Raw genomic sequence first — 72,089 nt, 5'->3', positions numbered from 1 at the left:
TGCCTTAATTTAACCCAGGCATTCCGTTGGTTCTAAGTCTTTAGACAATAACTTCACTCTTTTAACCAATTATCAAAAAGACAATCTTTGGAGCCCCCCTACTTTGAGTTGTCCTGCTTTCCTGTACTGAACCAATGTACGTCTCACATGTGTTGATTGATGTCTCATGTCTCCTTAAAAATGTATAAAACCAAGTTGCAGCCTGACCACCTGAGGTACATGTTCTCAGGATGTCCTGAGGGCTGCGTTGTGGCCCATTGGTCACTGATATTTGGCTTGGAATAAATCTCTTCAAATATTTTACAGAACTTGACTCTTTTTTTCTTTTTTCTTTTTTTTGAGACAGAGTCTCGCTCTGCAGCCCAGGCTGGAGTGCAGTGGCCGGATCTCAGCTCACTGCAAGCTCCACCTCCCGGGTTCACAACATTCTCTTGCCTCAGCCTTCCGAGCAGCTGGAACTACAGGTGCCCGCCACCGCGCCCGGCTAGTTTTTTTGTATTTTTAGTAGAGACGGGGTTTCACCGTGTTAGCCAGGATGGTCTCAATCTCCTGACCTCGTGATCCGCCCGTCTCGGCCTCCCACAGTGCTAGGATTACAGGCTTGAGCCACCGCGCCCGGCAGAACTTGACTCTTTTCATTGACAGTTCCTGTGAGCTCAGGATATCTCACTCATCCCACTCAAGTTATGTAAGTTATTTTAAGATCTAAACATCATCAGAGAGCAAGACTCTGAGCAGGCTGAGGTTTTGTCCCACTTCCCCACCTGCGTGTGTCAGCGTGAGAAGCTCTGCTGTGCTCAATCATACAGTAATAGCCTCATCCTCAGGCTGGAGATCAGATATGAGCAAGAGCCCTTTATTGGACCAGCCTTCCATCAATCCAGAGAAGCGCCTGGGGACCCCGGAGCCCTGGTCATGAAGTGAATTTTGGTAGTGGCTCAGGAGATACCGGGGAGGGTTCCCTGGCTTATGCTGGTACCAGTATATCCAGTAGAAATCAGCACCAAAGCCACTGCTCAGGGTGCAGGAGAGTCTGGCTGATGCTCCTGGAGATGCAGAGAGGGAGGGCGGCTGAGTCAGCACAGGCTGGGAGAGGGAACCTGCGGACACAGATGCACATGGGTGTTGGGTCACCTACCAGCATAAAGTTGCTGTAAGATCTTAGCCAGAGGGGATTGAAGCCTGAGGGACATGCCCTGGACATAGGAGGCCTGTCCCTACCTGCGAATTGAGAGAGAAGCAGCAGGAGAGGGGCCCAGGCCGTGGTCAACACAGTCCTCCTGAGGTCCTGAGCGGGAGTGGGCTGCCTCAGGCCTCCTATCCCCTCCACTGACCTCACAGAGGAGGAGTTATGGATGCAAATGTGTCCCCCACACTGCCTGCCTCTACCTCACCCTATGTATTGATTCAAGTCCTAGGGTCTGTTGGAGGGGGAGTCTGGCAGGCCAGACCTGGGAGGAAGTGGGTGCTGGGACCATGCCCAGGGAGGATGCAGCTGCTGAGTCAGGCTCAGTGAGGGCAAGGTCCACTGCCCAGCCCTGGGGAATTTGTGGGGTGGGAGGGGTTGGCATAGCTGTGGCTGCACACTGGGCAGACCTGCAGTGTCCCCTGCTGCTCTCTGTCCAGACTTCATTCTCTCAGTGGAAATCATATATGTGGTGTTGGTCCGGGAGCTTGGCGAGTATCAGTCCAGAGGCATTTATGGGCCATGCCCCAGTCATGCCCCTGATTACTGATATGAACAAACAGACTTTTTCAGTAAGTTTTTCTTGGATTACTAGAAGGACATGTGCAAACTATCACCCCCATCCAATGAAAGGAGACTGTAGGAAGTTGGGAATGCAGAGGGCTCTGGGAGCAAAGCCCTGAGCAGCTCATTCCACAGGGGCCAGAGAAGGAGATGACTGTGACTTAGATCTCACTGGGATGTGGGGTCCTGCTCTGGGACTAGCAGTCACACAACATTACTAGGGAGAAATAGGACTTTGGAAATGAAGAGACATTTTAAATGCCAGATTGGATTAAAATGCCCTCACCTGACTTGCCCCTCACACTTCACTTGTTCAATCCTCTCATCAGTGATGTATTCTGTCATCCCCTTAGCATGTCATGGTGCATCTCTGTGCTTCAGAGTGAGGGGCTTGGCTTGATTCACTATGGGAGGTTGTTTCAGGTTGTGAACTGGGGGCAGAATAGATGAAACTGACACTTCAGAAAGACATCTTTTGGTGTCAGGTTCAACAAAGAGCCTGAAGGCAGCCAAGCAGGAGAAGGAGTGTCAGGAGGGGTCATGGCTGATCCCAGGGATTGGAAGAGGGAGGAAGTGAGAGATGCCAGGGAAGAAAAAACCATGGGATGACTGTGTCCCTGGATGGAGCATAAGAGAGAGACAGGCATGAAGCTGAGTGTTGTAGATGGATTGTTTTATCGTCATTAACCGGCACGCAGGATAAGAGAGACAGAGAGCTTCTCCTGGGAGTTGGTGGGGCCAGGCCACACTGTCCACCCAACTTCTGCTTTTGCCAGTGCAGGAGGAGGGGACTGTTACTTCCAGATGGTGGGGCTGGCTGAGTGAGCACAGACTTCAGGCAGGACCCTGGAAGGGAACATGGGGCACACAGCTCCTGGCATAGAGCCTGGCACAGGAAGGCACAGCCACTCTTTTATGATGATGACTGATGGGCATTGGTGCATCCCTGCTTTGACACCCCTGCTTTTTGAAAAATGAAAAGCCCCTGCATGGCAATGGACCAGCAGGGAGAGAGACATAGACCTGTGAGCACAGGGCAGGGTCCACCCGCATTTGGCAAGAGCAGGGAAGAAGGCCTGCAGGAGCCCCAGGAGCCTGTGCCTGGGTCTTGTTTCAGGACAGTGAGGAGGAGGATACCCAGGGAAGGATGGAGACACCCATAGCCCTGATCCTTAGGACCCAAAAAGAAGGCAGAGCTGCTTCAAATCCCTTACACACATTTATATCCCAAGGAGAGATGAGGACCTGAGATGGGCATTTATATGTGTAGTATTAGGTGGACCACAGTACCCAGACACATGGGTAGCATTAGGTAGGCCAAAATAGTGGGCACTATTGCTGTAAGACAAACCCACACTCTTTCTGAGACAGGCCAACGCAGCTATTGGAAATAACCTTTGATTATGTAGAAAAGGATCTTGGGTTCTCTACACAAAAATGAAAGACGCAGGTTCCATTTCTAACCTTTGGAAAGACAATCAGGGACGGGCATATCACACTGGTGCCCTCTCCTGTAAAGAGCCTTCTGAGTACTCATTCTCCAACAGATAGCAGGTCACAGCGTCCTTCCCTGGGGTGAAGAACAACCAGAACCATGTCACTCCAGATGCACAGTGCAGGCGACAGCATAATTTCAGCTCAGCAGCACCCAGTGCCAGGCCTGTTGCAACCACACTCTGCCCATCAGCCTCAGAGATGTGAGTTCTGCTCCTGGTCTGTACTCTTCTGACTAAAGCTGTCCTCCCTTAGCTCACCTTGGTCACTCAAAATGACACCTGTGTTCCTGGATTTGGAAGGCACCTTCCTACTCACCCCTTTCTTAAATACAGTTAGATCCCATGGCAGTTGAGAAGGATTTTCCCAGGGCTGTTGTTTCATTGATGTTTTCTGTTACATTTTCCATTTCTTTGTTGAGATTTTTTTATCTCCTCATTCCCTGCAAACCTATTTTTACTGGAAGACCTTACAATGATTCCTTAGACAACTTCGGGAAGAATTGTTATTATAAAAATTTTAATCACATTGAGTTTTCCAACTACAAACAAGGAAAATCAGCTATTTTAAGGTTTTTTTTATAACGACTCTTGCATTATTTTATAGTTTTCAGTTTAAGACTTTCCATTTTTAATATTTACCCTTAAATATGCTATATTGAAGTTATTATAAATTATACTCTTTTTATTTCAAAATATGTGATGGTTTATTGCTAATATAGAGAATGCAATTCCATTGTGAATAGTGGTATTGTATCCAATGCCTAGATTGAAGCTCTGGGACCAGAAGCATCTCTGAGTCACTCCTAGACTCTGAGCTGGGCATGGCCTGAACCAGTCTCTTTTGATCTCCTCCAAAGTCTCCATTCAGAGAATTTTTGTCTCTGAGCAAGGGATTTCTGCCTGTGAAAACCAGAAAGAAATGAGAAGGTATGAGCATGAATCAATATAAAAGTGGAATTGAAGAAAATAAAGTCACATTTTCAGATCTACTTGTCTGAAAAAAAAAATCAGGTGCTGGTTGAAAATCTAAAATATAAGTCACCCAGTGAGATAAACTTTATTAGAGCCACCAGCAGAAGTGACTACACCAGGCCAGGAGATCAGAGAAGAGGTTTTTATAATCTCCCAGTGGGTCTGGAGTACTGTGTGAGTCTTGGAGCTGCTGTGCTACGTACAACAGTAATAGCCTCATCCTCAGGCTTCAGTCCAGGGATGTGCAGAATCCCAGCATTGGCCCGTATATCATTGGATGCAGAGAAATGAATGGGAACCCCAGGGTCCTGAGTGATATCTGAGTCTGAGTAGCATCTCAGGAGACACCTGGGAGGGCTGCCCAGCTTCAGCTGACCACTATATTGCAAAATTACCAACTCTGAAGCCACCGCTCAGGATGCAGGTAAGTGGCTCATGCTCCCGGAGACGCAGAGAGTGAAGTCATCTGAGTCAGCAAAGGCTGGGAGAGGGAACCTGCAAGCACACACACTCGTGGGGGCTGGGGCAGGAACCAGAGATACATGTCTTGGGGATCTGAACCAGAGGGGCTGACACAAGCTAAGGAGCTAACCCTAGACACCTAAAACCAGTTCTCACCTGAGCAATGACAGAGGAACATGAGGAGCGGAGGGGTCCAGGCCATGGTGGACGCCACCTCCTGTGGCCTCAGAGAGGGAGCTGCTTGGCTCAGGCCTCTTTTATCTCCTCCAGGGGCCTGAAAGGGGAGGATCTGTCCACACAAATTTGTGTATCCTCCTGGTAATCTTTGTTCCACCCTAGGAAGAGCTGAAGTCTGAGCACGATTCTTTAGACTTAGTGGACTGGTGGGTGAGACTCAGCGTTTGTCCCATGGGAGGGGTAAGTGAGGAAGCAGCTCCTGTACCTTCCACAGACCTGTGAGTAGGAGACTCTATCCAGCCCAGAGAACACACAGCTGTGGTATCTTCCTCAGTGAGTGCAGGCTTCATTGCCCAGGGATAACAGATATGTGGGCACCACTGTTCAGAGCTTGGAAAGACCCAGATTGTCCCCTGCTGCACAATTCAGTCTTTCAATCAGAATCATGTGAGTGGAATTGGCCTGAGTGCTGGCTCCCTGTCAGGACGCAGCATCCATGGACCGCACCCCTGCTCTGTGTCAGACAACTTATATTCATAACCATCCTTTTTGATTGAGGGATTTCTAGACTAACAGGAAACAGGAGAAATGAAAAACATGACAACTGTTCATTGTGAGGAGGCTGCAGTAAGGGGAAAATGCAGAGGGCCCTGGGAGCAAAGACCTGAGCAGCTCCTTCCACAGGGGCCAGGGAAGAAGGCAACTGTGACCTGGCTCTGAGTGGAGAGTGGGGTCCTGCTTGGGGACACACAAAGCAAACAGTATTTCTAGATGTAATGCATCTTCTAGAAAATATAGTGATATGTACAAACATTGAGAAATAATGTGAGGTGCTGGGGAATGGCAGAACTTCTCACAGTCCTAGATCTCTCATCTGTTGGCTGATTTTGTGGCCAAGACACACCATGTATCTCTATTTTGTCACTTTTTCTGCTGCAGATGACCTTTCCCTGTCAGCCCAGCACAGTGAACAGATAAGTCAGAAGAGTCTGGGAGCAGGACCCTGAAAGATGGATGTGATGTCGACTTTCATGGTGCTTAAAAAAATGTGTCTTCTCATTCCAAAAATATTTATGAAAAGATCAGCACAGGCCAGCAGAGAACCAGGCATAGGGATACAAAAGGTGAAAACATAAAGGTCACTGTGGGTAAGTCAGGGACAGAGAGAACAGGTGGGAGGATGGAAAAAGAACGGAGAGGTCCCTACTGATGACAACGGCATCTGTCGTGGAGAATGTGAAATTAACTTAATTAGCTCTCCTTAGTGCCCTGGCCATCCATGTGAGGACTGACTGATGTTTTTGAGGTAGGACTTCCTACCAGTTCAGGCTCTCTCTTTCTTCCTTTTCCTTTGCTGCCCAGGTGAAGGGGTTTTCCGAGGCCACGTTCGCTGAGGAGCTCAAAAGTGTTACTCTTTCTAGTTTGATCATTTTCTGTTGAAGGCCAAGACTTCTCTCTCGTCCTCATAGGGTGAAACAAAAGAGCAGAGGGGATTGTTTACGTGCTTCTACCATTGATATATGCTGGCAGACGAGCACCAAAGACAATAAAGAAAATCATGCCCCTCAACTTGAGGAATTCAGTTTTGAACAATCAAGATTAGAAAGTGGCCCGTGTGCTTTGATTCATTTGTATTTAAATATTTACCCTAGGAAGATGGATAAGACACAGCATATACAGAATTCATGTAGGGTATTAACAATGAAGTCATGGAGCATAAGGAAAAGACCAGGCCTAGAAGGCAATCCACTGGGATCAGAAACGAGGAGGTGTCTGTTACCGTCCCATCACATCTCACTGAAAGCAGACCTCCAGGCCCAATTCCACCCACTCTGCCACCTCCATTCCCCTCTCTTGGTGCACCCAGTATCAATTACTTCACATCAAATACTACAAAACTTAGCAACTTAAAACTGCAAAGATGTGCAATCCGACAGTTTCTGTGGGTCAGAAACCTGGGAGCCGTCTAGCAAGGTGGTTCTGGCTCAGATAGGCTCATGAGGTTGAAAATAGGATTTCAGTGGGGGCTAGAGCCATAGGAAGGCTTTACTGAGGCAATAGAATCAACTTACACATTCACTGAGCCACAAAGCTAGCGGCAGGAGGCCTCAGCTTCTTGCTGCATGAACCTCCTCATGGGACTACTTGAGTGTCCTCACAACTGGCAACTGGCTTTCCCCAGAGCAAGTGATCTGACAGAGCAGAACACAAAACTCAAAGTGTATTATGGCCTGGCATCAGTCATTTCTCAATATCCTATCAATTGCAATAGTGATCCCTTTTCAATATGTACAGGGATGTGAGTACTAGGAGACAGAGATATTTAGGTATAACTTGAAGTCCAGCTGCCACACGTGGTAAATTCTTAGAAAACACAACTCTGAGGTCACAAATGCCTCAGAATGACACAGAGTGAAGTAAACTCTATATGTCAGCAAGACCATTGAATTCTCACCTGTCCCCATAGAATAGGGGCCTTGTGTGCAGAATCTTTGGGATCCTTTTCAGTCTGCGTGTCCAGTTATCATTTTTCCTTTTATCATTATCATTTCAGTGGACATAGACATGATGTATTAGAGTTGACTTTAAAAGCGTCATGATTCACAGGATATATAAGATAGTCCATATAAATATGCTTATCAAATGGGCCACTTCTACCCTTGAACTCCTTGCAAAGGGTAATGAGCCAATAGCTGCCTCCTGTGACTAACGGGATGGAATGGAAGTGCAGTGAGGGGTCTCAGCCCTGGCTTTGGGGGATACAGCCAAGTAGGAGGCAGTACAAACCATCACTTGTATGTGTGACCCACAGGTACAACCAGAGAGGATCCAGCTAGTGGGGAAGCATTGTCCTCCTGCCTGGACTCCACAGTGCGTGGGTGAAGAGTTAACAGGCGATGCTCTGTGAAAAGACACAGGGGTGCCTGAGTTGATGGACACCATAGAAGTGATTTAACTGTGAGCCTCATCTGCTGGAAGATGTAGCCCAGGGTGAGCACCTTGCACTCTACAGCTCATGGCAAAGATGTCAAATCCAATGCATCATTTGAACTTCACCACAAGTGAAGGAGGGCATGAGCAATCTTTGTAGAAAGTGGAGTGAAATGAAGCTATCGGAAGTTAGAAGCCAGCCCTGAACATCACAGAGCTAAGCTATGCTAGGTTCTGTCTTCCTCCAACCCATACGTATGCTTCAGGTGAGCAAGCATCACCAGTTTGCTCTCTAGAAACTTTAGTGGGAGGAGTGGATGCTTGGATGCTTACACAGGACAAGGCCCTCTGACTTCTCTACCTGTCTTGTGGAGGGTCCAGACCCATATTCTAGACAAGGAAAGAAGCAGATGGAAAGCAGTAAATGATGAGTTACTTTTAGGATCTCCCGAAAAGAGGGAATGAGCAAGTAATTGGCAAAACATGCTAATAATCTCCTAAATTATCATGCCCTAGTTTCTTTCCATTTAAGACTTCCTCCCTTACTTCACATTTTTCATCACAAAATTTTACTGTAAGCAGCAAGAATGAATGAGGTTACACTTTTAATACTTTGCTTGGAAATATTCTCAGCTAAATATCCAAGTTTGCTGCTTACCTGTTCTGCTTTCCATACAATTACACGATACAATCCAGTCGACCTGTTTGCCACCAAATAACAATGATCCCCTTTCCTCCAATTTTCCCACAGAAGTGTGCTCTTAATTCCCTGTGAACCCCCATCAGTGTACCAGGAGCTCCTTTACTGGTTGTATTTCTTTTCTTTTCTTTTGTTTTTTTTGTTTGTTTGTTTGTTTTTGTTTTTTTGTTTTTTGTTTTTTGAGATGGAGTCTCACTCTGTCACCAGGCTAGAGTGCAATGACGCGATCTGGGTTCACTGCAACCTCCACCTCCCAGGTTCAAGGGATTCCCCTGCCTCAGCCTCCTGCGTAGCTTGGACTACAGGCGTGCACCACTATGCCTGGATAATTTTTTTGTATTTTGGTAGAGACAGGGTTTCACCACGTAGGCCAGGATGGTCTCGATCTCCTGACCTCATGATCTGCCCTCCTTGGCCTCCTAAAGTGCTGGTACTAGCTGTATTTCTACTTCCAGTCTGTGTCTGTAGAATTAGGTATTTGCTAAGAAAAATGTAACTAGACCAGGCACGATGGCTCATGCCTGTAATCCCAGCACTTTGGGAGGCTGAGGCAGGCAGATCACTTGAGGTGAGGAGTTCGAGACCAGCCTGGACAACATGGTGAAAGCCCGTCTCTCCTAAAAATATGAACCTTAGCCGGGCATAGTGGCACACACCTGTAGTCCCAGCTACTCGGGAGGCTGAGGCACAAAAATCTCTTGAAACCAGGAGGCAGAGGCTGCAGTGAGCCAAGATTGCGCCACTGCAATCCAGGCTGGGCAGCAGAGCAAGACCCTGTTACAAAAGGAAGGAAGGAAGGAAGGAAGGAAGGAAGGAAGGAAGGAAGGAAGGAAGGAAGGAAGGAAGGAAGGAAGGAAGGAAGGAAGGAAAGGAGGAAGGGAGGAAGGAAGGGAGGGAGGGAGGGAGGGAGGGAGGGAGGGAGGGAGGGAGAAAATGTAGCTTTTCTCTACCATGCTTCTGACTTCCCACTGAGCCCATCTCAGCCAAGTCTTTAGCATCCATATTTCTACTAACACCACGTTCAAAGCAATCTAGGATTTTTCTACCATGCTTTCCAAAATTCTGCCAACCTCTATATCTTGTCTGCTTCCGAAACTATTTCCATATTTTAAGTTTTTTTTAACAGCAACACTCCTTTTCCATTCTTTTCCACATATTTTTCTGTTCTTGTTATGACAAATTACTACAAACCGAGTGGCTTGGTGGGTGAATGTATATTTAGTGAGACAGGGAGGAGAAAATGGGGTGATATCTGGGACTGGATATTCTAGGACAGAAGATATGGGTTGGTTATCACCTGAGAACTAGGCACTTTGTCCTCTACAGATTTGGAGCTATTAATGTCTAGATCTAGATCTATCAGTAGAAATAGATACTTATTTTCACCAGGCGCAGTGGCTCATGCCTGTAATCCCAGCACTTTGGGAGGCCGAGGTGGGTGGATCACAAGGTCAGGAGATCTAGACCATCCTGGCTAACGTGGTGAAACCCTGTCTCTACTAAAAATACAAAAAAAAATTAGCCAGGCATGGTGGCGGGCACTTGTAGTCCCAGCTACTCAGGAGGCTGAGGCAGGAGAATGGTGTGAACCTGGAAGGCGGAGCTTGCAGTGAGCCGAGATCGCGCCACTGTGCTCCAGCCTGTGCGCGAGACTCTGTCTCAAAAAAAGACAGAGCGAAACTCTGTCTCAAAAAAAAAAAAAAAGAAAAGAAAAGAAAAAGAAAAAAAAGAAATAGATACTTATTTCATAAAAAGGAGAAAGAAGTGCCAGGCTTCTGTTACAGACAGCTTTCATGGAGCAGAGACTGGACTTAGGTTAGGGTTCACACAAGGAAGGGCAATGTAGGTCTGATGGAACAAGACAGCTCCATAGAACCAGAGGACAGACCTGGGGGATGTGGAGGATTTCAATCTCCAGCTTCAGTGACCAACTGGAGGTGCTATATGTATAGAGAAGAGAAGCAAATTAAAACTCTGAGGCTTACAATGTCTGTGACCAAGAAAGTGGACATGCCATAAAAGCAGATAAAATATATTATAAGGGGTGCATGTTTGGGGAGATGAGATAACCCTTCCAGCTTGGAGATGAATATGGTATCTGCTTTAGCAAGAATATATCATGTTTATGAAAAGCGTGTCAAGATAAAACAATTCTCCAATCTTTCTTGCCTTGAATCAATAATTTTTTTGGAGAGTCAGTGAATAACAGTCACATCTACAGTTATCGCCCATTCCAACAGGAGATTATAAAATAAATGTTTACCTGAAATGTCTCTTGTTCAATTACTTAGTAACTGGAGGCTCATCCTTTTCCATGGTCTCTGCATAAACCCATGGGACCCAGTTCATCCTGCTGGTCACCTTTCCCAGCACTCAAGTTCATATTCCTCTCCTGTTCTCTGAACATGGAGGTCAACTTCTAATTTAATATCTCCTCTTGAATCAATTCACAACCCAAACTCAAAATACACATAAAGCAGTAAAAATCACTTTATTTTCCTCAGATCTTTTTCTCTTACTGAGAATTCTATTTAGGTGAATTCACATATGCATTCAACAAACATGGTATTACTTGGCTCTTTGTGCTAGGCTGAGTCCTGGGGTTTGTAGATACAGTGGTGAAAAAACAGGAGAGAAAAAATATGTGAATCTTAGTTTCCAGTAGGGGAAGGTCTATTCATCAAATTAGAGCCCCTTGCAAGGTGCCATGTTTTGCTCAACCAAATCCAAAGGGGCCTCATGCGGAGCGCAGGGACCTTGCTCTGCGTAGCCTCCTGCTTTTCAATGTCTTGCTCTGAGAGTCTCAGCCATCTGTGTTTTTCTGACTTCTTATCTCTGTGTTCTGAGCTGTGTAAAAAGCTCATGATTTTCTTGGTCACTACCTCCTTCTGGGCCAAAAATTATCTCCAAAAAGAAATCTGTGCCGTCCGGGCGCAGTGGCTCACACCTATAATCCCAGCACTTTGGGAGGCCGACACAGGCAGATCACCTGAGGTCAGGAGTTGAAGACCAGGCTGACCAACATGGCGAAACCCAGTATCTATTAAAAGGACAAAAAAATTAGCTGGGCGTGGTGGTGAGTGCCTGTAATCTCAGCTACTCGGGAGGCTGAGGCAGGAGAATTGCTTGAACCTGGGAGGTGGAGTTTGCAGTGAGCAGAGATCACATCACTGCACTCCAGCCTGGGCAACAGAGCAGGACTCTGTCTCGAAAGAAAGAAAGGAAGAAAGAAGAAAGAAAGAAAGAAGAAAGAAAGAAAGAAAGAAAGAAAGAAAGAAAAGAAAGAAAGAAGAGAGAAAGAAAGAGAAAGAAAGAAGGAAGGAAGGAAGGAAGGAAGGAAGGCAGGAAGGAGGAAGGAAGGAAGGAAGGAGGAAGGAAGGAAGGAAGGAAGGAAGGAAGGAAAAAGGAAGGAAGGAGAGGAAGGAAGGAAGGAAGGAAGAGGAAGGAAGGAAGGAAGGAAGGAAGGAAGGAAGGGAAGGAAGGAAAAGGAAGGAAGGAAGAGGAAGGAAGGAAAGGAAGGAAGGAAGGAAGGAAGAAGAGGAAGGAAGTGGAAGGGGAAGGAGAAGGAAGGAAGGAGGAAGTCCCTTCAGCCGGCCCCCGCTCTAAGTCTCTTCTTCCCCGATTCCCGCCCCCCTCCCGAAAGAAAGAAAGAAAGAAAGAAAGAAAGAAAGAAAGAAAAAGAGAAAGAAAGAAATCTGTGTCCACTGTAGTGCTCATTTGTGTGTTAGGTTCCTTTCTCTAAGGTTACATAATCAGGTTATCCCTGTTGGCCAATATTCACTGTCTGGAAATCGTCATTACATGCACTTAATTATGTCTTAAAGTTTTTGTTTATGGTGTAAGAACTCCATTTATTGCATCATGGCAAGAAACAGAAATTGATACACTTTTGATGCAACTGCCTTTGTCTGTTTGACTTTTTAGAACTTAGTAACTTTATCCTGCTATGATGTTTTCCATAAGTTTTATGAGTTCTGATTAATTTAGAGATTGAGTATATTTCTTTTTGTCAAATTTGGGAAAGTTTTGGTTACCATTTTTCAATTACATTATTGTTTCTTTTCCTTACTCTTACCCTTCTGGGTCTTTCATTATGTGTTTATTGGTACACTTGATGGTGTCAAGGGGGTCTTTAGGTTCTGTGTATTTTTTCCACCCTTATTACATTCTATTCCTAGAATAGGATAATATCAATCTATGTTTATTTCAATGACTCTTTTATATCTTTTTATTAATATTCTTTATTTGGAGATACATTCTTTTCAGGCTTTTTGAACATTTTTACATTTTTAAAATTTCTTTGAGCAAATGGAGAACTGATGGAGTTGAAGTATTGTTCTAATAAGACCAGTGTTTCTGTCTCTTTGAAAATAGTTTTTGTCAACTTTTAATCTTTTTTTCTTTTTAAAATTTTTTTCTTTGTTATTTTCCCTTATATATGGCAATGTGTTCCTGTGTCTTGGACCTATCTCATTATTTTACTTTAACAAATGGAAATTTTAAATAATATAATGTGACAGTTCCGGAAATCAGAACTTTTTGTAAAGAATTTTGGTTGCTGTTGTTGCTGTTTTTGCTGGAGTTGTTATTGTTGATGATGCGTTGTTTCATGGTTTTTCGGGAGGGTTCTGCAAGTCTGCATTCTCTGCCTGTGAAGTTAATGAAGTCTCTGCTCAATTACATTAGTCGTTACCTAATTACTCAATTACATTAGTTGTTACCTAATTACTGGACAGATATTTCCCGAAGCAATACATGCTGCAGCTTTTGCCAAGGACTCCACGGGATGTACTTATTTTGAAATAATAAATAAATAAATAATAAATAAAATCCTCTCATTCCAGATCAAGGATACCAGGATGATATTCGTGGCTATTTCTATTCCTCCTTCTTTGGTAGCTTTCTGCTTATCTGTTGTCATCTTCAGTGTGTTGGAAATAAGTTATCCTCCTTATCCCTTAATCCCAAAACCCAGGCACTGAACACCTGAGAATACCTTCAGAAACTCCCAAAGGGTTTAAAACCTTTCATCTCAATCTCTATAAATCTTCATTCTCTCTATTTTTATTTATCTGGAGTATGCTTTCTAGCATGTTGATAGAAATCTTAAATTCATTTAAGTCAGAAGTTATCTTCTAAGAGTGATCATTTAAATGATCTCAATAAGGCAGGACTGAGGTATGCAGCTGAGTCCCAGCGTCTGAATATGAAAAGAAGAAATTCTTTTCATCTCCCTATACAGCCACAACACACCAGACCAGTAGGGGGAGACAGGTTCTATTGTAATATTTGCACAATAATTACAGATCAGTGTGCACTCCCTAGAGGCCTGGCCTGGAAAGCTGTTTCCAAGGGAACTTGAAGCAGGAATCAGAAAATATCTGACTCTCCACTTGTAGAATTAAAGCACACACACACACACACACACACAACATATTTGAGTATGCAGGCCAGCAGACACTATTTCTGAGAGCCATTTTTCAACCTTGGTAGCGGAGTAGAAAAACAGTTTCTGCCCCACTTCCTCATTCATCTGTGCTTTACCCAAATGGCACACCAATGCTACAATCTGTACCACAGATATAGCCAGCTTCATCCTCAGACGGGATTGTAGAAATGACACTATAGTGGTCAGCTCCAGTCCTGGAGACTGAGAATTAGTGACTGGGAATCCCAGCCCCCTTGGTGTGCCTTCCATCACTCTAAAGCTGCATCATGTACTGAGGGCCTTCCCTGGCTGCTGCCGAAAGCATTCAATGGCGTAGCTGCTATGCTGACTGCTGAGTGTGGGTGAGCTTGGCCAGGGCTCCCAGGGAGGCAGATGCAGAGGTCGACTGAGTGGGCACAGGCTGCCAGAGGGATCCTGAAAACCCAGACAGCCATTATACACTGAAAAAAGGAGAACAGGAAAGGACAGCTCTGGCATGAGTTGGGACGTGGCATCAGTGAGCTGGGGGATCAGGATGCTTTGTGCCGTCCTGGCCTGGTGCAGGACAAGAATGAGGAGGAGGAGTGGGGTCAAGGCCATGGTACAGACTCCCCGGATCTCTGCAGAGGAAGCCACGCTGCAGGTCTCTCGCGTTCACCCTGTAGCCTCAGAGGAGAGAGACGGGCCATTCATGCAAATGTGTTCCTCTTCCCCTGCCCTACCGTGACCCTCCCTGGGCCAGTGTGCAGTCCCAGTGGTTGGGTCATTTCTGGAAAGAGTAGGCCTGGAATGTACCTGGACTGAGACTCCCAAAGGGCCCAGAGAGGACCCAGCTGCTGGCTCCAGTGAGCCCTAGGCAGAGAGGCCAGCGCCAGGTATCTGATTTCCCAGCTGAGAGCCCCACAGACGCTAAGTGCCAGCCCCACAGCGCCCCCTGCTGCCCAGGCCCAGGTCCATCATGCCTGTGACCAGAGGCCAGGTGAACCAGAGGTGCCATCCTCCACCGGGGCCTTGACCAGTGCTGGCTCCCTACCTCAGGGCAGAGTGAGGTTCCTTCTCAGGGCAGTTTTCTACATCATCTCAGTCTTTAGCTTTCCATATTGGCCTCCTCAGCGGGAAAAAAAAATACACAATTCACCGCACTTTATAAGAAGTCCCCAGGGGAAGCGTGTCTCATGTACACATTCTATGTGGCAACTGTAATGGGATAATTTCATTGACTAGAACAAAATGTTTTAATTCTGCAGTAATGGACATGTTGCGAGTATGCATTGGACACATGAGCATATGTGTTCATAAAAAGCACGCTGAACTTTACAATTAAGATCTGCAAATTTCACTTTACATATTATGCTTCAAGATAAGTTTTAAAAATAAAAAAAGAGAAAAATGCCATTTTTCCAGACAAAAAACAATAGAATTTGCCACAAGAAGACCTAATCTAAATGAACTTCTGAAGCTCTTTTTTAGTAAAATCTCAGTAAGCAGGCACCAAAAATTGCAAGAAATAAGTGTTAAAGAAAGGGGGGAAATGTGGATAAACACAAAGGAAAATTGAGTATGTAAAACTACGATTACAATAACTTCAGATGATGTATAAATGCATATATGTATAACATAATGCATATGTGTGAACTTACAAACATGTATCAATAGATTTGTGTGCACATGTGTAAATACATGACATAGCTATGTTTTGATACTATATAAATTTATAGAGAGTAAATGGAATTGAAGGGTTTACACTCAGACTCTACTCTCTGAGGTTTTATTTTAAACACAGAGCACCCATAGTCTCTTCATATTTCCCAAACAATCAAGGGGACAGCCTCCAGGAGATGTTCCAGTTTGCATTTAGTCTCCAGAGAATCCCCTTCTTGTGATGCTATGTAAGAGTAACACCCCACACAAATCCCCTGAGCAGAACAGTGTATGATAACAGCTTCAGATCAAAGGGGAAGGCTGCCGCAGTCAGAGGTTTAGCGTCCTGCAGGGGGCTCAACAGGGCATCCAGCATAGTGAATATGAACAAAGGGATCAATTCTATTCTTTAACCAGAGTTCCCCAGCACACTTGAGGGTCCAGGGCATCTATGATATGCAACATAATCCCATTGTCACATGGTCGGTGACAATCCCAATCAAGCAAACTGGCCACCATCACAAGGGGTTGCCTGCCCTCCCCAGATTGGCTCAGCTGTTTCATGCTCCAAAATACTCATATTCATGAGGAAGAACTTTCCTCACTGGCACCACCTGCAAAGGAAACAGAACAATGTCCTGTGGCATTGGCACTAATCAGGCTTTATTGGGGGGCATTTTCAAGAATGGACTCAACAAGGGTCAAGCCGTTGTACCTCTCAACAGCCTCATGAGAAGCAGATCTGGGATGAGCTAGGGAAGCTGGGTGGATTTGGGGTTAAAGTCCAGTATAAGTACCTTGCAAAATGCTCTGTCTTTTAATACATTGAGTGGGTGACAGGTCATAAATGGAGCTGTAATGAGAGGACAGTCAGAAGCTGCTCAGGGAAAGTGCAAGGCCAAGACTGAAATCAGTGCTTGTGGCACCTGGAGAATTCAAGAGAAGCTGAGATCTCTGGGGAGGAGCCAAAGAGTAGTCCAAGCTAGCTAACATGAGGAGACCCTGAGTTGGACTTTGGAGTCACCCACAGACTGTCTTGTTTGACTCTCACTATTAATGGAGGCCAGTAGAAAGGCTCCACCCTGTGCTGAGGAATGAAAAATACAAACAACAAAGTTGCTACTGATGAGCCACACTTGGTCCCAGACAGTGTATTGTTGCCTGCACAAGGCAGAGAGAATGCAGGAGAGTTTCTAATCTCATTTCCTCATAAGTCTGGAGCACTGTTAAAGTGCCACTGTTGCTGTGATATGTAAAATAGTAATAGTCGGACTTGCTCTCAGGCTGGAGCTCAGAAATGTGCAGAATCCCTGCATGTTGCCCAAGGAATCTTTCACAGAAGTGACTGGGGACCCCAGCTTCCTGCTGTTTACTTGAGTCTGAGTAGTATTTCAGGAGATACTGGGGAAGGCTCCGTGACTTCTGCTGGTACAAGAATATGTGACAGCCACCAACAATGCAGCCACGGCTCGGGGTACAGGGAAGTCTTACAACATTTCTCAGATGTGCAGAGAGGGAGGGCAGCTGAATAAGCAAAGGCTGAGAGAGGGAACCTGCAAGCAAAGACGATCGTGGGTGAGGAATCAGGACAAAGGGTGAGAGTGAAACACAGGGCAAGAACTCAGGCTAGGGGGCTTCCCCGGGACACGAGACCTGTCCCTACCTGAGAAATAATAGAATATCAGCAGGAGAACAGGTGCCCAGGCCATGGTGGAAGCAGCCCTCCTGACGTCCAGAGCTGAAGTGGCTTCTCCAGGCCTCTCTTATCCCCTTCAGTGACTTCACAGAGGAGGGGTTATGGATGCAAATATGTTGCTCCCACTGCCTGCCCCCAACTCTCCCCATGGATTTATCAGTATCTGGGATACTGATATCCCAGCTGTTGGTACCTGGGAGCTGTTGGAGGGGGAGGCTGGCAGGCAGGACATGGAAGAAGGTGGGGGTGCTGGGACCATATCCAGCTGCTAAATCTGTGTCAGTGAGCACAGACACCATCTTCCCAGCCCTGGGGAGTTTGGGAGGTTGCAAGTTTTGGGTTTCCACCATGCGGACACTGAGTCTGACCCACAGTGCCCTGTGCTGCTCACTGGCCAGACAGCAGTCTTTCTGTGAAAATCACATGAGTGGAGTCACCTGAGAGCCTGGTCATGGCCAATCCACAGCATCCATGGACCACATCTTTGCCCTGTCTGGAGATAACTCATATTAATAAACAGCCTTTCCACTGAGGATTTCTGAATTTCTAGAAAAGCAAAAATACAAAGTCCATCCAATATAAGGAGGCTGCATTGATGGGAGAATTCAGAAGGCTTGGAATACATAGGGAAGGTTTCTTCCAGGATGGCCAAATAGGAAAAGCTCTGGTCTGCAGCTCCCAGCAAGATCGATGCAGAAGATAGGTGATTTCTGCATATCCAACTGAGGTACCTGGTTCGTCTCATTGGGACTTACTGGACAGTGGGTGCAGCCCAAAGAGCTAGCAGGGAGGGGTGTCACCTCACCGGGTAACGCAAGGGGTCAGAGGATTTCCCTTTCCTAGCCAAGGGAAGCCTGACAGACTGTACCTGAAGAAATGGTGCACTCCTGACCAAATACTGCACTTTTCTCACAGTCTTAGCAACCAGCAGACCAGGAGATACCCTCCCGTTGCCTGGCTCAGCAGGTCCCACACCCACAGAGCCTTGCTCACTGCCAGCACAGCAGTCTGAGATCGACATGTGACACTGAAGCTTGACAGGGGGAGGGGCATCTGCCATTGCTGAGGTTTGAGTGGCTCACAGTGTAAACAAAGAGGCTGAGAAGGCACGAACTGGGCACGGCCCACCACAGCTCAGCAAAGCCTATTGCCTCTATAGATTCCACCTCTGGGGGCAGGGCACAGTAGAAAAACAGGCAGCAGACAGCTTCTGCAGACTTAAATGTCCCTGTCTGACAGCTATGAAGAGAGCAGTGGTTCTCTCAGCACAGTGTTCAAGCTCCGAGAATGGACAGCCTGCCTCCTCAAGCGGGTCCCTGACCCCCATGTAGCCTGACTGGGAAACACCGCCTAGTAGGGGCCGACAGGCGGGTGCCCCTCTGGGATGAAGCTTCCAGAGGAAGGATCAGGCAGCAATATTTGCTGTTCTGCAGCCTCCACTAGTGATACCCAGGCAAACAGCGTCTGGAGTGGACCTCCAGCAAATTCCAACAGACCTGCAGCTGAGGGGTCTGGCTGTTAGAAGGAAAACTAACAAACAGAAAGGAATGGCATCTTTGCAATCTACCCATCTGACAAAGGTTAATATCCAGCATCTACAAAGAACTTAAATTTACAAGAAGAAAACGAACAACCCCATCAAAAAGTGGGCAAAGGATATGAACAAACACTTCTCAAAATAAGACATTTATGCAGACATGAAAAAATGCTCATCATCACTGGTCATCCGAGAAATACAAATAAAAACCACGATGAGATACCGTCTCATGCCAGTTAGAATGGCGATCATTAAAAAGTCAGGAAGCAACAGATGCTGGAGAGGATGTGGAGAAATAGGACTTTTACACTGTTAGTGGGAGGGTAAATTAGTTCAACCTTTGTGGAAGACAGTGTGGCGACTCCTCAAGGATCTAGAACTAGAAATACCATTTGACCCAGCGATCTCATTACTGGGTATATACCCAAAGGATTATAAATCATGCTGCTATAAAGACATGTGCACATGTATGTTTATTGAGGCACTATTCGCAATAGCAAAGACTTGGAACCAACCCAAAAGTCTATCAATGATAGACTGGATTAAGAAAATGTGGCACATATGCACCATGGAATACCATGTAGACATATAAAAAGATGAATTCATGTCCTTTGCAGGGACATGGATGAAGCTGGAGACCATCATTCTAAGCAAACTATCACAAGGACAGAAAACCAAACACTGCATGTTCTCACTCATAGGTGGGAGTTGAACAATGAGAACACATGTACACAGGGCAGGGAACATCACACACCAGGGCCTGTCAGGGGGTGGGGGGCTGGGGGAGGGATAGCATTAGGAGAAGTACCTAATATAAATGAGGAGTTGATGGGTGCAGCAAACCAACATGGCGCATGTATACCTATGTAACAAACCTGCATGTTGTGCACATGTACCCTAGAACTTAAAGTATAATAATAAAAAGAAAAGGTTAAAGAAAAGAGTTATTGTCTCAGTGAAGTAAAAAATTACAACTTTTTAAGAGGTATGACAATAAAAATCTGTAAATCATGCGTAAAAACATTAACAAAATTTGAACTTTTGAAGTGTAATTTTGAGAAGTTTTAAAGTGAAATAGATGTAAACATTAAAAATCAATGTTTAAACGTTTTATTTAGAGTAAATTAATATTAAGAAAACTGTGGACATAGAAAATCAACATATTCAGTTTTGTGTTAGTGTATTTTCAATATTAAAGTTTAATACTTAGGAAGATTGCTATAATTTTTAAAATTATAGCCCTGTTAATTATACTTAATTTTATTAACTAATTCCCAAATGAATTTTATTATAATTTACATAGACTAAGATATGTTGGGACATTTTGATTTGTCTTTTTAAAATAGTAAATCATCTTATTTTAGGACAAAAATTATTAAGATTGTTCAATATAAAATTATGTTCTAATGTTTTTTGCAAAAAGATATCTATATTTATAATAATTGATATCTCTCTAATTTATTTTATATTGCTTTATAAGTAACCATTATATTATATCTTAACTTGGCAAAATTATTTTTATAAAGCATATGTTTTATGACTTTGCTTTTTTAACTTAAAAACATATATTTAGTATTTTTATTTTTGTTTTATTTTATATTTTGAATTATATATTAATTAGAATGTTTAATTCTTTTTAACAATAATTTTTGCCCAAAACCTAGGATGTAAGAGACTTTGCATTGCCTCTTATAAATTCATATTTTATAGATGAGAACTATTTTGATATTTCTATAACTATATTCAAAATATACATTTTTATTTTAAATGACCTATACTTTTAATGAGGACCTATTATTTAATTTATTTTTTGAGATTTAAAATTATACAAAAAATTTAGATAGAAGTGTTGACTTCATTTATATTGGTCCAATTTATATACTTAAAAGTTTATTTAGATTATGAAAACTGAGACACAAGGAAAATAGTTTTATTTCTCTAAATCATTTTTTCTTAGTAATAGTAGTAGTTGGTATATGCAGATGTTTACCTAAGTAAGATCCTTAAAGTGAAAATTATGGGAAATTTGTTTATAACTTAGAAGACACAGCTATTTTATTAAACTAGCAATATTAAATTAATTTTATTTATTGAAAGACTATACAAATAAATAATATTTTGTTTTTGGCTGGGTTTGTAGTTTACAAATTTTGTGCCAAATCCTTACACATTAGTCTATTTAGCAGAGACAAATATAAAGGCGTCTGTCCAGTAAACTCAGGGGGAAATGTATGTTAATAATTTTGAATTTTTTATTTTATTAATAATTAATATTTAGATAAGTATTGCACAGCACATCTTTATAAAATATTCTTGCATAACTAAAACTTTACACTTGTTGACCAGCAACTCCCTGTGTCCTCCTCCCCTCAGCTCCTGGCAGCCACCATTCTGCTCTGTGTCTCTGGAATTTGTATATTTGAGCACATTATGACTTTGGACTGAAAACTCAGCAAGACTCAATACCACGTTAAATATAAAATTGCCATAAAGCAGAAAGAGTGGCCTTAGACACTCTCATTACTTGCAGCTTCTTGGGAAGGTTTTTGAGACGATGCTCTTCTCTAGGGCTCTGGAGCCTTTAAAGAATGGAAGAGGAGCTCACCAAGACAAATAGGAGAGGCATTTTAGTACAAGGAGGTAACAAGGCTCCGAGCAGGAAAGAGCACAGCAGTTCCCAGGAGGGCAGTAACTGTGAGGGGACATTACAGATGAGGAGAGGGGTGGGGTGGGGGAACCCCAGCAGGACATGGGACATAATGAGGGCTTAAGGGAAGAAACTGCGTGGGAAATCACAAGGCTGTGAATGAATTTGAAATATATTTAGGAAACACAATATATAGGATGAGAAAGTAAAGTAATAAGAAAAATATATACCAATGTGAACAATGTGTTAAGAAAGTGGACACCAGGGGGACTGATAAATGTACTTTCCTGCCCTGGAGTACTCGGAAAAAAACCGGCATACCCTTCTTTGGACAGTGAAATGCTTAATTCAAATATTTTACATTTATCTTCAAGAGTTTGTGTTTGAGAATAACTAGCTCTTGCCATTCTACTACTCTGTATGTATGTGGGTTATCATTCTTATGTCTTTTTTCTGCTTGAATAAATAAAAGGCAAGAACAAAAACCAATTATTCCTGAAATCATCACTTAGAGTAAATAAGTTGTTAAAATGCCACAAATGGCACAGGAGTTAACCTATGCTTCTAATCAGTTGTCTAACTTGTATGTCCACAGCTCACTAGAATTATTTTGTTAATTCTGTTTTTTTAATGTTTACTATGGTGACAGCTTAATTAAATATTTGCCAATGAATAAAATGAAACATCATGCAATCTCCATAGTCTACTAAATGTTCACAGTATTGCATCAATCAAATGATGGATGTATATTTATATTAACATATTATATATGTAATATAGATTATATAATTATTACATATTGTATATTATATACTTATATATGTTATATATTATATATTTATTATGTATTGATATATAATTAGTATATAATATAATTACTGTATGTTATATATATGTTTATAGATAGATATTATTTTTGTTATTGCGGCTCCCCACATTCACTTACAATTTCCATAGCTCTCAGTACTGGCTAGGCTTGGCTGCAGTGAGAAATTGACAGAAATCTTGGCGGCTCACAACAACAAACGTGTATTTCTCACTCTTCCGCCATTCCCATCTCTGATTGAAACGCTTGTGGCTTCAGTTCACTTCAATTTCATCCCAGGATGCAGGCTGGCTGAAAGGATTCTATGAGAACACTGTGGGTGTTATGTCAGAGATGGGAGAACTTGACAAAGCGCAGGCCAATCTTACATCTACTGCTCAGAAATTACACCTCTCATTTCTGTTCATCTTATTGGCCAATACTAGTTTCAGTATCACTCCTCAGTTCTGTAGGAAGAAGGGGCCAAGGTAATGCTCCCAGAGAGAAGAGTGTTCCAGACTGTGAAGAGAACTTGAGTGTTACTATATCCCCATTTTACAGGTAATGAAGAAACTGGCCTAAGGAAACCTTAAATAGATGATCAAAGACCGTGCTCTGCAGTAGAACTTTCTGCCATGGTGGAGATGCCTGTGTGTGAACTCTCCAGCATGAGAGCCATGGCTGGAGAGCATGAGTCCAGGAGGCAGGTGAAATGAAGCTGGTGTGGCTGAGGAATATTTTTTAAAGTTTATTTAGTTTTAATTAATTAACTTTGAAATATACATATCAACATGCAGTTCATGGGGACTGTACTGGGTGGAGCAAGTCCAAGAATACAAATGGCAGCTGGTAAAATTTGCATCCCATGCTATGGCTGGAAAAAGGACATCACTGACTGCTCAGTTCTGAGGCTGCTCTTGTCTACTGTCTTCTACCCATTCTAAAATGTGAACTCCACACATGCGAAATCCTTGTCATAATTTTGTATACCATGCTTGAGAAGTAACCCCTAAGAGGATAAGTAGAGAAGAATGTGTTTAGGTGTTTTGTGTAAAACTTTGAATTAGCAATTGTGCAAGCAGTTTGGTCAAATGTTTTACTCCACACTCTGGTCAACAAGAGATGCTGTCTATTGGGTGCAGGTTTTCTGAACTCATGGTGTTTAGAGTATTATTCATCTATCAATATAACCTTTGGAGTTGTAGGCAACACATTTGTTTCACAGGAAATTTGGAAGTATTGAGATGTAATGCATGTGGCCTTATGTTCAGTGGAATGGAATAAGGAAGATTCAACACAAAAGGCTGCCCAATATGTGAGCCCATGTCCTTTCAATACAGTGGTTCTCAGACAAGGGTGATTCTGCGGTGCTATCTCCCCAGGATATTTGGCAGTGTCTGCTTTGTTTGTTTATTAGTTAGAATTTAGGAATTAGGGTGCTATCGGCATCTGATGTGTGGGTCCTAATAATGCTTATAAATGTCCAACCATGAACAGAACAGCCCCCATCACACAATGAATGACCCAGCACACAATGTTAAAATGATAATGTTCAGAAGTCATGTTTTAAACTAAATATTCTTCATAAAGTAATTTCACAGTGATCAGAAATATCATCCATGAAGACAAGAAAGAAAAAGTTGTGTGTTTTGGAAAGAAAATAGAGAGACACATAAACAGAAAATTTGAATTCAAACATTCAAACGAGACAGGAAAGAAAAACCAGGCTGGTGGGGAGAGGCTGAAGGCAGACTCAGGGTGACGATGCTCTGGGGAGTTTTCCTCTCACTGCGCCATGGGCCTGCAGCACTGTGAGATTGCAGCTTTCATCATGAGACTGACAGGAGAAGTCAGCCTCATCTCCAATCTGCAGCCCAGAGATAGTCAGGGAGGCAGAGTTGGAGGAGCTGTCCATGGAGCCAGAGAACTGATCAGAACTAAATAAGTGACATGAATATTTGACGTAAGACGTGAGAATGGAAAGTCAACAGGAGTGTTGAATTTAAAAGCATTTTGGAGAGAGAATCCACATGGCTGGTGACCAGTTGGATCTCTGGGTAGGGTAGAGAAAAGAGTCCATATAAATTGGAGGTTTCTCATTTTGTGGACCAGTTGTGTGGGCTGCTCTTAACTTTGGTAAGAGATTTTAAATAGAACCTAATTATGACACATTGGTAAGAGTTTATTTGCCTATTTTAGAAAGGCATGTACCAGACAATGAAGCAGGTGGGCCTAAGACGGTGAAGCTTTGCCACCTATTATCACAGACACACAGTCACACACGGTGGACTCTGTCCATGTGATGAGTTGTCAGACTGAAATGCAGTGAGGGATCCCCGGCTACCTATGGGGGCTACAGAAGAGACATAAAAACCTTTTTAAGTGAGAAAGTCCTCATTAAATTATTGAAGATTTTATGCAATTCTTTGTGCAACATATGTTTATACAGAACATACTAACATCAGCTTGCTGCCAAATAGCAATGTAATCTGAAGAGCCAGGAGAGAACCCCACACTCTGGTGTGCTCACCTCAGCGGTTCTGTCAAGGATGAGGATGATGAGCCTGCCTTTAGCTTTCCTGTTTCCCAGGGTCTTTCCCCTGGGAGATGGTGTCAACACCATCTGCTACTACCAACACCAGCAGTCAGCCAGCAGGCTGCTCTCTGCTGGCTACTTCACACTTTCCCTTCTAGCCTATTAACACCTCCTTCCACAGATTCCTTCTATTGCCCCTGATTTATCTTGTCAATGACATCAGAAGATAACTCAACAAGCTTTTCTACCCACTCTGAGCTTTTCGAGTGTTGAAGGTGAGGGACCACAACTTAATCAACTCCAGGTATTCACATTTCCTTTATTTTATTATTATTATTATTATTATTATTATTATTATTATTATTATTTTAGACTGAGCCTCACTCCGGCACCCAGGCTGAAGTGCAGTGGTGTGATCTTGGCCCACTGCAACCTCTGCCTCCTGGGTTCAAGTGATTCTCCTGCCTTAGCCTCCTGCACAGCTGGGATTACAGGCATGCGCCACCATGCCTGGCTATTCTTTTTTATATTTGTTAGAGACACGGTTTCACCATGTTGGCCAGGCTGGTCTCGAGCTCCTGACCTTAGGAGCTCAGGTGATTCGCCCTCCTCGGCCTCCCAAAGTGCTGGGATTACAGGTTGAACCACCATGCCCGGCCACATTTCCTTTATATCCTATAATCCTGGCATTCACAATGATAACCTGTAATCTTTTACCTATTGGATTTCTCTCAAATACTTGTAATTTTATTTCATTGATTAGTCTTCTCCTTACAGAACAATTTCCCATTTATTATGTTTATAAGATGCATTAGGTATTAACTTCACCATAAGAATCAGAGTTTCGGCCAGGCGCGGTGGCTCAAGCCTGTAATCCCAGCACTTTGGGAGGCCAACACGGGCGGATCACGAGATCAGGAGATCGAGACCATCCTGGCTAACACGGTGAAACCCTGTCTCTACTAAAAATACAAAAAAAAAAAAAAAAACTAGCCGGGCGAGGTGGCGGGCGCCTGTAGTCCCAGCTACTCGGGAGGCTGAGGCAGGAGAATGGCATAAACCCGGGAGGCGGAGCTTGCAGTGAGCTGAGATCCGGCCACTGCACTCCAGTCCGGGTGACAGAGCGAGACTCCGCCTCAAAAAAAAAAAAAAAAAAAAAATCTTAAAAAAAAAGAAGAATCAGAGTTTCTTAGGAAGTGTAAGTTTTCTAATAAAGTATATTTTAATTGTTGGTAAAAGTCTAAAATGTCACATGCCAAGTAAACAAACAGGGGTCTCCGCAAAGAGAAAAAGTTGGGCTCTTTGATCAATGTGTTTCTATGTTGAGGTTGTATGGGGATCATCTAAATGATGGGTGAAGGTGAGGTTGGGGTTGGCACTCACTTCACTGGAGGAGTGGGCAGAAACCTGCCTCTGCATTGCCGTCGCATAGGACACGGTGCTCTCTCCTGGGTTGTATATTACAAGTGAATGTCCCTGGAGCTATGTGGGGAGCAAAGATGTGGGGGGCTTTGGTCCACCATTAGAAATGTGGTGCTCTCACACATGCATTTTTATCTCGATGGAAAGCTATCTTTAAACTAGATATTTTTTCCCCAAAATATCAAAAATCATTGTCAACTGCAACCTAACGCTCCCACTTCATTTATTCTTTCCAGATACTGCCTGTGATATGTCAGAGGATAAGGAAAGGGCACAAGAGCACACACACGGGATCATTGTCTTGTGTGGGTGTTGGGGGCAAACCAGGAAGTGGGGCCCAGGAAGCCTCAACCAAGTGTGAGGAACAAGTCTGGCTCTGTAGAAGGAATAAAGGGATCTCTGTGACAGAGAGAAAGGGGATTCCAGTGAGAGGACAGGCATGGGCCCAGGCCACAAGAAGGTGGGATAAGGTTGTGGTGACCCTGCTGAACACACACTCAAAGGCAGAGAGCTGGACCCTCTGAGCATTGAGTTCAGCGTCTCCAAATAAAATAGAGAAGGAAAATCTGGGAAAATAACTATTTCCTTAGTTAAACCTTGCTTTCATTTTTACTAATGACTAATGCGTGTTTATGTTCATACAAGTATCTAGCCACAAACATATTCACAACAATGTTGCCTATAAATATTCATTAATACTTCAGATTTAGTTATTTTAACTCATGATATGATTTTTAATAGTTTTGAATAGTGCACACTTTGTCGCATTGAAACCAGCCCTTGTCATTTTTGGTTTAGTTTAAACAGGGCTCTATGAGGTCCCCACATGCTGAGTGAGGCTAGGGGAGCTCATGAGTTTTCATCTCACTTCCCCTGAGGCACTGTGTGAGCACTGAGGCTGCTTTCCCAGGCTGCGCAGTAATAGGCAGGCTTGTCCTCAATCTGGAGGCCACAGGTGGTCAGATGCCATGTTCCTAACCCGGAACCAGGGAATCTCTGAGATCGCTGAGAGTTGGCTGTTTTTCCTGTGATCAGGTGTTTGGGGGCATGGCCCTGGTGCTGCAGGAGCCAGACTGCTCCATCTTTGCCAACACTGTTGCTGTCCCCAGTGCAGGTGAGTGTGGTTGTCTGTCCCAAGCCCTTGGACATAGAGAGCTGCTGAGTCTACCCGGCCTGGGCCACAGACACTGCAGGAGGACAGAGAGGGCCATGAGAGCAGGTTTACAGCCCACTGAGCCAGATAGTGAGGGGTAGGGAGCAGAGACGGGTATGAATCCCCCCACATAAAGTTCTTTCTCACCTGAATAGTGAGGGCGGAGGCGGAGGAGAGGAGCCCAGAGCATGGTACAGATTTCCAGCTTCCTGGAGCTCTGCTTTGGAAACTGAGCTCCACTGAGTACCTTTGTATCTCCCGAAAATGTCATAGGGTAGAGTCACTGTATTCACATAAGACCTTGCTGTGTCTCTTCCTTGTCCACCCTGCTCTGGGTACTCACAGGTCAGAAGGAGGAGATGAACTGACCCAGTGAGTGGAGGTGACCTGGATCATGATGACTCTGGGTCCCGGCAGGTCAGCGTTGCAGCCCAAATGAGTCCAGTGAACTGATGGCTGAACTCCCTTAGGGGACCTGAGTGGTTTTCATTCGGGCAGGATCAACTCAGTGATGATCCTCAGCGTCCTCAGACCCAAAATCGTCCTGCCTCTCTGCCACATCCGGGCATTTCAGTGAGAGGAACACTGGTTGTCCTGATCCTCTTTTCTGAAGCTGCTCATGAGGCTGGAGAGGAACCCAGGGTAGCTGGGAATTCTAAACAAAGCAGGCATCGGGCTTAGCGATGCCCTTCTCACTAGCAAGACGTTTGTCTTTCAGCTGCATCAGCACCACATACATGGTGATTTCACTCACATCATCTATTAATATTCATTTTCTGTTTCAGTTTTTTATGAAAGCGATGCTCACAGAGTTGAATCACATTCATTTAATTGGCACTCACATCTTCAGCTACTGAAATAACTCTCTATTGTTTTAAATTATCTTTTGACCTCGTATGTGTTTCCATCTTTTTCAGAGGCTCTTATGTAAGTGTATATAATGTGCTTCCAGTCTAACTTTCAAATAGCTCATATAAACCTAAAAAAATTATAGTGCATGTTCATATTTTAAAATAATTTATTTCTTTAACTCTTGGCTTTTTAATTTTATTTATTTATTTATTGCCTTTGGAACTCATAATAATGCTTTTATTTTATTACATCCAATTAATTAGCATTCCATCAACTAAGTGCAGGTTATAAATTCCCCTTGTGTTTGACACCTAGCTTGTTTTTCACACTTTTCTCCTAGTAAGGACCTTGTCATAAACATTTCCTTGTGTCTCTGTACAGAGTGGACTTGGTGCAAGACAGATGCTCACCCTCTTTAGGTATCTTCGTGCTGGCAGTCTGTGCTCAAAATAGCTGAATTTGTTTATACAACCTGCTGTGAGTGAGGGTTTGGGATTCCCCACATCCTCACTGGCATCTTATTTTTTTTATTTTAAATTTGCAATATCATTTAACAGCTTTCCACCCTCAGTGGCTTCATGCCTTACTCAGAAGTATGCCCACAGGAATCAAAGGTCACTCAGATCCCACATTATCTACCTCTGTTCTCTCTTTCATCTTTCTGGCCCAGGCTCTAACACTCTAAACTTTCTCTTTTTGATTTCTTTACAAAAGGGCTTCTCACTCCCTTCTTGCTCCTTTCTTAAGCTGTTTGCTTTTTGCAAGGCCTGGAAGGCTTCCCATGCACAGACGTGCTTGGCTCATTCCACAATTTCTACTTGAAGATCTTATTCCCTTCTCTTTGTCTCTGGTGGAATTTAACATATTTTGATGTCACATTTATCTACTGTCATTTTGAGACCTGTGAATGGCTTCTTTGTGTTCTTTGAACATTTGTGTTGGGTTTCCTTTTTTTCTGTCTTCGCTCCTTGCAAAGTTGTCTTCTGGATTACAAATAGCAAAACTTTGTCCTTGCCAATGTCTTTCCACCCTTACATATCATTCTCTCTTTTTACCAGCTGTGGTCCTCACTGGCAAAAAAAAAAGCTTCAAATAATTGCAACCAAATACTTCAAATTTTCTTTTATGAATTGACTTGGAAGGTTTATTTAAGAAGTAGTTTCTCATATGAAGTAAAAATAATATTTTTATTTTTCCAAACTGAAGTTTTTACACTTTTTCTTTTCTAAATTATATTTTAAATCTGTTTGGATTTTTTAAGAAAAGTATGAATTAAGTACTCTGCTTAATTTTAAGAACAGAGTTAGCCATATTTCCAATATCACATAAAAAAGTCATCAGTCCTATCTACTCTAATTTTTAAGAGAATTATGTAAATGTCAAGATCTCAGTCATGCATGATTTTAGCTAATATTGCTTGGTAAAATAACTCAATATCTGGTATCACTTCCCTTACAAAGTTTTGGTAAGTTATCTTAGGTAATTTTTATCTCAATTTTCAATTTGAGTTTTGAAATAAGTTAAGCAGTTCCCTAAATTATTGCTGAAATTTTAATTATCTTATATTAATTTGATAGATTCATCCTAGCACACTGCCATCTTTACAATATTGATTTATACAATCCATGATATAGTATAACTTTTTTTTTTTTTTTTTTGAGACAGAGTCTCGCTCTGTCGCCCAGGCTGGAGTGCAGTGGCGTGATCTCGGCTCACTGCAGCCTCTGCCTCCTGAGTTCATGTCATTCTCCTGCCTCAGCCTCCCGAGTAGCCGGGACTACAGGCACCCACCACCACGCCCAGCTAATCTTTTATATTTTTTAATATAGACAGGGTTTCACCATGTTAGCCAGGATGGTCTTGATCTCCTGACCTCGTGATCCGCCCATCTCAGCCTCCCAAAGTGCTGGGATTACAGGCGTGAGCCACCACGCCCAGCCAACATAGTATAACTCTTATAGAGTATTGGTATTTTGTATTTTTTAAATATTGTTTATTATTTTCTCCTATTAACCCCTCATACATTCATTGTCACATCATTTAAATACATTTTTATAATTTTTAGTTAATATGCATTATTTGTGTTGTACTTTTTGGAATTTAAAAAAAAAAAAGTTCAGCAGCAAGGCCTCCATTTCATGACCATAATCCCACAGTGTTGCTTTTGTTGGGGCTTCAGGAATCAGTAGTAAAGGGAGAGTGACTGATGAGATAACAGAACTGGTTAAATCTGAGTTCCTTTTCCAGTCACTGGAGATACATGTGAGACCCAGGGATGCTGTGCCAGCTCGACGGTGGTCTCCATGTCTTTCTTGCTTTCTGAAGTGGCTGGAATTAGCCTCCCTCTGTCCACACCATTATCTTTCTGAACAGGTTCTGCAACTCCAGGGACAGGATGTGTATTACCCAAACCAGTCTGACAGTTCACCCCAATCACCATGATGGTGTCAGGGGACATGGTGTGAGTGTTCTGGTCAAGTTGTCCTGAAGGCCAGAATTTCTGATCAGTGGGTCAGGGATGGCAGGTCTCGATCATTCTCAGGGGGTTTGTGTCCAAATTGAAATCCTGGGACTGAGGAGGTAATTTGTTCCCATGTGAGTATTCATCCAGGGGCAAGAAACGGTCACGAAGAAAGAATATCTCAAAGAAGTCTAAAAGGGAGATTCCTCTCTTGCCATCTTGAACGAAAAAGTCCCTTTGATACCTTTGACAAAGGTTAACAGGGAGTTTGATCTTTCCATTGAAGTAATGAGCTTAGGGCCTCCCTCAGCCCCCTTGCCCATGAAGGCTTCTTCAGCAGGGTGACTCAGTACCATCCTGTCCATGTCCTAAGGCCAGCCTTGAGCCCTCTCCCCTCACCCAGGCTTCAGTCCCTCCTCCCCACAAACATATGCTGGGTCTAAGCAGTCTCTCCCAGTGACCCTAGCTGGACCCACAGCCATCACACTTCCCACCTCCTTGTTCATCTTCTCTGAGGCATCTGGACTTTTCTTCACAAACTTAACTCAGATCCTCTGTCTTCCTTGTCCAACCCTCTGATGGCTCCTCTACAACCCTTACTGAGCTCTCCTCTCCTCTCCTCACTAATTGATGATTATTGCATTGATATTATTACTCAAGTGTCTCATCTCTTCCACCAGATGGTGTCTGGTCCATGAGGACAGGGACACTTCCCGTCTTGTCCACCCTGTTCCTTGAGCCCCTAGACCTAAACCTGGCACATAGTAGGTGCTAATTGAATAGTGTGGATGGACAGACATCTGGCGTCTGAGGCTCTTTGGTCAGACACAGTGGGTGCTGTGTTCCTGGTGCTGTCCTGATCCGTGATGGACTTGGTTCCCAGAGAAGACTGACCCTGGTATTGAGGAACTGATATGATTTGACTCTGTGTCCCCACCCAAATCTCATGCTGAATTATGATATTAAGTGTTGGAGGAGGGGCCTGGTGGGAGATGTTTGCACCATGGGGGTAGATTTCTCCCTTGCTGTACTCATGATTCACTATCATGAGTGAATTCTCATGACTTCTGGTTGTTTAAACGTGTGTAGTATTTCCCCTTCTCTCTCTTTCCTGCTCTGCCATACCAAGATGTACTTCCTGCCCTCGTCCTTCCTCCATGATTGTAAGTTTCCTGAGGCCTCCAAGTCATGCTTCCTGTACAGCCTGCAGAACTGTGAGTCAGTTAAAGACTGTGAGCCTTTCTTCATAAATTACCCAGTCTCAGGTAGTTCTTTATAGCATGTGAGAATGGACTAATACAGATATTTATTTCAATATATGACAGTATGACAATGTGTTACTGTCAAGGGTTGGATATGAAGGTAGAACTGAGAGAGGACTGGGAAACGTAATTTAGACCATGTTTGCTTCAGTACATCTGATACTCCACATCTTGTCCACCAAACAAAATCACGGTTAAGCAGCTTATTTGGTGAATGGGTTGGGGGCTACACAGGGAAATACCTTCACTGGAAAAACAGCCTGTTTTTGTCTTCCTTCCCCAGTGGCCTACAGTTCTGTGTGAGCATTAATGCTTGTGTGCCAAGATAAGCAGAAATAGCCTTATCCCCAGACTGGAGCCCAGAAGTGCTCAGTGAAGCCTGTGAGCCAAGGACAGGACCCTAAAGGCCAATGGCTGTTTTCATAGATGAGGAGTTTTAGAGCCATTCCAGGGAACTGCTGATACTCATTGACATGAAAACCACCCCCAGTGCTGGTGGCACTTCCGGTGCAGGAGATAGTGACCCTGTACCCTGGGGACCCTGCCACTGAAGGAGGCTGAGTCAGCACAGACTTGGCCCAGGACCCTGGAAGTGGAAGAGACGCAGAGATGGTGATACTGTTCTAGAGACAAGAAGAGATAGCAGAGTCCCTTGGGCTTCCCAGGGCTCCCCTCCTGGCCCTGTGTCTGGTCACCTGTACAGTGAGTGAGGACTATGAGGAGGAGAGAGGACCAGCCCATGGTAGAAATCGGCCTGAGTCCTGCCTTCTGTGCCTACAGCTGTGGCAGAGCTTCCCCTAGTCTTTCTCCCTCTCTTTGTACTCCTTGAGGAAGAGAGTCCATCTATGCAAGTGAGAACCTCTAAGCTTCTTGATCCCACTCTGTGTTTGGGTCAGAGTCAGGGCCCTGTGCCTTAGGGGATCATGGGAATGAGCAGGAGTGGAGTTGTGATGTCCCAGGGGTTTGGAAGTTCACAGTTGTGAGGCCTTAGCAGATGGGAGGAGACAGAACAGGTGGATGATGCCAGCTCTGAGCACACCCAGACCCTTCAGGAATGAACCTCAAGCACTCTCTGTTGTCCAGTCCCAGACACACTACTGGCTGATATGCTGACCATTCAAGTTTAATATCATCTTGGAAGTCAAATAAATTGTAAGATTTATTTTTCAAAAACAACGTAGTCTAGGTAATTTTGGCAAACATAATATATATTGCAACAAAATAATTGAAGCTCTCTGAGTCCAGTTTCAAATATGATAGAGATCTCAAGTATGACACTGAAGGAGAAAATGTAATTGACTAATATCCTATGGCTCTTGGTTTTTATTTATGTGGAACAGAATGCAGTGGAGAAACCCTGTGAGCAGTCTCTGCAGTGACTCAGTCTGATAAGAGGGCAGAATCCACTGAGTACATGTTGTCCCTCCATTCTGTGCCTCCCATAATGCATTGTGCCGCACCAGCCTATTGTGGCTCTCAACAGGGACTCATGAATTCAATACAATGTCTTCTGTCTGCATTGGGTGAAAAACTTGTACGTTTGTCTGTAGAGTGGGACATTGGATCATTGAATTTCACAGCCAGGTAGGGGAGCTGGAGTAAATTATTCTTACTGTCTCTCAATGGACACACTTCAGTCTCCTCAGATTCTGTTTTTTTGTGTTTGTTTGTTTTGGTATTGAGATGGCATTACTTTTATCTCACACTCATGAGAATGAAAAAAATAACAAACATGATTTATTTAAAATGTAAATTATTTTTCCTGTGTGCAGCTAGGGTACTGTCAGGCTGGATAATACACCATTTTTTTTTTTTTGTTGAAAGAAAGTAAGGAAGACCTTCTGTTCTGCATTGTTCCGTCACCACTAATGTCATTGTGAAGAGGTCACCAGGGGACAATGTGAAACTTCTGAGGCAGCAAGGCCTGAAGCAAACTCAGATGGTTCCTATTTCAGCAAAGCTGGGCTCTTGCTTACAGGCCAGTGCACATGGTAGAGCAGGTGCTTCCTCCCAAGGGGCAAACTCAGAACTCACAGCCACCCTACACCTCCCCTTTAGAGAGGAGCTGTTCTCTGGGGTGAAGACTCAGAAATGTGTGCCTATGATAGTGGTAAAAGGAATCAGGTCTGAATAATGGACCAGACAAGCACTGACCCTTTACCAAAAAATTTGAGGGAGATAAAAAGAACATTGCCATATCCAGCCTCAGCTTGAAGACCCAGGGGTTCCTGCAACATCCACACCATGGCTTGGACGCCTCCTTTCCTCCTACTCTACCCTCCTCTCTCTCTCACAGCTCAGGTTCATGGAGATCCGGGTGGGGCTGGGCTGATGAGGGACCAGGAGGCCACTCAGGGGTGGGTGTTCTAGGCTGATCAGTCTCTAAGGGAAGAAGGTGCATCACCAAGTACATCTGCCCCTTGAGTCTCAGTAGGCTCATCTAGAAAAGGGGGGTTTTCTCTCAGCGGAGCCCATCTAGATGGGTGGGGGCTCAGTGGGGTGAAACTTCACCCCTGGATGGCACAAAAGGGCAACATGGAGAGACACGCCTGAGAGATGGTAGAACCATCTCCGACCATCTGGCCCTCAACTCATCACCTTGCAGATGCTGCCTGTTGGCCAGGCTTGGATTCGCCCTGGTTAATCATTTTCCTTCTTCTCTGCCTTGAATAAACAGGGGTTCCCCAGGCTGAGCAGAGCCTCACAAACAGGATGAGGCTATTAATGTGCCTTCCCTGCCCATGGGTGCTCTCCCTGATAGGTTCCCCTTCAGTTCTCAGGCTGAGGGCAGAGAGAGGAGCAGGTTCACAGCTGACTCTTCCAGTTCAGCCCAATCCTGAGTCCAGTACAATGTGGCCAGTGTGGTGAGAGGCAGGTCTTCAATTGTCAAACAGTTATTGAGCACCTACCTTCTGCTGGGCCCAGAGTTCAGTGTTGGGAAGGCCATGATGATCTAGACAGCCTCATCCCTGCTTCATGCTGACCCTAATGGGAGCACAAGGATGGAAGGGCACAGGGGGCCTCCCTTCCTCCCTTCTACCATTGGGGGTAAGGAGGCCAGAGAAGCCTCTGCTGCACTCAGGGTTCTGATGCAGGATGACCTGGTGGGATCATAGAGGAAGAGGGAACAGGGTGTGACATGAGAACTGAGGAAGTATCAGCATGTCCTCAAGCTTCCTGGGATTCAGGTGGAGATGTAGAGAAATTCACAAAGTGGATATGGAGGGAGAAATACAGAGCTGAATAACAGAATCCAGGAGAACAGAATTCCCAGGAATAGAGGGATCGTGATTCAGAAAGAGAGTCCCTGGCAGGGCAAGCACCTCAGAAATCCAGTAACATGCAATGTGGTTCCCGGGGCCAGGAGCTTACTCACTGGCAGGGCCTGATCTGTTAAGGCTGCTGGAAAGGAAGGCAGGGAGAAGCCATGTGTCAGCAGAGAGAAGCATGCAGAAGGCTGAGAACATGGGCAGAAGGAGAGTAGATTCCACCTGAGGACAGCCAGGATGGGAGGCATTAGACGGGAGTGTCCCAAATCTATAGATACTTTGCTAGATAATTTATATAAATGGGATCCTGTCACTTTGTAGATTTTGTCTTACAGGAGAAGATAAATTCAGAGCTTAGAGTTCTATTATTATTTTTTAGGACAGTGTTTCTCTAACACAGGAAATTATCCTCACAGGTCCTGCCCTGGTGGAATAGAAGCTCAGTGTGTTTTAAAGTGTTCTTTAAAATTATTTACCATTTTACTGGTCTTTTCAGAAATATGAATTGATCAAAATTTTTGACATGTTCATCTTACATTTTTGAAAGTAATATATCATCTTTTTTATAATCATACTCTAACCCTTTTGAGGTTATTCATTGAGAAAACCAAGAAAATGTAGTACCTACTGTATTTACACTGTTGTTTCTATGGAGTCAACTCTTGAATCTCTGGAATTTATTTTCTTGGATCATAGAGTAGTTCCTACGAGGAATTAAAACTTTTTCCTTGTTCACCCTGTATTTTTCTAGAAGATATCTCTCCTCTGTTCCTTTCTTTGTGACAATGGGCTGTAGATAAATGCTTTTCTTTTTTATTCGTGAAGGAGGTAAAATAGATAAATGTTTGGCATCATCTGGTTAGTGGAAAATAAGCCATAAGAGGGAATGAGAACTGAAAAGAAGGTGCAGAATTTGGGGAAAGAAGTGGCTGTAGTCCTGAACATAACTTGACATTACTGGGTAGAGACAAAATATTCTAGAGAGACACTGAGAAGGAGAGTCTAAGGTTTGACGGCAAAAAAAGGAAAATTCAATTAGAGCTTTCAGAGCTAGATTGGTGTCCTGAAAGGACAGAGACAGAGCTGAATTAAACAGGCTGACACTGATCCCAGACCACTGGGACAAGAGCGCCGTGAAAAGTAGACTCTCAGCAATGACACAGGTGTCCTGGAAAGCAGTAGCTAAGGGAGGGGAGCAGAAGGAGGCCCCACTTGGAGTGTGTGGACATTGGGAAAGGTGCAGGTGCTGGGCCCTCAGGCTGCTTCTCGCCTGAGGGAGGGACAGGTGGAGGACAGGTGCACAGGTGGTGGTGGGCAGTGGCCACTCCTGGGGCTTCCTGAACTCCTTGCCTTTCTTACCCGCTCTGGGACAAGGAGGCCATCATGGGGATGTGTATCTGCTCCCTCCCTCTCCTGAGACTTCCTGTATCTCAGGTCAGTGCTTGCATGGCAATAGTGTGTCTGTCTAAAATTGGTCTGGGGGAAGAATATCAGCAACATTAGGGAGCTTGAGCTGCAACTTTGTGAGCCAAAAATTACCTGGCTTGTGATCCTATTCACGTCCCAGCATCTATAGGACAAACCCAACATCATCTAAGGATGGGAGTGGATGACAGAGTGATGCACATTGTGGGATCACGTGGGCAAACTTCCTTTTTTTCCTGTTGTCTGGACCCAAAGTCTCCCAGCCATGAGGTGAGCATGTGACTGACCCCAGCTGCAACTACAGGGATCTGCATTGTGCTGTCCAAACCCATCAGACAACCCGCTGGTCAACATGATGCTGTCAGGGAGGATGGTGTGAGTGATCTGCTCTAGTTTTCTCAAAGGCAGAATTCCTGGTGGGTTGGTCAGAGTGCATTCCCTCACTCTGGAGCATCTGTGTGTGAATGTGATACCTGAGACTGAACAGTATCTTGTTTGCGCGTGGGAATTTAGCCTAGGGACAGGACAGGGCATGGAGAAGAGACACCTCAAATAAAACTCACAGTGGGACTCCTCCCTTGCCATTTGGAGAGAAAAGGGTCCTGTGACCACTTTGAAAGAGGCTGGGAGGCTGTTGTCGAAGTTTCCATCATGGGGATGAGCTCAGGACCTCCCCCAGCCTCCTTGCTCATGGAGGCCCCCTCAGTAGGGGGTTCGCATCCACCCCATCCAGTTTTCAAGGCTATTCCTGAGCCCTCTCTCCTCACCCAGGCTTCAGTTCCTCCTCTCACAAACACAGGCTAGGCCTGACCTCTCCCTCCAATGACCCCAGCTGGCCCCATGGCCCTCACACTTCCTGCTTCCCTGTTCATCTTCTCTGAGGCATCTGAACTTTTCTTCATAAACTTGAGTCAGATCCTGTGTCTTCCTTACCCGACCTTCCGATGGCTCCTCAACGCCCAACTGAGCTCTCCTCTCCTCACTAGGTGGTGACATCATATTGTTGCATTGACATTTTTACTTGATTGCCTTATGTCTTCCACCACTCGGTGTCAGCTCCATGAGGACAGGGTCCCTTCCTCTCTTCTTCATCATGTGCCTTGAACCCCTGGATGTGAGCCTGACGCATAGTAGGTTCTCAGTGAATGGGGTGGACAAACAGACCTTTGGGAGTCGACTATCCTGAGTGAGACATGATGACCCTGGTCCTATTTTGATCCATTATGGACTTGGTTTCCAGGACAGCCTGATCTTGGTATGGAGGAATTTCTCTTAATATGAGACAATACAACAATATGTTACTGCCAAGGGTTGGATGTGAGGGTGGAATTGAGAGGACAAGAACACACTCTCCACACTGTGTTCACTGGAGTGAGCTGTAAAATCTAAATTTTTACTAAACAAATGAAAACCAAAGTTAATCAGCTGACTTGCCCAAGAAGCGGGGGCTGCACAGAGAAGCCCCATTGCTGGATGGGCAGCAGGTCTTTCTCCCACCTCCCCACTGGCCTGCAGCACTGCCTCAGCCTTGGTGCTTGTGTCCCAGGCTGAGCATAAAAATCAGCCTTTTCCTCTACCTGGAGTCCAGAGATACTCAGAGAGGCCATGTTCTCCAAACGGGAGCCTCAGAATTGGGCCTATGCCCCTAAGGGACAATGACTGCTTTTATATATGTGGAGCTTGGGGTCACTCAAAGGGATGTTTGTACCAGAGCACATGCCCGTGCCCAGCATTTCTGCTGCTTCTAGTGCAGGAGCTGGTACCCATCTGCCCCACAGATGCAGGCACTGCAGGTGGCTGGGTGAGCACAGGCTGGGCTCAGGACCCTGGACATTAGGACAGACACAGGGTGAGAGGTGGGTCAGGGAAAGAGACACATGTATAATCCCTGGTCTTTTGATCACCAGCCCTGACATTGAGCCGTAGCCAGCTGTGCAGTGAAGGAGAAGGGGGGAGAGGCCACAGTGGAGACCCACACACGGCTCTACACCCTGAGGATCATCAGCTGGGCCTGGGCTCTCCAAGTGCCTTGTACCCCTCCAGCAGCTCAGGCTGAGGAGGGCATCCTTCATACCAACCAGCCTCCTCCTCTGGGCTGTCCAAGCCCCCTCCTGGACCATGACTTTGACCCCTCCCTGAAAAGCTGACACAGGAAGAAGGTGGTCCTGACTGATGCTGTTTTGTGGCTCCCTGGGGGTCTACAAGGACACAGCTGCTGCTCTTGTGAGCAGCGGGGAGAGGGCTCCAGCCCACGGCCAGGGGGTGGCTCTCATATGGGGTCTCCAGCACAAGCTTTAGGGACAGACCCCAGAACAGCCTGCTGCTTGAGGTCCACATGCACCCATGTATCCTGTCTCCTCCACTGCTCACTTAGTCATCCCTGAGAAGGATGGAGATGGGCAGTGCTTAGGCCATAACACACCTTAGTCTCACATCTCCACAGACCCTCCTTCCTGGATGTACTTGCTCAGCTCACTGTGAGGTTTACAGGGCAGTTCTGGGAGGCTGGGCTCCCTGAGGAGCCTCCGCTAGCGGACATCATAGCAGGAAGCCCAATGGGGACGGGGCAGTGCCTCCCTCCAGGACACCGGGAGCTGCTCCCTCTTTCTTCTCCCTGGGGTGTCTAAAGACTGCACCCAACTGCCTTGCTTCTCTCTGGGCCTATTTCTTCTTCTCAGCCCCTCAAGAAATTCGACTGCAGAAAAGGAAAAGATTAAAAAATAAATTTAAAAATATTTGCCAGCACCAGGCATAAATTCTAGGGCAATGTGACACCGAGTGAACTTTGAGAGGAGAGAGGGGAGCCCTAGGTAGGCTTCTGATTCCTCAGTCTCCCTCCTCACGTGGGCACTGAGAGGCAATTAACATCTTTCAAGGGGCAGGGTCAGCACTCTCTAAATCTGTCCTGAATACACGGAAAGATGACTCTTTCAGGATTTGGAAACAATTTCTAAGGCTCATTTTTCTTCTGTCAAGGGAAAATGGTTAGTTCCACAGGCACTAAATTCTGCACATTTGGAAAATTAGGCAATCTCTCATAGTCATCATGAGATTTTTGTTTCTCTTTTTAGTTTTCCTGAGACTTCAGAAAAACTGAATGAAAAATTGAGAGTAGAAACATTTCAAACCAGAAGGTGCTTCCAAGTGGAGTGTGTACATATAAAACATATTTGAAAATTTAAAACTTGTCATATAACAAGACCCTGAGCAGGCTGAGGTTTCTGTCCCACTTTCTCATCGGCCTGCGTCACTGTGTGAATGCCACCCTCCCAGGTCTGACAGTAATAATCAGCCTCATCCTCAGACTGGAGGTTGGAGATGGTGAGGTAGCGCTCAGCCCCGGAGCTGGAGCCTGAGAAGCGATCAGGGATCCCGTCCCCCTTGCTGTGGCTGCCATCACTGTTAAGCTTCATCAAGTACCGAGGGGCCTTCTCTGGCTGCTGCTGATGCCATGCGATGGTGTAGCTGCTGTGCCCACTGCTCAGAGTGCAGGTGAGCTTGACCGAGGCTCCCAGGGAGGCAGAGGCAGAGGGCGACTGAGTCAGCACAGGCTGGGAGACAGACCCTGAAAACACAGACACCCATTATGGGCTGGAGTCAGGAAAAGAGGGAAGGACATTCCTGGCATAAGTTTGGGAGGTGGTATCAGTGAGCTGGAGGTCAGGGTGCTGAGGGCCATCCTGACCTGTGCAGTGGAGGAGGAGGGTGAAGAGGAGGAGTGGGATCCAGGCCATGGTGCAGACTCCCCAGAGCTCTGCTAAGGCTGACAGATGCAGGTATTTCTTACCCACCCTGTAGTCCCAGAGGAGGAAGGGGGGCCCTTCATGCAAATGTGCTCCTCTTCCTCTGCCCAACCAAATCACTCCCTGTGCCAGAGTGTCAGTCCCAGTGGTGGGGTGACATTTCTGGGAGGGGTTACTGGGCTGGGCCTGGCCTGAGGCTCTCCAAGGGCCCAGAGAGGGCCCAGCTGCTGGCCCAGTGAACCCTGCGTGGAGACCAAGTTCAAGTGTCTGGTTTCCCAGCTGACAACCCCACAGAGTCCTCCGCAGCAGACCAACAGCACCCCCTTCTGCCTAGGCCCAGGTTCATCGTGTCTGTGACCAGATGCCAGGGGGTCCCGACAGAGGCCTCTGCCCTGACCAGGGCCTTGATCACTGCCTGCTCTCTGTCCAAGGGCAAAATGAGACCCCTCGTCAGGGTAGCCTCCTATTTTATTTCAGATTTTAGTTTTCTATTTAGCCCTCTTCAGTGGGAACAGGACACACAGTACACCCCACTTTGTAAGAAGTCCTCAGGAGAAAGGTGTCTCTCATACACATTGTATTTGGGAGCTATAATGGGATAATTTACGTTGATGGGAACAGAATGTCTCCATCCTGCAGTAATGGAGATGTTGTGAGAATGGATTGGACTGTTGGCTACGTGAGCATCTGCATTTGTAAAAACACATCAAACTGTATAATTAAAACCTGTTAATTTTTCTTTACATAAATTATCTTTCTATATAATAAACAGAAAAAATAAAGGAAAATGGCTACTTGGAATAGAAGTTTCTGCACTCTGACTCTATAGTCCCTGAAGCTCTGTTTTAGACTCTGGGCTGCCCTAGACTTTTTAGAGTTTCCCAAACAATCAAGGGGACAGATTTTCTACCTTGAAATAAAAACTTAATGTAGGGCTGTCCCCGCATCACCCCTTGGCCTGGATGCTCCCAGGCCAGCAGGAGAATGCGAAGAGAAGAGCTGAGCCTGAGGAAGTTTCCAATGGGGAGAGGACACCTGGCCTTTGATAGGCCCCGGGTCCTAGCAGGTCAAAGCTTTGGGCCAATCAGGGAATGGGGAACTTGCCATCTGCTCAAACCCTAGGGAGACCCTGAGTGTTTTCCCACCTGCTGGGACCCTGTCAGGAGAGCTGCAATGTCCCAGACTGACTGCAGGGCCCCAGTTCCTATCAGGCCTCTGTGACAGGCCTGAGCCCTTCCCTGGAGGGTCCTAGATGACCTGGATCAACTTTTCTGATGCTGCTGCTCATCACCTCAGAATGGATTTCTCAAAATTCCAAGTTCTAGATGAGCATTGTTGGCCCAGAGGAGACAATCTCATTGGGACTAAATTAGAGAAGACTTGTCTTCCATCAGCATTAAAATAGGCTTTTTAATTAGATCAAATAGAGCAACCCAAAAAAAGTGAAACAGGAAAAAAAAGAAATCTACCTTTCCGCTTTTTAATATCCTGGGTGCAAAAACTTAAATTCTTTCTACTGCTCAAGCATTGGGTAAACCCCTCATCAGTCAGTTTTAGGCAGTTATTATTTTTTTTTATATCTTTTTTAAAACCTTCATTTCTTATTCACAAGTACGTCCCAATGTCCTATAGTTAGTACCCTGCTATGTGGAAATAGTAAGAACACATCTAATCTGTTTTTCAACTATTACATTTTTTACTCATGAATTATCTATACGGGGCCAGGTGTGGTGGCTTATGCCTGTAATTCCAGCCATCTGGGAGGCCAAAGCAGGAGGATCAGTTGAGCCCAGTAGTTCCAGACCAGCCTGGGCAACAGAGTAAGACCTTGTCTCTACAAAAAATAAATAAAACGAGCCAGGCATGGTGGTGCTTGCCCGTAGGCTTAGCCACTTGTGAAGCTGAGGTGGGAGGATGGCTTGAGCCTGGGAGTTTGAGGCTGCAGTGAGCCATGATTGCACCACTGCACTCCAGCCTGGGCAACAGAGTAAGACACTGTGTCAAAAACAAAACAAAACAATAAAGGCCAGGTGTTGTGGCTTATGCCTGTAATTCTAGCACTTTGGGAGGCCGAGGTGAACACATCACCTGAGGTCAGAAGTTCGAGACCAGCCTCGCCCACATGGCAAAACCCCATCTCTACTGAAAATACAAAAAGTAGCTAGGTGTGGTGGCAGGCACCTGTAATCCCAGCCTACTCGGGAGGCTGAGGCAGGAGAATCACTTGAATCTGGGAGGCAGAGGTTGCAGGGAGCCGAGACTGTGCCACTGCACTCCCGCCTGGGCGACAGAGTGAGACTCTGTCTCAAAAAACAACAACAACAACAACAAAGAAATGGAAAGAAATATCCACATTGTATGTTTATGTTATTAATTCATAAACTTTTCCATCCTTTTACTTTCATTTAATGTTTTCTGTAAACATAATTATAGACACGTGTTAAGGTGAAAAATTATGTAATAAAGGTTTAGTTACGCTTCACCCAGTTTTCCCCAAGAGTGACATCTTAAAACACAGCACGCAATATACAAAATCAGAATGATGCAATTAACATTGAAGTAATGCTTTATGCCATTTTAACTAGGTGTTTATTTGTGTTATCATTTTACTTTTGTGTCTATACTTCTATTTAGAGTTTATTGTAGAATCGCATGGTTGTTTCTTGTTTTTTATTTTTCTCAATGTGACAAACTCTGTGTTTAATATATGTGATTAGGTCATTTACATTTAATGAAATTATTCACATGGTTGGATTTAAGGTTACAATTTTAGTATAAGTTTCCTTTTTCTCTATAATTTTTGTTCCTCTCCACTCTGTTTCTGCTACTTTTGGATTCTTTGAGTACTATTTAGTGGGGTCTTTTGATTTGTATATTGATTTTATATTGGTATCTCTGTACAGTTTTACATTGGTTGCTGTAAAGATTTCAACATGTACACATAACTATTCATGATCGATTTAGATGTAATAACAGGACTAATATTTTCCCAGTCATGTAGACCCCTTGCAGTCCCCTCTTTTGGTTGAAGTTGTCATATATATGTATATATTATATTTTTCATAAGTAGAAATTATACCCAAGATGCTACAACTTAGCTTTTGGTATGCATATTTTCCAGAACTGAAGAACTAAAACCTTGGTCTCTTACTGCTATATTTATGGTTATTCTTCCTGCATTTTTCAGGTTCAATGTGTCTCTCCATTATCATTTGTCTTCCACTTGAAAATTTTGCTTTAGAGTTGATTTGTTTTGATTCTTTTTTTAGATGAATTCTTTCAGGTTTTCTTCATCTGACAAAGTCTTATTTTTTACCTTTTTTTAAAAAAAGGAAATCTTTACCTGGATACAGCATTATGACTCAACAGTTCTTTCATTCTTTCTTTTGACATTGTAAGAAGACAACACTGCCTTTTGGTCTCAATGTATACTCATAAAATACCTCTCATTGTTTGAATGGTTGATTTTCTGTACATCTTCTAAAGCTTTCTGTCTGCTTTCATAATTGTGTCTTTATCTTTGGTTTCAGGAATTTATCATTACATGTTTGGGCATGTAAAAAACCTACCTGCCTGGCATCACCGAGTTTCTTAGGTCTTTAACTGCGTGCTCTTTACAGAAAGTCTTTAGCAGTGACCAGTGCTGGGGAGAAAAGGTGAAGAGCGGCTGCTAATTGTGAGGGTTTTTTGTGGGGTGATGAAAATGTTTTAAAATTAGATTATGGTGATAGATGCATAATTCTGTAAACACAGTAAAACAATTTAATTGTACGTTTTATGCGAAGTGAAACTTATCTCACTTTTTCAAATAGATACAATGTGGGAACAAGGTCCACTGACCGTTTGCAGGGGCCTGTGGCTGATTCTCACTTCCTCGCAGGCTTAAACTGTAGGATCAGCCACAGGCACACTCTTTGTGCTGAGGCTGACTCAGGGTGGGGATGCTCTGGGGAGTTCTTGTCTCACTTCCGCATGAGTCTGAAGTACTGTGGGACTGTAGCTGTCAGCAGCAGACTGACAGTAGTAGTCAGCCTCGTCCTCAGACTTCAGCCCAGAGATGGTGAGGGAGGCAGAGTTGGAGGAGCTGTCGATGGAGCCAGAGAACCGATCAGGGACCCCAGAGGGTCTTTTGTTATCATTGTAGATCACAGTGGTGGGGGCACTGCCTGGGCGCTGCTGGTACCACTGCACGTAGTAGCTCCCAATGCTGCCACTGCTGCGGGTGCAGGAGATGGTAACTGTCTGCCCCGGAGACCCCGACACAGAATGGGGCTGAGTGAACACAACTTCAGCCCAAGACCCTGCAAGGAGAAGCAACACAGAGATCAGTGAGGACAGGTCAGGGCTGGTTCCCAGGGAGAAGGCAGAGGTCATCATCCCAGGTGACATCCAGGAGCCCTCCCTGAATTCCCTGCAGGCAGCCACCTGTGCAGTGAGCGAGGAGGGTGAGGAGGAGTGGAGCCCAGGCCATGGTGGAGACGCCCCAGACTCTGCTTCCTGAGCCACAGCCAGGAACGAGCCACCAGCCCTTCTTATCTTTCACTGTAATGCTCAAGGTGGGAGGTCTCCATGCAAATGTCTCCTTTTCTGGAACCTGCACAAGCGCCTCCTTTGACTTCAGACTGTCTCTGGCTGAGAAATGAAGAGGCTATTCAAGGAGAAGGGGCTACACCCCGTGGAGGGCACAGAACACCTGCAGGTGGAGGAAAACAGCTGAGGAGCTGGGGAGCCTGAGCAGGGCTTCAGGGCTTGAACCACAGCGCCCTCTGGTGGATGTATAAGTCACGTTGACCCTGGGCAGGTGCTGGTGTCCAGGCTCCCTGTCCTTCCATCCTGAAACCCTCACAATTCCAGCCACTGTCCAGGGGGTCTCTGCTCAGCATCCAGTGCTGACTGTACTTTTAAACTTTCAAAACTGTTCAGACGAGCGAAAACCCAGTAGAGCCAGCACTCTGGTTAAGACATTGAGATTCACTTTGTGTTGTTGGAGGTGATGAGTATCAGGGAAAATGGGCTCTGTTTGAAGGAAACAGAGGCAAGGTCTCTGCCTTTCCCAGGAAGGACCACATAGGGTGAGGTCATGCGCCCTTCACTGAGAGGAGACCCAGCCCTTCAGGCAGGAAGAGGGAGGAACCCTGGGACCAGGGTTCAGATTTCACCATCAGAGACACCAGGAGAGCAGAAAGACTCTGAGGACACAGAAAGGGGTGGGCCCAGGTATGAGTCAGGGGAAAATTTAATTAGAACCCTTAATCAATAAGTTTCATGAAGGTAGAATGGGAAGTCAATAGACCAGGTAGTTTTGAAGGAGGCTTGGAGAGAATCTCTACAGTTGGTGATGGATTGGCTTTCTGGGCAAGGTTTAAAAAAGTGAATATAGGCCAGACGCGGTGGCTCATGCTTGTAATCCCAGCACTTTGGGAGGCAGAGGCTGGCGATCACGAGGTCAGGAGATCGAGACCATCCTGGCTAATATGGTGAAACCTCGTCTCTACTAAAAATACAAAAATTAGCCGGGAGTATTGGCGGGTGCCTGTAGTCCCAGCTACTCAGGAGGCTGAGGCAGGAGAATGGCGTGAACCCAGGAGGCAGAGTTTGCAGTGAGCAGAGATCGCGCCATTGCACTCCAGCCTGGGAGATACAGCGAGACTCCCTCTCAAAAAAAAAAAAGAAAGAAAGAAAAAATATAACTTTGAAGTTCTTATTTGTGGAGCACTTGGATGTTATGCTGCTCTCATAGGAGGTATTTTCTAGGACCTGCTTAGGATCCTGTGATGAGCGTTAGTTTCTCTGTTTTGGAAAGCCAGGTGCCAGGTAGTGACGCAGATGTCAACATGAAAGGAAACTCTGCAATGCTTGAGCAGCAGGCTGTGCCATCATGGGGGACTGTGTGGGAATGATGCATTAAATAATTAACATGGAGCTATAAGAACGGCTGCTACTTTAAGGGGATACAAAGGCACTAACACTCATTTTACACTTGAGGAAACTAATTTATGTATTCAATACATTATGCAAGTATGAGTGAAAAGTGTATTTTAAAAGCTACCACCTCTGCTTGATGGCAGGTGACAAAGTCATATGAAGATCACTGAAGGGACTCCATCCTCAGACCATTGTTGTGGTCATACCATGGGTGCATTAGTAATGAGGACGATGCTGTGTCATGGGTGATGTCACCTGGGCGTGGGCATTATGTTCTCACACACTCGGGCCGCTTTGATTGTTAACAACTTCACACTTTCTCCTCTAACCTACAATACCTCCTTCCTCATTCTCCCTCCAATTGACTTTTATTCCCCTTTCCATGGCCACGACATGATGTCCTTGATCAAGGACATCAAAGAGAACTTTTCCAACATTTCCCCCCAATCTTGTACATTTGGGGAATTTGTGGAGGAGGACCAAAATTACCAACTTTATTTTTTTTCAAGTTTTCTTTTATTACACCTGACATCTGCGATTGTGTTCTCATATTATCTCCATGTATTTTAAATTCCATTTTATGGGATTATCTGCTCCTTTACAGAAATATTTTCAATGACGTATTTACATGTTCCTGGAAAATATCAGACATTTAGCTTCTGCAGGAAGACTCAGAGATTCATAAAGTGTACGCTTTTCAGATATAGGAAGGGTACCTTAAAAGTTGATTAATGCCTAAAATGGCACATGACAAAGAAATGAAGACATATTTTAGGACAAAAGTCTATGTTCATTCATCAGAGTATGGTTTATGCTGTGAAGAAAGAAGCACTGCCAAGGAGGCTTCTCAGATGTGAGGGCCATCGTAGACCATGAGTCCCCTCCTTGTTTTGTGTCTACCTCAAATCTGACCTATCTGTATAAGTGAGGAATGGCATGAGGACATTTGGGAGGGGGCACATGAAATGCCACACATTGATTACCTTGGGAGGGGCCCCTTCTCCATAGGTGACTGTTACCCATTTCCTGTGTTCATTACACAGAGGTGAGCCAAGGCTCTGCATCCTGGTTCTGGACAAAGACAGTGTGACACTTAGGTAAGTGTGAGAGGAGAAGCAAAGACAAAAAAGAAAAAAAAATGCATTCAGAAGGGCATGGAGGAGTGTGGTCCAGAGGCAGGGCTGTGACTGGGAAACTGACCAAAGGAGAGTGGGCTCTTAGGTGGTGACAGCTTCAGTCACGTATGCCCTACTGGGAGAATCTGCAGCGCTTCCATATAACTATCACTTGCAGAATGTCTGCATCGTTGATAATAGCACATTCTGAGCCTCCTCACGTTCCTTCCCAAGATATGCACATGATACACGAGATTTATTTACCAAATAAGTTTGTTAGGAACCCAATTATAATTAGAAGATATTCATCAGTGATCAGGGTATGGAAATATCTGGTATAATTAAAATAGAATTTGATGAAAATGTAAGAACTAAATTATGAAGATGTGGACAGAGTCTGGAAACCCCAGGGGAGATGGAAAACCATGACCAGCAATAGTGGGGTTGGCGATGTCTCTTCATGTGCCTGAAAATGACAGGGTATTAGGGCTGGGGGGAGCTGGTAAATGTCCTGAGGGACAGGAGCTCTGAGGTTTGGGGCCCCCTGGAGAGGCTGAAAAGGTAACATGAAGAGGACCAGGGGAAGGAGGAGCATCCGTGGCAGAAGGAAGGACACCTTGGTCTGGTTCACCTGGGATCTGCATAGAAAGACCTGCCCTCCAGGGGAGGCCCCAGGCACCTGCAGAAGCAGGTGGAGTGAATGCCTGAGACTGTGAGGCACTGGATGGGCACAGAGAACCCATGGGGAGAATGGCCGGTCACAGCACAGTCCAGTCCCAGTTCCGTGAAGCCTCTGCACTCACACACCTGCCATCTGTCATCCTCATGTGACTTCCAATGTGAAACCGTCCAGCGCCCCTCATCTTCACAGCACACTTCACAGCACCCCTCTTAGTCACAGATCTCTATCCCCACTTTCCCTTCCCAATGCTGTGGTCACTACCGGCAGAGACCTGAACTGTGCTGACTTTGTTGCTGCTGTTGCTGCTGCTTCTCAGTTTAGAATGGAAGCAGGCGGCAGGTCGGGAGTTCTCCATGGGGTGAGGGGGCATCAACAATCTCATTGCATGTGAGGGCCAGAAGCTAGCAGGCAGCATTCTCATGTGGATTGTGTATTACCAGTGAATACCCATGGATCCATGCAGGGATGCCCAGCACAGCTTCTGGGGTCCACATGTGGCCTGGGCATGCCTGGGTCTTTTCTAGCCTTTCTCTTCATCTTTGTTCAGTTGAATCCCCTCCTGCAAATGTGTTGCTGCCATGATCTCTTTCCAGTTCTGACCTGTGCTGTGATTGAGGGTTGGACTCTTCCTTGGATAGGACTTCCATTTGGGGTGGAAAAGGAAGAAATAACTTTTATCATTCCTATAGGACTAGAGCAGTTCCAGCTACAGGACAGTCACACACTCATGGAGTAATTGCAGCCAGTTCCAAGACAGCAGGCTCAGCCAGTTGCCTCCTGGGAAACTTCTCTCTTGTCAGACCCACAGAGGCCCCTAATGGCCATAGAATCACAACCTTCTACTTTATTGACTGACACAGCTGAGCACGCCAGGAAGGTGAGTCTTCTTCTGATGCCTTTTCCCACCCTGAGGAAGGGAGGCTGGTGTGGTTGGACTGCTTACTCCCCAGCTGCCCTCACGTGGAGTCGTCACAGCCTGGAAGAATCCACAGCTCGCTTCTGCCTCCCCCACACTATGCCTGCCACCCTGCAGGGACATCGCCAACCCCACTGTTGCTGGTCATGGTTTTCCATCTCCCTTGGGGTTTCCAGACTCTCTGCCCACATCTTCATTATTTACTTCTTTATATTTTCATTAAATTCTATTTTAATTATACCAGATATTTCCCCCAATCACTGATGAATATCTTCTAATTACAATTGGATTCCTAACAAATTTATTTGGTAAGTAAATCTCCTGTATCATGTGCATGTCTTGGAAACGAAATTGTTGCCCACATAAATGTGAGGAGGCTCAGAATGTGCTATTAGTAATGATGCAGACATTCTGCAAGTGATAGTTGTGTGGAAGTTATGCAGACTCTCACCGTGGGGCATACGTGGCTGAAGCTGTCACCACCAGTGCTGGCTGTTGTCAAAAACAGCAGGGGCCTAGTGGGAGCCCAGGCAGCACAAGCAGAGGGGATTTTCCCACTGGCCTAGAGCACAGTGTAAGCCATGCCCTGTCAGCCCATCTGAGAGAGGTGATCAACCCCATCCTCAAGGTGAAGACCAGAGAGGACCAAAGAACTTGAGCCTCTGGAGGAGCCTCTCAACCCAGAAAATTGTCTGGGGACCCCAGAGGCCTGGTACTCATTTTAGTCTAAGCATAATCTCAGAACATAGGTGGAGGGCTCCCTGGATTCTGTGGGGACCAGATTTTTTGCCGCCGATATGAAAGCCGATGCTCTGAGTGCAGGTGAGTGTGTTTGATCTGCATGAAGATGCTGGGAGTGAGGACACCTGGGTCAGCCCAGCCTCGGAGAGGGAACCTGGAAATGCAAACATTTGCATTGTAGGAGCAGGTGTCAGGGTTAAGCTGTTGGTGGGTCTGAGCCAGAGGGGCTGACACAAGCTGGGAACTGCCCCAGGACTCTAGGCCTTGTCCCTACACGTGCAGGGAGTGAGGAGGACAAGCACGAGAGGGTCCAGGCCATGGTGGGCACAGTCCCCTGTGGTCCAGTGGGATGGATTGAGCTTATTCCCTGCTGGGGGCCTCAGCCAGGAGGAGCTGGTCATGCACATGTGGCCCCAGCTGCTGTCTGCCCCACCTCTCCCTGAGCACTGAATAAGGATCGTTTGCTGAGCGTCTTGTGGGTAGGAAGGGCTAACAGGCAGCGAGATTCTGTCTGCCCCACGGAAGGTCCTGGGAGGGAAAGCTGCCGGGACAGCTGATAAGCCTGTGAGCAGGGGCTCTGGTAGGCTAAAGAGGACCCTTCTCTGAGTGCCCATCACAGCCCAGGCTCACTGGAACTAGAGGACGCCCCTACTGAGCCCTCCATGAGAGCACCCAGGGCAGTCCTCAGTGACCCTGCCATCCTCAGTCCATCTTCTGTGTTCTTGGGGGGTCTAAGACTTCCTGTCGTCTGACCGGTCACTGTCATTTAACAAACAGTAATTGAAAAACCTGAATGTCCAGTGCTCTGATCAGCTCCAAAGTACTTTACATTAATATATTCCACATGTTTATGGACAACACACTATCAAAGCATGAAAAGACATGGAAGAAACTTAAATGCTTATTAATAAGTAAAAGAAGCTGACCTGCAAAGTGACATGATACATGATTCCAAGTATATTACAGTCCAAAAAGGGAGGAAATCATTCCAAGTATATTACAGCCAAACAAAGGAAAACAGTAGAAAGGTCATCGACTTCCAAGGGTTAAGGGGGAGAGAGATGAATCAGTAGAGCCAGAAGATTTTTAGAGAAGTGAAAATACACTGCATGATACTGTAATGGTGGATATATGTCATTATATATTTGCCCAAACCCATAGCCATAGACTGTGCATCAATGAGATAAATTCCTTTAGGAAGCTACTGACTTGTGGTGATGATGACCTGTCAATGTGGTTCATCAATTACAGAACGTGTACATTTCTGGTGGGACCCATTGATAAGGGGTAGGGTGGACGTGTGTGGAGTCAGGGAGGATACGGGATATCTTTCTACCTTCCTTTCTATTTTGCTATGAACTTAAAACTGCACTAAATTAGTGGCCAACAAAACTGCGAAGAAATGCTCATCATCACTAATCATCAAGATATGCAAATCAAAGCCACAATGAGATGCCATCCTGCCACACCGGTCAGGATGGCTATAATTAGAGTTAAAAAAAAAAAAAAAAAAAAAAAAAAAAACAGCCAGTGGTAAGGTTGTAGAGTAAAGAAAATATGAGCCGGGCGCGGTGGCTCAAGCCTGTAATCCCAGCACTTTGGGAGGCTGAGACGGGCGGATCACGAGGTCAGGAGATGGAGACCATCCTGGCTAACACGGTGAAACCCCGTCTCTACTAAAAATACAAAAAACTAGCCGGGCGAGGTGGCGGGCGCCTGTAGTCCCAGCTACTCCGGAGGCTGAGGCAGGAGAATGGCATAAACCCGGGAGGCGGAGCTTGCAGTGAGCTGAGATCCGGCCACTGCACTCCAGCCTGGGAGACAGAGCCAGACTCCGTCTCAAAAAAAAAAAAAAAAAAAAAAAAAAAAAAAAAAAAGAAAATATGTATACACCGTTGGTGGGATGGAAATTATTTCAGCCATTGTGGAAAGCAGTTTGGAGACTTCTCAAAGAACTTAAAACAGAGCTACCATCTGACCCAGAAATCCCATTACAGGGTATCTATCCAAAGACAAATAGATCATTATACCCAAAGGCCGGATGCACTTGTAAATTCACCACCACACTATTCACAATGCCAAAGACATGGGATCCACCTAGGTGCCCGTCAATGGTGGATTGGATAAAGAAAGTATAGTTTATATCCCCCGTGGAATACTATGCAGGCATAAAAAGGAGTAAAATAATGTCCTTTGAAGCAATATGGATGGAGCAGGGGGACATAATCCTAGGCAAACTACTACAGGGACACAAAGTCAAACACCACATGTTCTCATTTTTAAGTGGGAGATAAACATTGAGCATGCATGGACATAAACATGAGAACGATAGACACTGGGCACTACTAAAATGGGGAAGGAGAGGAGGGAATGGTGTAAAAATCTACCTGTTGGGTACAAGGCTCACTACCCGGGTGCAATATACCCATGTAACAAACCCGCACATGTACCTGCTATATCTAAAATAAAAGTTGAAATTTAAATTAGAACTATGTATTAAGAACAATTTAAAAAGATAAAATTATATACCTCATCATCACACAATATACCCTTGGAACAAACTTGCATATGTACCACCTGAATTTAAAATCAAAGTTAAAATTGTAAAAACAAAATAAACATATTAATGCAAACACTTAAAATAAAATGTTAGCTAACTCATTTGAGAGGCTGAGGCAGGAGGATTGCTTGTGCCAAGGAGTTCAAGACCAGACGGGGCAGTATGTTAAGACAAATAAAATCTGTTTGTAATTAGCCAGGCATGGTGGCACCCACTAGTAATCCCAGCTACTCAAGGAGCTGACGTGGGAGGTTCACCTGAGCCAGGAAATTTGAGGAACTGACTGATTTCAACAGCAGATTTACACATTTCTACTGTGAAGTGGGATTTATACTCAAAATAATGGTTGGCTTCAACATTAATAAAGGTTTGGTATAATACTGTAGTATTACATCACAACCAAAGATCATATTGTATTAATAGATTTTTAACGTGTTTGGCACGTTTTAACATTTATCCCTAACGAAAATCAGTTAAGAATACAGAAATAAATAAATCTGTTTATGATATGGCAACACACATGTGTGTGCATGTATGCATATGTGCGCACACAAACACACACGCACATGTCTTGGTCCAGAGTCAGCGACTTACTGCATGGACGACATTTTCCCTGAAATCAAAAAAATGCAAAGCTACCCCTTACCTCCCACCTCAGCTCCTTGAGTAGCTGGGATTACTAGTGGGTGCCACCATGCCTGGCTAATTAAAAACAAATTTTATTTGTTTTAACATATTGCCCCGTCTGGTCTTGAACTCCTTGGCACAAGCAATCCTCCTGCCTCAGCCTCTCAAATGAGTTAGCTAACATTTTATTTTAAGTGTTTGCATTACTCATCACTCATTACTCATCACTGCTAGGAAAATATTAGACAAGAAAATTTAACAAAATGTATTAATGGAGAGATGTCTGCCCTGATGGGAATAGACAGCGTGAAAGACCAAATGCATTTTATGGTCTTAGATCTTTGGGCTCTTGTGCCGGAAATGACAGCATGAGTATACCCAGTGAGCACATGGTTGGTCACAGGTGATGAAAGGGAAGGAAACCACTGGGTAACACAAGCTGAAGGGAGAACCTTAGCCCACTTTTCTCAGGGCAGGAGGAATATTTCAGTTCTGAGGCTGTTATCCTAGGTCTGCGATGATGGTCAGCCTCCTGCTCAGGGTGCAGCAGAGTAAACAGCCATCAGCACCTTCCGAGTGCTTCCGGATGGGAGCTACTGGTGCCAGACTGCGTCAAAGCAACCCACATTTCTTGAGCTTCCCTTAGACAAGGCAGTGAGCTCTGACCAAGTGACCACAGCACTGACACAGAGTCTGGGGTCACAGCTCACTTGTGCCTTGTGACCCAGAGTAAGAAGGCAGGTCTTGTGTGACCTCAGCGGCCTCTTCCCCTAAAGCCCTGGCAAATGCCCATTTATAAAGAACTGGGGGAGAAAGGCCCCAGGGTGTGGTGGGGACACCTCAGAGCTCTGTCTCCAGAAGCTCCACTGTGGGGAGGATGCCCAAAAGCTGCGTGGTATCCCCTGGCCAGGCTCTCCTAGGAGCAGAATCACTCCTTCCATATACACCTTGGGTTCTCACCGTGTGTCAGCACTTCCTGAACCAGACTTGGGCAAAGACTTTAAAGAGATAAGGGGGAGATGCCTCAAATCTAAAGCAACGCAATGGGAAAGGCAGACTCAGGAGGGGACAGGGCAGTGGGGCCTTACAGGTGGAGAAAAGTCACACATCAGTGAGGACACTGTTTGGTCAACTTCCCTAGAGTCAGTCGAGTGCTTTACCAGCTGTCTGCATAGCAGATAAAGCAGGAAGTTTTCCAGGTGTCACTACCCAACAACAGAGTGAGAAGGATCCTCCATGCATCCATCATTGGAAGAGCGATGCTCTCATGCATGGATTTTTATCTTGATGGAAAATTATCCTGAAAACAGCTATATAGCTTTTTTCTTTTTCTCAAACTGTCAACATCTCTGTCAACTGTAGCCCAGAGCTCCAACTGTACCCCTGCTCTCTCCACACACTGCCCATGGCTGTTAGAGGACAGCGATGAGGCAAAAGAAGAGCACACATGGGAACACTGTTTTCAGTGTGCAGGTGTTGAGGTGCACAGTAATGTGGGGCTCAGGAGGCCTCAACCAAATGTGATGGACACGTTTGGATCTGGAGGAGGAGTCTAGGGATCCCTGTGACAGAGGGGAAGGGGATTCTAATGAGAAGACGGCATGAGCAGACCACAGAAGGGAGGGGCTGTTGGTGTCCCAGCTGAATGGACTCTTAAGGCCAGAGAGCTGCATCCTCAGGGCATTGATCCCAGTATCTTCAAACGGAATGGATAAGAAAACTCTGGAATAAGAAATATTTCCTTAGTTAAACCTAGTGTTTCTTTTTTACTAACTGCTAGTGCATATGTATGCTCATGCACTAGTTTTATATACATGTAACTACTAATATATAAACAATGATGTTCCCTACACACATTTGTTAATAATGTTAATAAGGCAGGCTTGCTAATTTCACTTCGTGTTCCTATTTTTAACAGTCCTAAATAATGTACACTATTGTGAATGCATCCCTTGTCTTTTGGGGGGGATCCAGTTTAAACAGTGCTCTGTGAGGTCCCCACGTGTTCAGTGAGGCCAAGGGAGCTCCTGAGTTTTTATCTCACTTCCCCACTGGCCTGAGGCACTGTGTGAGCACTAAGGCTGCTGTCCCATGCTGAGCAGTAATAGTCAGCCTCATCCTCAGGTTGGAGTCCAGTGATCGTCAGGGAGGCTGTGTTTCCTGACCTGGATGCAGAGAATCTCTCTGAGATCCCTGATGGCCGGTTGTTATTCCTGTAGGATAGCAGTTTGGGAGGGTGGCCCTGGTGCTGCTGCAGCCAAGCTGCTCCCTGGTTGCCAACATTGTTGCTGCTCCCAGTGCAGGTGAGTGTGGCCGTCTGTCTCAAGCCCTTGGACACTGAGGGTGGCTGAGTCAGCCCTGCCTGGACCACTGGCACTGTAAGGGGGACAGAAAGGAATGTGAGAGCAAGATCAGAGTCCACTGAGCCAGGGAGCGGAGGAGCTGGAACAGAGGTGGGTGTGGATCCCCCGTGTCCCTGGGTAAGGTCCACTCTCACCTGCAGAGTGAGTGAGGAGGGTCAGGAGGAGCAGAGCCCAGGGCATGGTGCGGATTCCCACTGTGCTTGCTGAAGCTCTGCTTTGGAGACTGAGCTCCCTTAAGTCTCTTTATAGCTCCCAAAGCCTTCATGGGGGTGGAGTCACAGCATTTAAATAAGATCTTGCTGCCTGACTTTTCCTGGGCCTCCACGCCCTGGTTACTCACAGATCTGAAGGAGAGAGGGAGGAGATGAGCTGACCCAAGGGTGGAGGTGGCCTGGCTCATGGTGACCCCTGGGTCCCAGCAGGTCCGAGTTGCAGCCCAAACTGAGTCTCATGAGCACCCTGATGGCTAAACTTCCCTGCAGGCCCTGAGTGGTTTCCAAGCTGGGTAGGGCCATCTCAGGAATTTCTCCCACTGTCCCAGTCTGTCCAAGATCCCAAACCCTTCTTACCTCTCTGACACACCTGGGCCGTGGTAGCCAGAGAGTCACTGGCTATCCTGATCCTCTTCTGAAGCTGCTCTTGATGCTGGAGAGGGACCCAGGGACCCTGAGAAATCTAAATAAAAGGGGTTTCTGGCAAAGCAATGCCCTTCTCACTAACAATGAGCTGCAGAGAGCTTATCGTCCACTGCATCAGCACATGTATCCTCACTTTACTTACTCATCTGTTACAACCCCCACATCAAGAATATTTTTCTGTTTTAATGTTTTGGAATTTACTCACATAATATTATTAGCACTATCATCACGAGACACTAAAAGACCTCTGAATGGATTTCTTCCATTTTTAGCCATTATATGTGTCACCATCTCTTCCTAAGGCACCCATTTATGGGAAGTAATGTGCTTCCGGTCTACTTTCCAAAAAGCCCATTATATAAGCTTGAAGAATTCATTATGCATACTTCTGCTTTTAAATAAGTGGCACATTGTTTTTTTTTCTTGAGAGCTTTTGCTGTTGTTTAATTTGGTGAGAGTTTTTTGTTGTTGTTTTTCAACTGATAAGTATATTTTTATCCGCGCTGCATAAGAAGTTTTTTTGTTTGTTTGTTTTTGTTTTGTTTTGTTTTGTTTTTTGAGACGGAGTCTTGCCCCATCGCCCAGGCTGGAGTGCAGTGGCGTGATCTTGGCTCACTGCAAGCTCTGCCTCCCGGGTTCACGGCATTCTCCTGCCTCAGCCTCCTGAGTAGCCTGGACTACAGGCGCCCGCCACCACGCCAGGCTAATTTTTTTGTATTTTTAGTAGAGGCGGTGTTTCACCGTGTTAGCCAGGGTGGTCTCGATCTCCCAACCTCGTGATCCACCCACCTCGGTCTCCCAAAGTGCTGGGATTACAGGCGTGAGCCACTGCACCTGGCCAAGAAGTTACTGTATTACTTCCAACTGGCTAGCATTTTATCTTCTACTTGTGTTATGAATTCCATTTGTGTTGAACACCTACGTTGCTTCCAATGCTTTACTCCCAATAAGGATCTCTTTATAAACATTTGCTTGTGCCTCTGTACAGGTGGACTTCTTCTTGACAGTGGTCTGCTTGATGAGGAGAAGTGACTTCTTCTCCTCGTTTGCTGAGGAACTTTTCTCCAGATGGCAGCACTTGTTTCTCCACCCAGCTGTGGGTGTTTGTGATTCCCCACAGGCTCACTGGAATCTGTTTATTTTATTTTGCAATATCATTTTACTGTTCCACACTCTCAATGACTTCATGCTTCATTCAGAAGCCAATCCACCGTTGGCAAAGCACCACATGAACCCGCAGTATCTCCCTCCCTCCCTCCCTCTGCCAACTCTCTGACCATGTCTCCAATGCTCTGAACTAACTTCTTTCCTCTCTCTCTACCCGCCATCTCTCTCCCCACTCAAGTCAGAAGATGACGATGGACCATGTATGAGATCAGATGGGACTAGGGTAATGGGCTGTATCAAGGGGGCCAGGCTAGAATCTTGGATCCGCACAGTCACCTCTGCTCATACCTACCCACACTCCTTCTCAAGGACAACAATTCAAACATAAATATAAGCGTAAGAGAATGGATACAATCTTATCGAGTCACTGTTAAAATGTTTTGAGTGTCTTCACGTAAGAGAAAATTTCAATATTGATCATTGTCTCTTATAGTAGTGAGCTTTGACACTATTTTCTTATGTGTACTGTGTACTTCATTGTTTTTTAAACCCAGAGTTTATAGATTTTGATATTTTGTCAACATTGTGAACTGCTACATTTTAAAGTGATTTCTGAAAATATATGAAAGAAAAATAAATGTTGATATGCTATTCGCACATATACATTTGTATTTAACAAGTTTTAATTCAACAATGTATAAGAACATCAGAATAATATAATGTCTTCTTGGTAGATAAACATGGCAACTAAAAATACGAATTACTTTGTATTTTTTGAATTACATTATTGAATTTAAATGTTTTACACTTTTGCTTATTTCTCATATTGCTAGAAAAATGAGTTATCCAATATCTTTATGGGCAATAAGTGTTCTATTGTTCCACATTAAAAATAAAATGATTCTAGTGGTTCAACCTTAGGGGTATCTTTTCTTTAGATATAAACAGACATTATTAAGAAATTAAGAAAGTATCCTATTTTCCCATATTTCTTAATTTCCCCATGTGTTTGTGCATACATTTGCATGTATATATATAAATATATTCACACATGCATATACACATATATATATCATATAATATATGTCTTTATATATGCACATATATATGCATATGTGTAGATGTCCATCTCTAGATATTTAATAAAGGAATGGTGGTTAGAATTTCCTGAAAATTCATTGAAAAGGCAATTTTTGTTTTTAAATTATTTAATAATGGGAATGAGAGACACTAAATAAATAGCCCTTGGCACAAAGCCATCGTTCTCACCCTGAACATGTTGCCCACTTTTTATCTCCCTCCTCCTTTGTGAATCCTTCCATCAGAGATTCTCCTCTTTGATTCCTGTCCCCTGATAGGGAGTGCCACCTCGAGCCATGGATCTTTCAGGAAACACAGGACTCAGGCTGAAACAATGAGGATAACAAGGTGACACTGTGCATAGTGTCCTTCTCTCACCTTCACCTTTTATTGATTATTCCCAGCTAGGACCACAACTCACACATTTCCCCTGCTCCTATGGCTGGAATAGCAGGAGACACAAAGCACCAAGGGTGTGTGCCCACTGGAGTCAGAATCGGATCACTTCCTTCCCGTGATGCTCAGATAGACCTTAATACCTGGTTCTCCTTCTTCTCCAGGAAGAGCAGCCCTTGGGAGGACCCCAGCATCCTATGTGCAGGGAGCTTGTGGCGAGCAGGTTTGCCTGCAACAGAGGCAGGGATAGAACACATTGCATGGGGGAGGAGGGCAGTGGAGCCCACAGCCTGGGTGTGGAAGGAGTCCTCAAAGGCAGCACAGTCATGTCTTGAGCCTCCAGACAGACAAGGACTTCTGCCTGGATGACAGGACCCCAGGTGATCAGTCTGGAATGCTCTTTTCTCCTGCTGGGCAGGTCTGAAGACAGTTTCTCTCTGACCAGCTACTGTGGACCCACAGCGATGACCAGCCTGAACCATAGAGTTTGCGCCTGTGTAGGGATGCTCGGGCTGAGAATGTGGCAGCCGCAGGTAGGACCACAGTGCAGGGAGTTGGAGGGGCATGCAAGCCACGTGCTCACACCTGGAGTGGAGGGAAAGCCTCCTGGATAGAGCAACATTGAAGGCATGCACTGCATTTATTCTCACATAATTGTGCTGTGAGACACCTTACATGTTTATATTTAGTTGTCAGAAAAACCTCATGGTGGCCGGGCGCGGTGGCTCAAGCCTGTAATCCCAGCACTTTGGGAGGCCGAGACGGGCGGATCACGAGGTCAGGAGATCGAGACCATCCTGGCTAACATGGTGAAACCCCGTCTCTACTAAAAATACAAAAACTAGCCGGGCGAGGTGGCGGGCGCCTGTAGTCCCAGCTACTCGGGAGGCTGAGGCAGGAGAATGGCGTAAACCCGGGAGGCGGAGCTTGCAGTGAGCTGAGATCTGGCCACTGCACTCCAGACCGGGCGACAGAACGAGACTCCGCCTCAAAAAAAAAAAAAAAAAAAAAAAAAAAAAAAAAAGAAAAACCTCATGGTGATGGAGACAGATGTAACTCACCTTTACCCTCCCTTGGCCCATGCCATAGGTGACACATCCTGTACCATAGCTTCTGGAGTGGGAACCCTGCTACAGAGTATGCCTTAAAGTGCTATCTGCCTGTGTTGATGTGAAGACAGCTTTTCCGTTTTTTTCCCCCTCACCTTCCACTGAGGGGTGAGATGAGGCCCCTCCCTGTTAACCAGACCTGACACTAGTGATCTCTTGGCACTGACAGTTTCTGTGGAAGTGACACTTTGTAAACCAAGTCAGACCTCTGAATTCTCTGGGACTGCCCAGCTTCCTGGAAACCCAGGCCACAAGGGAGGCCTCGGGTAGGTCATTCAGTCAAGGCCAGCTTCACTACAGACTCTCAATGAAGTCACCTTCAGTCGATTTCGAACCCTTCATACCAAATCAGCCCCAAGCTGTGACACTTTTTTGCTGAGGCTCCATCATCAGCGGAAACGAGTCACCCGCAGTAGCCCTGTCTGAATGACTCACCTGTGCCTGCAAACAAAAACCGTGCATGTTTTTATCCACTCGTGAGGCTGGATAACTCTTGTTTCCTTATCTGTTTGTTTTTGCATAATAACAGATACAGCTCTTGTAGGAAACTCAAAATATAAAAGAGAATGAACACTGCCATCTGAGTTTTCTTCTTTCATGTTCTGCAGCCTTTCAGGTTGTGATTCCAAATATAAAAGCCAGTAAGTTTCTGCAGATTCTTACAGAATTATTAACTGAACTATTAATAGCACTGACATCATGACAATATTTTCCCTAAGAGTTTTCTATGTTTAGTTATTTATTCTTCATCTACTGTAGAGAGTCAGGTGTCAGCAGAAAGGAGGTTACTCTGCTCCACTAAGATCGCCCCAAGCTGGGACGGCTGAACTGCTCCTTATCACCTTCCTAACACTGCTCTACCCGTTATCATGTGATATTCTTACTCTTTGTTCATTTTCTCCTCCAGTTGGAAACTCAAAAAAGTAAATCTGTTGTCTAGTTTTGCTGTTTCCCTCTGTGTGTGCTCGTGTTTAAGATGCAAACATACACAAGAAATTTGGGGTGAATCGGCAGTGACAGGCACTTGTACCAACCGCTTTCAATACCATGAACGGTAGTGACTTTGTCTGGAACATAACAACCCTCTTATCTTTCAATCAAAACCTTCACTTTTTAGATGAATTTTGGAGTTGTGACTTCCTTTCCTATACCTGGTTTATCATGAGATCATAAGAATGTGTGTGATTGTTTCTTGATTTCTTATCCAAAACAAAAATTTAATTCTACAATTTTGTGACATAAAAATTTCCTTTAGAAAAGTGTATATTATATATTTTTTCACCCAACATGTTTACTCAAACAGAAATGCACTGGTGAAAATATTGTGATATTTCTTTATTAATTTCTGGGGAAATGGTCAGTCTTTTTTGAGGGATGACCTTTTTCATCCCTATAAGACCACGCTGATGCCTGCTGCCCATGGGAGGCCAAAGGATCAATGAGTCCATGGACATTGTGGCCAGTCACTCCATTTCCTTCTTCCACAGCTTTTCAGGGAAGCAGCACTGAGAACTCAGAGGATCTTTCTCTAATTGAAGCATCTGACCTCTGGTTGATATCTCTAAACCTGCTGTTTTTTCAAAAATCATGTTCACCATCATCCAATGACTGTGCAAATGTCTCAACCCACATCCTCCCAGATGCTCAAAGTAGTCCTTCATTGATGTGACCTGAACTCTAATTACTAGTATTCTGAGAAATTTTTGCTTCTATGTTCATTAATGAGATTGTCTTGTATTATTCAAATCTGTTTCTGTTCCTGTTTAGTTTTACTCTTTTGCTGGAACATCAAAATAAGTATGTGTGTTTGTGTGTGTGTTTGTGTGTGTGTATTTATAATTTTGTACAAAGGTCCAGACTGTATAAATGGCAGTTAGCACTCTCTAACCCAGCACTCTGCAAGGAGGTTTAGAAGTGGTGGATAGAATGAGATGACAAGCTCCTCATGCCCAGACGATAGGACTGAAAGGCAGTGGTAATGTGCACCCAGAAACCTTGACCTGATCCCTAAAGGAACTCCTGGTCTAAGGACTAAGGATTTTGAAGTAGAGTGAGATTCTGGCCATGCTGGAGAAGCCCCAGGGCTCTTGCTGAGTCTAAGTTGTTAGGATGGGAGCTTCCCCAACTCCAAGTGTTTCTCATTCTATGCCCAGGCAGCATTGTATTTCAAGTTCCTTTGAGCAAATTTGTTCCTGCTGTGTGATTTGTCTCTGCTTGAAGAGCAGGCTTGGACAAGGACTCCATGAGGGTGGAGGATAAAATAGGAAGCACTGGTGTGTGTTAAAGTCTGGTGCTCAGTGGCTCCTGAGGTGCAGGAAGTGGCTCCTGCTCGGTGGTGCAGGTGCAGGAAGTCACACTTCAGTGAGGATACTGCTTGCTCAAGTGTGTGAGAGCCAGTATTTTCCTATGCGGCCCGGCCCAGGGCCCTGCCCTCTCAGGAACAGTCCAACAGCACCCCCTGCTGGGCTCAGATCCCAAGTCGGTTGGCCCCTCAGACATGGACCCAGCTCTTCTGGAAGGGCATCCTGACCCTTGCAAACGGATCTTTCACTCATGACCTAAGGGAGTAGAATGAGTAGATCCTCTCTGCAGTGTTTACAGCTGAGACATTATTTCTTTCATGTTAGTTGTCTGCAAAGAGCTAATCACTGGATGTGTTTCAGGATGCACAGTGATGATTTACCAGATATCAGGATCAACAGGCATGTGAGTGTGTTGCTCCCAGGGGCCTGTGGTCATCACCAGTCTGTGGTCATGTTGAACCAAATCTAAGGCTTAATGTTCTGCTGAGCCTCCAGGTGGTTCATACCTGGGGATGATTCTACAAGGGCTTCTTTTAGAGGTTGACTTATTTTGTTATTGTTGTTCTCATTGTCGTGAGGGTCGCCTGTGAGATTCCTTCAGCTCCTCCTGTACAAGCCGTGGCATTATAGCCCATAAGAATGATGCTGTCAGAAAAGAGTGTCTCTTGCTCTGTTTTGCCTCTGAGTTCTTTTGCTATTTAATATTATCCTGGTAATACCTCTTTTCTTTTGACCATGTTATATATTGAAGGTATTTTAGTCTAATTTTATAATTTTCCTCAATATGGGGATGGATATAAAAAGACAATTCTGAAAAGTGGAACCCCTCCTTTCTTTTTAGATGTTCTCCCCATACTACTGTCCTGAGGAACCCTCACGTCCCATTTCCCCATCCTCACTGGGTCCTGATTCATTTTATTCGTTAAAAAGATTCCTGGATTTAATGGGGGTTGGATTCATAAAGCCTAGGTCTCAGACAACTTCTATTCATCCAACATCTTTCCAATCAAAGAACCAGAGAGACAAGCACTAGAAATGTGGGGTCAACCTGAGCAGTGAACTCACTGCTCAGGATGCAGGTGAGTTTGGCTGATGTTTTCAGGGATGCAAGGAGAGAGGGTGGCTGAGTCAGCACAGGGTGGGAGAGGGAACCTGCAAACACTCATGCATGGGAAATGGGGCCCCAGCTAGATTCAACTCTGGGGGCTCTGAGCCTAGAGGCTGACATAGACTGGGGAGCTGCTGTGAGTCTTGGAAGCCTGTCCCCAGCTGTGCAGTGACAGAGGAGCACACGGAGGAGAGGAGACCAGGCCATGGTGGACACAGCCCTTTCCTGAGGCTGCACAGTGAGCCTGGGCTGTTCCAGGCTTGTCCTATTCTCCCAACTGCCCCAGGAGGAGAAAAGCTACTTATGTAAAATCACCCCTGACTTTGACCTTCCTGGATCCATTAGATCCAATCTGGCCACTGATTCAGGAGGCTGAGGGGACCTGAGATGGAGGAAGCTGAGGCTGCTATGAGCGTGAGACCAGGAGGGTTGTGGAGGGAGCAGCTGTTGAGAATACACACTGGCCCCTGCCCAGCAGCCTCTGCCAGGCCCTGAAAGCACCAGGCCACTGAGTCTCACCGTGAACACGGGGGCAGCTCTGTCTCTGCCAGCCTGAGGCCAGTGAGGCTCACCCCACTGTGAGGAGCCCCCAGGCAGGGCCTGGGACTGTGCACAGCACCCACTGCTGGTCACAGGTCCATCTTCAGTGTCCTCAGGGTGCTGGTTTGTAGTGTCCTTGGATGTGTCACCAGTGACTGAGTTGAGACAGTGATGACTGAAACGCCTGTGCAAGCACCACGCTTGGGTCTAACTTAACACGTATCAAAAAACTGTCAGTCATTTTAGAGGCTTCAACTCAGGCAGAACATCTAAATACACAGACAATCCTATAAATATTAGGAGTTCAATAAAACAGAACAGTGTGTCTCTCTCATCACTCAGACATTTTGGGAACATCTCAGAGGGGGCATTCTTGTAATTATGTTGTAAAAGACAAGTGGGGGATGCAGTTCTCCTGGTGAAATAGCAGAACACAGAAAGGAATGTGTTTTCTTTCTATGCCTCAGCTGCTGACTCATGAGGCCCCATGTGAAGGAGTTCAGGAGGTGTGTCTAAGCTGTGAGGTGCTCCGGCCGACAGAGCTCCCAGGCATTGCTCACCATTATGAAATGTCCTCAGTGTCCATTAAAACCTGGCTGCTGCAGGTTCGTTTTTACTATTTCACCATAGTCCTTAGTGTAAAAGTCACAAACACACTTTAATGTTTCTGGTCAGGTTACAGATTACAGGAGCTGCAAGAGACCATGTAGGAAATCGTGGCCCACACCTGCGGTTCTGAGGTCATACCTATAGCAGCTGGCCCAGGACATATGCAATTGAAACTGTATAGTATACTTGCTAATATTACCACCACGAACCCAGAAATGCTCAAATCCTGTGAGCTAAAAGCCCTAGACAGAGTAACAAGTAAGTGCTCAACAAAGGACTTGGGTATAACCTGGTTTCCATCATCTGTTGCAACTCACTTGTGCACCCTCTGCACTCATCTGGCCTGTCCTCCGTAATGGACAAGCTCACTGCTGACTACCACTTGTGGCCTACACACCCACCAATCCAATGGACCCACACACAGCATAGAAACTGGGGATGTGAAGGAAACATAGCCTGGGATCATGGCTGTTTTCATCGGTAAAATAACAGTATCATTCCCAGTAACCTAGAAATGATTATCTGTTGACATAGGGATACTGAGAAACTACAACAGAATGCTTTCAAGAATTGATTCCAGCCCCTCAACAAAAGTTGGCTTTAGATCAAGTGTGAGTCCTCTATAACAGGTAAATACAGCAGCAGCATATGTAGACCCCATGGGCTTAGAAGATTTAAAGCAATTCAGCTTTAAACAGGACATCACACAGGGTGGGCAGGTTGGGGGAGCTCTGTCACTGAATCACAGCAAAGAGTTAGGGCCATACGCAAGCTGACCATTTCATGTTACATTAGGTGGTCTTTATCTAAAGAGACAAGGATTCTGTTTCTAATTTCTTTCTTGCTCATCTTTTCTTTCCTTCACCCTTCTTCCACAAGAAAGGATAGCATATTTCAAGAATAAAAAAATTTTCATATTAATCCCACCAAGGCTCTGTGAAGTGTGTTTGCATTCAGGTAGTCATACGCAAGCTTGTCTGCCTACCTAGCCACCATCCCTCTCCTTTTTAAAAAATTTAATAAGTATTTTGGTCTGTTTACTACGCACTAGATGTTGTAAAGACCACAAATTAAATTAGATCGAGTCTTTCTTTTCTTTTATTTATTCATTTATTTATTTATTTATCTATTTATTTATTTATTTTGAGACAGAGTCTCTCTCTGTCATCAGGCTGGAGTGCAGTGGCACTATCTCAGCTCACTGCAATCTCTGCCTGCTGGGTTCAAGTGATTCGCCTGCCTCAGCCTCCCAAGTAGTTGGGATTACAGGTGCCCGCCACCACACCCAGCTAATTTTTATATTTTTAGTAGAGACAGGGTTTCGCCATGTTGGCCAGGATGGTCTCAATCTCTTGACCTCGTGATCCACCCACCTCGGCCTCCCAAAGTGCTGGGATAACAGGAGTCAGCCATAAGTCAAACATATTTAACATGCCTGTTTTAGGCTGTTCTTGCATTGCTATAAAGAAATACCGGAGACTGAGTAATTTATGAAGAAAAGAGGTTTAGTTGGCTCACAGTTCTGCAGGCTATACAGGGAGCATAACACTGGTGTCTGCTTGACTTCTGGGAAGGCCTCGGGAGGCTTTCATCATAGTGGAAGGTGAAGGGGTGGCAGGCACATCAAATGGTGAAAGCAGCAGTGAGTGAGAGAGAGAGAAAGAGGAGGGGCATGCCACACACTTTTAAACAACCAGATCTCCTGTGAACTCACAGAGAGAGCTCAGCACCAAGGGGATGGCCCAAGCCATTCCTGAGGATCCACCCCCATGATCCAAATACCTCCCACCAGGCCAAACCTCCAGCATTGGGGATTACAATTCAACATGATATTTGAGTGAGGACATATACTCAACTATATAATCTCATGGAACCTTAGAAACATACGTCACATTAAACATAAAATCACACCTCTACCCACAGACTTCATCAGTTTTTCAATTTATCTTTTTGTGTTTCCTCATTTCTGAAGATAATGTTTATTGTAAACTTCACTGGACACAGTTTCTCCATTCAGAAACTGGCCTGCCACATGCGTCTTAGCTTCACTGGAGGAAACACAGAAGTCTCCGTGAACTTGACTTCTCTGAGGAAAGCCAGATCTCTACGGTGATGTCTTCAGGGACAGTGACACAGGAGCTCTTGGGTCTCTTGATCTCAGGGAACCAAAAGCGTGCGAGCACACACATGGCTGAAGAAGACTTTAAATGGGGAAACAATGACTATTTTTAAATTGTAGTACTTCCATTTTTTTAAATTTTTGATTATCTTAATAAAAAGGATCAGGCCCCTCTTCCTGAGGCTATCAGGAGGTAGGCAGGGGTGAGGTTACGTGGTTCCAGGGAGTGGGCAGGTCACAGCTGTGAGCTGGAGCAGAGGGCACCAGGCACGGCAGGTGACTGACACCAGCTCTGATCACCCCCAGATCCCTCAGAAATGGGCCCTGAGCACCCCCAGTGTTGACACAGACACACCTTCCTGCAACGTGGTGATCTGAGCCCTTTGGAATCAGTCCTGCCTCCCAACTGCTCTATCCCCTGCCCAGGACCCACAGGAATCTGGTTTGTGAGAGGTGGTAGAATCAACCACTGCAAATAGAGCGCTAAAGAAAATATTTATATGGGATTATACTCAGGTGTGAGTGCTGTCAGTCTGTTTAAAAATGACAAGCACATTTAAGAATATTTGTCCTGAAAGAATATGCAGTATTTTTGTTATTAAAATCAAACTTTGAAAAAATATTACATTGAACAAAACCACAAAAAGAAACAAAAGTTTGTATATGACTTAAAAAATTCTAGAAATACCTGTAATCCCAGCACTTTAGGAGGCCAAGGTTGGCGGATCGCAAGGTCAGGAGGTCGAGACCATCCTGGCTAACGCGGTGAAACCCTGTCTCTACTGAAAATACAAAAAAATTAGCCGGGCATGGTGGCAGGCGCCTGTAGTCCCAGCTACTCAAGAGGCTGAGGGAGAAGAATGGCGTAAACCTGGGAGGCGGAGCTTGCAGTGAGCGGAGATGGTGCCGCTGCACTCCAGCCTGGGCAACAGAGTGAGTCTCCATTTCAAAAACAAGTTCTAGAAATATATGCACCAGATGGTGTGTATGTACGTATATGTGCACACACACGCACACACTTACATACATGTAAGTCATTTATTGAGAGTTAAAGAGAGAGAGACAGAGAGAGACCCCGTGTGGTTAGAGAACAGAAGCATCATCAGTTTAGTATCTCTATGGATGAGTAGTTCATGTGGTGTCCATTACTGTGATATTTTAAATGCATCAAGTTTTAAAAATAGATTAGTTAACATTATGTACAAATTAGTCACCTAAATAAAATGTTTTACTCTCTGAAAGAACATATTTCACACATTTAACTTGAATGCATGAACTAACTTTATTTTAAGATTGTCTCTGTAATCCCAGCACTTTGGGAGGCCGAGACGGGTGGATCACGAGGTCAGGAGATCAAGACCATCCTGGCTAACCTGGTGAAACCCCGTCTCTACCAAAAAATACAAAAAAAAAAAAAAAAAAAAAAAAAAAAAAACTAGCCGGGCGAGGTGGCGGACGCCTGTAGTCCCAGCTACTCCGGAGGCTGAGGCAGGAGAATGGCGTAAACCCGAAGGCGGAGCTTGCAGTGAGCCGAGATCAGCCACTGCACTCCAGCCTGGGTGACAGAGCGAGACTCCACCTCAAAAAGAAAAAAAAAAAAAAAGATTGTCTCATCATGTTTGTTTGTTAACAGAGAGTTTTTTAATTGACTATGTTTCTAGCACTCAACAGACATGAAATTTAACTCAGTGTCAAGTAGATGCTATTTTTTTTTAATGTGCCTGTATTGCTTCCTTTTTGACACTGGAGAAATTTTCAGAGTGAATTTTTGTTTTCTTTACCTCCCATCTAAATGAACAGGGATTGATCCTGGCCTAGCCATCTTTCACACACAGGATGAGGCTGCCCATGTCCCCTCCTTGGTTATAGGTGCATGTCCCGGTGGGTGCCCCACTCAGCTCTCAGGCTGAGAGCAGGTCCACAGCAGACTCTCCCAGTTCAGCCTCATCCTGGGCCCAGTACTCTGTGGCCAGTACAGGGAAAGCAATGTCTGCATTTGCAGATATTTACTGAACACCTCGTGTTGGGTGTGAGGTAGTAAGAGGAAATAGCAAGCTGAGCTGGACAGCCTTGTTCCTGCATATAGCAAGAAGTAGGGGGAAAGTTGGTAGCTGAGGGAATAAGGGATGTGTACTGAAGGATCCTTGGGTTCAGGTGAAGATGAAGGAAACCCCACAATGTAGATAGAAAATGTGAAACACTGAGGTGCACAAGAAGTTTCAGGATAACTGGGCTGCCAGGAACCAAGGGATTCACATCCAGAAAGGGTGGAATATTGCCAGGCCAAAGGCAAAACAAGATTTCCTTCGGTTTTGTGAGGTCAAGGGGCTGGCTGCCTGAATGGGTGTGATCTGAGAGGTTACTGGGGCTTCAGGGAGGCAGTTACGTGCGATGAATCAGAAGGTGAGCTGTGAGGAGCTTGAGAGAAAGTTGAAAGAGAATCTATTGAATTTTAGGAAACACCAGATGGGATGTTATAGGTGAAGAATGTGCGGAGTCCATGGACTTGCTTGTCAAGAGAAGATGTGATGGAGAAGACACTCCCCTGCCTTTCAGAAATGGCTTCCTTGAGGGAATTTTAATTTTTGACTTGTTTTTTAACTTCCATATTACAACCTGTAAAATATAATTACTATAAGAGTATATATTATAGGGTATATCCCTTTTCTGGAGTTTGAATGTTTCTGTCCCATCCAATACTCTTGTGCTGAAAACTTAATCCCCACTTCAAAGGTGTTGAAAGGTGGTGCCCAATCGGAGGAGTTGTAGGTCGTGAGGACTCTACCCTCATGAATGCATTAATGTAATTATAAAAAGGGCTCCTGTTAGTGGAAACAGTCAAAATTACTGTTTCATCTTTTGCCATGTGAAGACACAACAAGAAAGCCCTCACCAGATGCCTGCACATTGATAGTGGACTTCCCTGCCTCCAGAACTGAGTCCACACATTTCTATCCCATATAAATTACTCTGTGTTATAGCAGCACAAAATGAACTAAGACACTCTCCTATTAACTGAATTTATAAAAGGAGCTATTGTCCACCAGTGTGCATACATACACATACATACACACACGTTTGTGTTTTAGTTATGAATAAATTTATAATTTGCATAACTTGCTCAGTTAATGCAAATTATAAGCCTTGTCTGAGGCTTGTATTTTTTACAAACACCCAGTAAAAGTAAGTGACTTTGCCAAAAACTAGTCAGCAAAACAGTATGGTCCCACAGCCTTTTCCTTACTGGGAGGTTCAACCTGCACCTAGGACAGACAGAAAAAGGAGAGGGTTAGAACAGAACCTGGGAGAAGGTCCAGACCTCTTCCTGGGCAACATCTAATGGAGGAGACATGGGGCCCAGGTCACCTAATCTTTGTGATAGGCTTGATTTAGAGAGGAACAAAGCCTGCCTCTCTAAGTTTTTCTCCAGCGGACCCTTGCCCTGTGTGATCCATTTCCCCTGCAGCTTTGGAGCCTACACTTTCCAGCCCTCAGGAAACCCTGCAAAGTCCTACAGTCTCTGGAGGCAACAAACACTGAGGGCAGTGGGGCCAGTGCTTTTCTGCTTCTATGACTCTGAGGTTTTCCTGCAGCACCAGGGAGAATCACGTTGGGTAAACTGAAGTAAGATACAGAGAAGACAGCAAAATTTTCTGCAGTATAAATGGTCTTACTAAATATTCAGCATTACATTTTGGAAATTAGCTTCATTATTTTTTGGATTTTGATTTTATTTTATGTTGTTTGAGACTTTTCTAAAGATATGGTGAAACAAACAAGTGGTTTCCTCCCTATTTTCATTATGTTTCTTCTAAATTTCACACTATATAATCCACTGCTATGTTTAGCATTATGCAAGGAATCAGAGCTCTGTATTGTAACACTGTCGTATCAAATTTTTCTCTTGGTAATTCAGTGCTGGTTGGTCTGACTCAGAGTGTGTGTGTATGTGTGTGTGTGTGTGTGTGTGTGTGTATTTTTGCCACTCCTATTCATAAATATGCAGTTCATAATTGATCTTTATATTGTCTCTTACAAAGACATCATTATTGTAAAATGCTGTGTTAAAAGTAAAATACTTTGGAGCTTAGAACAGTAGATTTAACCATATCCTCTGGGGCCATAGAGAAGAAGTGTCCTGAGCCCACACTAGCCAGATGCAGCCTCTGTGTAAAAAACATGGAGATGCTGGAAGCAAAGTGTGAGGCTGAGCCAGGGTGTGTGTGCCTCAGGTCCCCCTCTGCATCTGTCACTGTGGAGATGATCGCTGTATCACAGAGGACAGTAATACTCAACCTGGTCCTTAGGCTGGGCCCCGTGATGGTGAGGACAGCCTAGTGTCCAAGCATGGAGTCTGAGAATCAGGCGGGGACCCCTGGGACCCAGTTGCTTGTGTCACTTATTAGGTCCTGGGGTAGGTGGTTGGGCTTCTGTTGAGCCCAGTGGGCATGGTTGGTGGTGGTGATGGCCCCAGCACTTGGAGCCACAGGGGAGAGTGGCTGTCCCTCCAGGAGCTGTAGACAGTGAAGGCTCTTGAGTCACCACAGCCTGGAAAGTGGGTTCTGGAAACAAGTGAGAGAACAAAAGGTGAGGAGATGAGACAGGGCAAGAGGTTGAGTGTTGTCTTCCCTCCCTCATCCTCTGCCCAGAAAGTCCCCCTGACCTGTGCACAGACCCAGAGGTGTGAGCAGGAGAGGAGCCCAGGCCATGCTGCAGACAGCCCAGAGCTGTGATCCTTAGGAGGGCACCCACAGGGTCAGCCCCCACACTGTCATTATAACTCCTAGCACCTAGTGGGGGTTGGTCTTTTTTACAAACGAGCTCCCTCCCAGGGGCACTCACCTGGTCAGGTCTCAGCTGCTGAGTTGTTACAAATCAGTGACCACGTGTCCATGGGACCCAAGACCAGGAGGCACAGGTCGCTGCCATCCTTGTTTTTCCGGCGTATGGCCTACAGCGCCCTCTAGTGTTCCTGAGAGGCATTGTCAATGCCAGCTGCGCTTCCGCAGGCCTTTCCCCGATCACAATGAGGAGCCCTGGGCATGGCCACAATGTAGGTTAGCGGAAAAGACTCAGGAAAAAGAAGTGATCATGAGCATTTTTTCATGTGCCTGTTGGCTGTATAAATGTCTTCTTTTGAGAAGTATATCCTTTGCCCACTTTTTGATGGGGTTTTTTTTTTTCTTGTAAATTTGTTTCAGTTCTTTGTAGGTTCTGGATATTAGCCCTTTGTCAGAGGAGTAGATTGCAAAAATTTTCTCCCATTCTGTAGGTTACCTGTTCACTCTAATGGTAGTTTCTTTTGCTGTGCAGAAGCTCTTTAGTTTAATTAGATCCCATTTGTCAATTTTGGCTTTTGTTGCAGTTGCTTTTGGTGTTTTAGACATGAAGTGCTTGCCCATGCCTATGTCCTGAATGGTATTACCTAGGTTTTCTTCTAGAGTTTTTATGGTTTTAGGTCTAACATTTAAGTCTCTAATCCATCTTGAATTAATCTTCGTATAAGGAGTAAGGAAAGGATCCAGTTTCAGCTTTCTACTTATGGCTAGCCAATTTTCCCAGCACCATTTATTAAATAGGGAATCCTTTCCCCATTTCTTGTTTTTGTCAGGTTTGTCAAAGATCAGATGGTTGTAGATGTGTGGTATTATTTCTGAGGGCTCTGTTCTGTTCCATTGGTCTATATGTCTCTTTTGGTACCAGTACCATGCTGTTTTGGTTACTGTAGCCTTGTAGTATAGTTTGAAGTCAGGTAGCGTGATGCCTCCAGCTTTGTTCTTTTGGCT

At 45.0% G+C, this 72,089-nt stretch overlaps 3 gene segments (V, D, J or C); all 3 read right to left on the bottom strand.

Annotated features, from left to right (window-relative positions):
* Positions 1–32,269: 32,269 nt before the first annotated feature.
* LOC104676919 lies at positions 32,270–55,537 on the bottom strand. The segment is given in 4 exon segments: positions 32,270–32,435; positions 37,965–37,970; positions 55,001–55,307; positions 55,429–55,537. Coding segments are annotated over 4 exon segments (525 nt in total).
* Positions 39,757–40,409, bottom strand: LOC104676917. The segment is given in 2 exon segments: positions 39,757–40,187; positions 40,308–40,409. Coding segments are annotated over 2 exon segments (426 nt in total).
* On the bottom strand, positions 44,196–44,945 carry LOC104676918. The segment is given in 2 exon segments: positions 44,196–44,666; positions 44,791–44,945. Coding segments are annotated over 2 exon segments (417 nt in total).
* Positions 55,538–72,089: the final 16,552 nt, after the last annotated feature.

Source organism: Rhinopithecus roxellana, chromosome 13 (assembly GCF_007565055.1).
Source record: "Rhinopithecus roxellana isolate Shanxi Qingling chromosome 13, ASM756505v1, whole genome shotgun sequence".
NCBI lineage: Eukaryota > Metazoa > Chordata > Mammalia > Primates > Cercopithecidae > Rhinopithecus > Rhinopithecus roxellana.
Note: the sequence above shows the minus strand (reverse complement) of the source record. Positions and strands in the feature narration are given on the sequence as shown.